Below are 71,857 nucleotides of genomic sequence, written 5' to 3'. Positions count from 1 at the left end.
CATCTGAGCTTCTCGAGATGTTATTTGTCCCAACCAGGATAATCACATTAGGGATTCTCCCTGGGTTCATCAACTCCACCATCCGAAATAACTGGGCTATCGTCGCGCCTCTGAAAGCCATCACCGTGGTGATCCAGGAGGTCCTCAAGTTGGAGAGCACTCTGACCAAGCTGTCTCACAGTATCAGACGTGATGTCCCCAGTGGTGGTTGCTGCAGGTTTACTGCCGGGTTGCAGGTCGCTCGATTGAAACAAGCTCTCGGTACCGCCTCCGGAACTCCTGTTAAGTTATACTTCAACTGATTATTCTTTTGTACATCTATTACCCGGGATACTTTCTTCGCCGGCAACTTTCGTATCTTCCTGTCTGGGACTTTTGAGCTCCCCATTGGTAGCGTTGTATCGCTAAGTCCATGTTTTGGTCATTACGTTTTGGGAGAGCTGTGCTCTGCCAGTATCGTCAATCGTTGCATAGGGTGCAGTCAACCCGGAACCTGGCGCATTCCTGTTGGCGACTAGTCTTCCAGCTGTCTCTATCAGCTTCCTCGTCGTCTGCTCCACGACTGGGTCACCTAAGGTATCACTCGGGTCTGGGATTGTCACTCGACCAGTTGCAGTTCGGAGTCGCGTTTCTGTCGCTTGACTCATTTCTCGAGGCGTCAAGAGCTCCATTGGGGACTGCCCATTAGGAATACTCCTTACAAATATCACTTTTTCCACGGCTGTTGTCAATGCCAACCGCTCCGATCGCTCCTTGTAGTCCCGCCTCAAGCGTTCAATTCCTTCACCCTGCTTTTTGTTGCAGTCTTCAAACAATCTCTTCCAAATGTCTCTGTCTTCCTCCGTAGTGAGCATGGTCCTAGTCATTTCATCCAGCTCCTTCCTAGTCCTTTCCAGCTCTTCTTTCATCCCATCTAGATCTTGCATGGTTTGGTTCGTTTGAACCCCCTGTTCTACTCTCGCCCTCTTTGGTGGCACAGCTATTCTCAGTGGTGAACTAGACGAGGCAGCCTCGCTGTTCATCTCTTGATGCATTCTCCTCAGCCCAGGCTTGGGAGTGGAGGGCAAAGGCATCTCACCTGGTTGGTAAGTCCTAGAACTTCCCAATCCAGGCTCGTTCGCCAAGTCACTCCCTGAGAGAGCCCCGTTTCTCCACCTCATCACTCTCATGTTCGGGCGGTCTAGTACTCCCCTCTCTCCGTATGCTGCCATCAAAAGGACTTCCGTGGGGCGGTCCCCACGGTTGTCATTCCCCAAGATGTTTATCAGGGCGGTCAGCAACATGACTACCTCTGGGTCCTCCAGGGCGAAGTCTCAATCCATTAGCCGTCGATAGATCGTATCTACCATCGGTCCTACATATGCCTCTGCCAGGTCCATCAATTCATCCAAGTTGAAGTTATCCATTCTCTTTTCGGGTTCGATTCGATTTGATTTAATGATTTGACTTAAGTGAGTAATTAAACGATCAATCAGGATCTAGAAAAGAAGTCACAAATATCACACTTGTCCGTTTCACCTTAACTTCTCGTTAAAATTTATTTAAAACAGTCAGATAAAAAGATTTCGATCCTAAAATTTATTAAAATCAATCGGTCTCTAAAATTGTGGAATTTGACCTTAGATTGGACAGTCCAAACTTTGGATCTATTCCTAAGATTGTCATTCAGTTGTTCGTGGTCACTAACTCCTTCTTACCCAGGATATTAATAACATAACACACAACATAACATAACACGCATATCACACACTACACATACTTTAGTCTGACCCTCTCTTGCATGTCATCTTAACTCAGCCTATACTTAAGTAATATTTCTTATGTGATTATACTTGTATATTAGTATCAGAGAAGATTACGTGTATGAGCGCGTACAAATCCCGAGGATGCAGCCGTCCTCTGTTCGGATCGTACACTGGAAGCGAGAGCTCCTTCACTTCCCTTTCCAAAAGGAAGTCTCTCAACCTCGTCAAGGAAAAGACTTGGTCTTCCGGGTCCACGTGCATAGGTATTTTCCCGGTATCTGTGACGCCGCCGGAGGCAAGGCTGCTACGCCCCCTATTCCTGGTCTTTGCTTCCAAAGGAATTCTATGTTTTTATATTCTCTCTTAAAATCCGCTGCTAACGCTGTCCTAAAACTCATGTCTGCTGTGATTGCTATCGCACTCGTTCTATTTGTGAGTATGCAATCGCTGTATGTTAGTATTATGCTACTTGAATATTCATTTGGTAAGTTGAAATATGACTCAACTACCCTCGCTATGTCCGGTTCCTTAGGGCCCTCGCCTGTTTCCGCTTCTAAATCTCCTGTCTCTCTTGCTATTCTTAATTTCCTAATTAATAAATTTTTAGTGAGGGTAAGTCCTACCCCCACTCCCCGGACAAAAATATCCATCGACGACCCCGTCGATCGCATACCGGATGTCGAGGTTGGAAGCCGGAATGAGTAGTCGTCCCCACCCCCCCCCCCCCTGGGCAGCCCAGGAAGGATCTTCTCGTTCGGTTTTCCTGTATTTCATTTTTTCACGATCTACATCTTGAATCGTGACACTGATATCCTTTGGGTCCGATGTCATTTCGTTCAACCACTCCAAGACACGCAGATTCGTCAACTCTTGTTCGTAGAATTGCTGTTGCTCGTCGTCGAATTCTACCTCGGGTTTCGACCGGTCCTCGATCCATTCCTTGTCGTGATCATCGACTATGTCAATATCCTGTGACACAGTTATATGTTCTAGACCTACTACCTCTTCCACTATCTTCTTTAGATCTATCCTGTCCACTACAAAGTCGTCGCCGTAAGGGTTATCTTTCTTAATGGATCTTGTCCTGTCATTCTGTCGAGTGTGTATCGTGAACGGAAGTTCCGGTTCCAAGTTCTTGGGAACCTCCCTTTGTTCAGGGTCTTGCCAGTCCTCTTCTGCGTAGGGTAAAATTTCATCGTCTTCTTCAATCACCTCATTTGGGTCCAGGTCCAGTGGTGTACTTGTTCCTTCCTCCATGACTTCATTTCCATCGTTCTTTTCCCTGGTGCCCTTCTCGTTGGTCTCACAAGCAAGGTCCATCATTAGATAATCCCCCTCTTCCATGTCTGCAGGTATACACCAGTCTTCTGTCGATGGATTGTGTGGCTTAATGTTTTCGTAATGAGCGGCTCGGCCAGTACTCAGTCTATAGAAGCGTCCCTCCTGATGCACCTCCGTAATCATGAAGGGTCCCCTCCACTTATTTTAGGAGTACCGAATAAGCTTTTGCACCAGCTGCTTTCTTGTCAAATCTTTTCCTCTGCCTTGCCTGTACCTGCTGAGTATTTCGTCTACATAAGTCGTTTAACTCCTGCTGACGTTTATTACATCCCTTCTCATACTCTGGGTAGAAAAAAGTCAAGGGCAAAGATTTCTCGTGACCGGTTAGCATCATATGTGGACTAAGTCCGGTGGTGGAATGTTGCGTGCTATTGTAAGCTCCCATCACCTGTGGAAGATATCTGTCCCAATCGTTAATGTACCTGGAACAATATACCCTCAGCATCGACACTAACGTTCTATTTTGCCTTTCCACTAAGCCATTCGTCTGGGGATGGTATGTCGTGGAGTGGGCCTGAGCCACCTGCGAACGTCGCATTAGCTCATTTGTAAGTTCTCCCACGAAAGCTGTTCCGTTATCCGATTGAAACGTCATCGGACAGCCTGTCTCGCTATCCACGTATTGATCAGGTGGTCGCACGTCTCTTCCGCCGAGGCAGCTATGCAGGGCACGGCCTCTGCATACTTCGTGAAGTGATCTATCATGACCAAGACTTGATTATAACCACTGTCTGTCATGCATATCTTTTGGTGATCAATCTGCACCACCTCGTTGAATTCAGACGACTCGATCGATTAAAAAGGAAACAGCAATTTCCTTGGATCCTTGACCTGCTGGCATGACAGGCATGCTGTTACCCTTTCTCGCATGCCTTTTTCATTCCAGGCCACTCAAAGTGCTTCAAGATCCTCTGATATACTTTGTCGATCCCCTGATGGCCCATCTGATCATGCGACCTGAACAAGAGTTCTGTCTGATAGAGTTGCGGCAACACTATCGCGTTATACTTGTATAGGACTTTATCTTCATCTCTTCTCTTGCAAGCCACAATCCCGTTCTTGTTCAAGTATAACCTTCCCTCTTTCTGCATAAAATACTGTCGCAGAATGCGGTAACTGCTTCCTCGAGGTCTCCTTTGTCCGGAGAACCATTTTCGATCTACCTTTTCAGGTTGCTTGTCATGCGGTCATTTCTCTGCGCTCTTAGTAGATCCGAGAGTCTGTATCTCGCCTTCAAGTACGTCTTCATCACCATCATCTGACTATTCAGCTCATTGGGCTGATGCGTATCTTCTTCCATCTTAACGCACCAAATCTTTGCCAATGGTTGTGTTTCCTGTTCGAATGGCTGAAGATCAGTCCTGACTACCTCTTTTTGTGGCAACACACTCATCGAACGTTTCGATACCGCTATTGTTTCCAGATTATCCGCTGCGTTATCAAAGACTCTTTCACCTGGTATGAAGTAGCGATCACTGTCAAGGTCCTGGTTTACCTCTCTATCCAGATCCCTTGCTCGAGTTTCCACTAGTAGTGTGTGGATCGCTAGTTCTGACAGTTCCAATCCTGAGCTCGAGTTCCTGTCTGAGTGGGTGTCAATTCCTGAGTTTCGGGAATTAACATCTGTTGAAGAGTCTGCGACGGAGTCAGCACCATCTCCTGGGTCAGTTCTGTGCTTTCTTCGCATCCATCTGAACTCCCCGGACAAAAATTTATTCTCCAGCTCCTGCTTCTCATCAGGATTTTTTCATCTACATCAGACTCCCCGGACAAACTTCCTTGTCCCGGGTGTTGATATTGTACTCGCCGGCTCTTCTCACCGTTTGTCTCCCCGGACAAACAATCTTGCACCAGGTTTCGTTCAACCTTTTCACCTTCTTTATCCTGGTCCACAAAGGTAACGGTTTTCTTCTTTTGTGTATCGTTCCCCTGTTCTTTCCGTCTGTAAGAAGTACTGCCTAAAACCTCGTGTGGTATTGAGGATACTAGTTGCTGAACTATTGTCCTACAATCCCTCTCATTTTCTTTGTGTTGTCGTCTGGACGGTATGATCTTACCTTCTCACTGACAGCAACAGATCCAAAAGCACCGGGTCCTTCTTGGATAGGATCTTTATCTCGGCAGCTTTCTCTACTGGTAACTCAGGATGTCCTGGAATTGGATATCCAGACTTGTCCAACCATCTCGTTAAGGGAAGCGCTTCATAAGTTTCTTTGTCCAGAAACGAGAACCCTTCCTTTGTTTCTGCCTGATTGGCTTGCTTCTGTTCCAATCTTTTATAGAACTCGTTTTCTTGCTGAGGTTGTCTGCAAGAGCAGAGGTCGAAAAGACTGCAAGAGCAAAGGGAGTGGATGCTGGCCTATGAACAACTGAAGCCCTGGGAAGAGATCGTTATCAGTTTCCGATGACGAAGAAGAGCCGGCAAGGCAGATTACGATGTCAAATGTGTCAGGACCCAGTACCTCGAAGACAAGGAGCAGAAATTGAAGATGGAGTTCAGGTATTGATTCTTGAGTCGTGAGTGGGGGGAAAGAAAAAGGGGCTTGAGTGTGAAAATTATTGTTACTAGTATATTATACCTACTATTTAAATCAAAATGCTGCATGACAATTTTCTGAATGGGAAAAAAACAAAAGAAAATTTAATCATTAGCTTAAAAAGCGGAAATTTAGGGTGCAGGTGCACGCAGATTCTGATTGCTGTTTAGCGATAATGTGACAATTTTGGATGGTTGTGAATTTTAGGGTCTAGATAAAGTTAACTCTGCCGCAAACTTCTGTAAATGACCACTGGCACTGTATCTTGAGACGCACTCAACATTCTGAGAGCTCACTGACAGACGGCGACACGCGATGAGGACATCGATCTTGAGTCCGGGGAGCATGTGCCAGTCGGTTATATTTGGAAGTTTGACAATGAGAAACCTTTTACTCTTGATTCTGGGATGAAATACAATTTTTGAAAAATTCGAATTGAGCATGTCATTCTCAAGTTTCTCGCGACAACTGAAAATACAAGAAAATAAGATCAGAAGAACCGAACTACAATCGCGGGAAAGTAGTCAAAAAATAGCAGGGGAAATTGCTATTCGCAAATTCTAATACATATTTCGAAGGAGAGTAGAGCTGTCTTATTCTTTGCAGAAGACGGAAAGTGATTGCGATTGGAGTAGAGATAAATTACAGTGGACCAGAACGAACCTTCGGTGAAAAGGTGGACAGCTGAAGCTGCCCAATGGTCCAGATCCAAAACTTGTTTCTTGAGTCAAAACTTGTTTATTTCAAACCTCTTTAGTTAAACTTAATTACTCAATCAATTCTAGTTTCTAATTTATTTTTTTTGAGTGTGTTTTGAAGTGTTATGTTGAGTTAGGGAGAGTTTTTAGGTTGACCCATCTGAAATGGATCAAAGGTCCACTGTCTAATAAAAAAACTATACATAAGGTTCCGACCCTGTTGTTAATGGGCTTTGCGTATTTTAGGTGTTTTGAGACCTGAGTGTTGGTGGCGTTCTTATTTTCTAGAGTGGGGTTTTTTTGGTAGTGGCCTTTAAGCTGTAACGCGTGTTTTAGTTTCATGTCACAAGTGAACCGAATTGACTCCGACCATTTTTGAGGTAGAAAAACACAAGAGATAGTGTCCCTGACTCTTGAGCCAATGGTTATAGGGCCTATTTTTCTTCAACCTCATGTGTGACTTTAGTAGGCGACTGTTACATTAAGACCATTGGACGCTTGGTCGATTATCGTCCAATTGAATTCCAACTCACTGCTATAACTACCACACTGCCTTAATTGCTGTCCAACTGTGGTATCCTCTTTTGGTTGTTCCGAAAAGAGGATACCCAGTTGTATAACGCCAGTTTCAATGTGTCAATGTTTCAATTGGTATAATGCCAGTTTCAATCTAGACTGGAAATTGGTTTGGCACTACTGGAAAACAAAAATCAAACGACTGCCAGCTTATCAAGAAATCAAGTTTAAAAATTGACAAACCGAAGAAAGCACAAGAACACAAAAACTCTACCTAGTGGTAAGATATAATGGATAATTTTAAATTTAAAGTTTTTTCTAAAAAACATCAATAACAATTTAGCCTAATTGTTGTAATAAACTTCTAATACATATTTCGATGAAGAATAGAGCTGTCTTATTCTTTGCAGAAGACGGAAAGTGATCGCAAGGGGAGTAGAGATAAATTAGAGTGGACTACAGTGAACCTTCGGTAGAAAGGTGGACAACTGAAGCTGCCCAATGGACCAAAAGACTCGCGTGTTCCCTTGGCGAACAGTCTGTCGGACAAAATAATTGACATCGTGTACAATGTAGAAGATGTTACAAAATAGCTAATTTTTTTTAACTTTGTTCTTGTTTTGGAGCAACCGAAAAGAAGTGGACGCAAACAGACCACAAGCATGAGCTCTTTCATAAATAAAAAAATTCGAGCGAATGACGTGTCACTTCCAAAACCCCATCCCCAAGTTTCAAGCCCGCCTCTGGGTGACCTTGAGCAGAGAATAAAGTTAATAGGTAGTAAGCTCGATGAAGGAAATGTAAAGGGAGGAATACAGCTTGCTGTTTCGGATGACAAAATTGCTCCTTTTTCAACTGATAACTATCAAAAATTGTTGTCTAAGCACCCTCAGCGAGCCATATTTGCAAATCCAGAAAAGTTGGACAGTTTTTTTGTAACCAATTTTGACCTATACAAAGCGATAATGTCCTTTCCGAACGGATCAGCAGCAGGTCCTGATAAAATTGTTCCTCAAATTTTTAAAGATCTTGTTAGAAAGTCGAATGTCAGTGCAGGACTTAATTTTCTGAAATCGCTTACTAAGCTGATAAACCTCATTGGAGATGGCAAAATACCCAAACCCCTAAGAACTTTCTTTTTTGGCGCAAAGTTTATCGCCCTCATAAAGATAGACGGATGGTTGAGACCAAATGCCATAGGCAACACGCTGAGACGTATCGCGTCTAAATGCACTGGAAGCAAGGCCCTCTCCGAGCGACAAAGTTTTTTGGGAAACGTACAGTTAGGATGCGGAAACCAAACGAGGAGCAGAAATAGCTGCGCACTCGTTTCGAAACCTAATTGAACGCGACGATAATCCAAAATGCACTGTTTTTTTAAAACTAGATTTTGAGAATGTCTTTAACTCTCTAAATACAGAAACAATGCTGAATCATGTTTATTCAAATCGCCCCGAATTGTATAATTACACCCGTTGCGCGTATGGTAAACCTAGTTACCTTTTTTACGGAAGCTCTGTCATAATGTCAGAAGACGGAACTCAACAAGGTGATCCTGAAGCCCCATCCCATTTTGCGGAAACAGTTTCATACACTAGTCAAACAGTTGATTTGAAAATTAATATCTGGTATTTAGATGATGGAAATTTAGCCGACGACTATACGGTAGTACTCCGGGTTCTTAAAAACATTCTGAAATCGGAAAAAATTTTTGGGACCGACTACTAGTACACAGTATAACTCAATTTTAACACAATTTCGAAAAACATGCCCCAAGGTAAAAATAAAAAAACAAAGAAGAACTCCTCATTTTAGGATCTCCAATCGGCGAACTTTGCCGAAAAGAATTGCTGGACGAAAAAGTTAAGGAGCTTGAAAAAATCTCGGTTGTCACTGACAAATTAGACGACCATTATGATTTTTATCTCCTGAAAATTTGCTTTAGCATGCCAAAACTACTATATTTTTTGCGTACGAGACCTTGTTTTTGCAAAATGATTTTTTGGAACGCTACGAAAAATAACTAAGAAATTCGTTATGCAAGGTCACTAACGTGAAAATTGACGAGAACCGGTTTTTACAAGCAGTTCTCCCGGCAGCCAAAGGTGGCTTGGGCGTTTCTTCCGCTCGTCTACTCGCTTTACCCGCTCCTTAGCCTCAGCAGTAGGAGCAAAAGATGCCTTGAGAGAATTCATTGGTTTGGAGCATGTGGATGGAACTTATGATGATGCGCTTAAACGGTGGTTTGAACTTGGAAAAATTGAAATGGCTCCAGAAAATGAAATCCAAAAAAAATTGGACGGGGCCAATTTTTGATGGCGAAACTGCAGACTTGATTTTACGACTCGAACCAAGGGACGTAAAAAGATTCAACACGTTCTAAGATAGATTTGGCTCCCAATGGTTGAACGTCATCCCGTGCAAAAATTTAAGGTTAAAACTGTCGAACTAACAACTCAGAATTGCGATAGGACTTCGATTAGGCTCAAAAATATGCGAACGGCATAAATGCGTGTGCGGAAAAGACGTTACCGAGGATGGTTGGCATGGTCTTTCTTGCCTCAAAAGTGCAGGGAGATTCTCTAGGCATTCAAACCTGAATGCCCTTATAAAGCAGAGTTTATCTTCTACTCACATTCCGTCTGTTTTAGAACCACGACAACTCTACAGGAACGATCAGAAGCGACCAGACGGTTTGACGCTCGTTCGATGGGCTGTTGGTGAGCAGATCTTGTGGGATGTGACGGTAGTAGACTCCTTAGCTCCTTGTAGGATTAATGCCGGGTCTGTTTGTAACCCTGGTACGGCTTTCGCTGAAGCGGAAGAGCGAAAAATTGACGAGTATAAAGATCTTGTAAACGATGGATATCTTTTTCAACCACTAGCTTTTGAAATTCAGGGTGCGGCCGGCCCCAGCACAAAAATTTTTTGAGCAAGCTTTGTAAGAACCTAGGCGTATGCACTGAGAAACCCAGAGCAGGCAGCTTTTTTAAAACAGAGAATTGTAACATTCGCCCGGAAGTACATATCGACGGAGAATAGAGCTAAGCTATAAAACGACTGGCCAGCGTCTAAAGAGAGCTCTACATGCTTTTCACCGTCTCTACTAAAGCCAGTTCTTTTGGTGGTCTTTCTAACATCGGGTCGACAAAAACGTTACTGTTCTCCGGCTTCGACCAGAACGCTCATATTAACTTACTTACATGCAAAATTAGTGAGCTCATGGCTGGGTCTCAGTATCCCCTGGTGCATAGCCTGCTGAACTGCCCCTACCTCTAGTGGATCCATATGTTCTTCTCCTATTTTGTTGGTCATTGAAGTTCACCCTAGGCTCCCTGCTGGGACCTTCCGAGTTCGGTTCCCCTTCTCTTGGTCCACTCTTGCTGCCTAGTAGCCCGTCCAACCTATCCATGATACCCTGAGTTCGCCTCTCCATCATCGCGTCTATCTTTGTGTCAAGAGTCCCAAGAGACTGCTCTTGCTGAATTCTCAATTTCTCCATGTCGTCTCTTAATCGTAATTTTCTCTGTTCCGCTTCTCTTGTCATTCGCGACAGGTTCATCGCTATGTGTTCTTCCGTTCTTTCCTTCAAGCGTTTTTCGCTTCTACTAATTTCTTGTCTATTGCGGTTTATTTCTTCCCGCAGAATTTCTCTTTCAACGTGGACTGCTCTCTCTAGTTCACTCATTCTTATGGACATCTGTTCATTTTGTTCTCCTATACTGCCACTATGTTGTTCAAGGCTTCTTCAATTGATGCTCCGTTATCCACTAGTGGCGGTGTCACCCTGTCGATCCCATGTAGCTTGGTGCTGGTCGAGATTCGGGCTTTGATTCTCTGCCTCGACGTTTTTTCATTATCCACCTCTGGCTCCGCCGATGCGTTGCTTAAGCCCTGTGTTTCTACTCTCCCCAGTTCGCACTTACGAATTCGTCATACTCACAAAGTCTCTTGACTGGCCTGATGTGTTTGTGGTTTTGCTTATTGTCCTCACTACACCAAATTTGTCCATGGTACCAGTACCTCTGTCGGTGTATGCTTCATTCTCCTGAGTCGAATTATTGAGGCTGACTTGAGATCCAAAGTCAGCTTGCTTTTCATCGTCCTCTTCTTCTTCCTGGGATTCACCTTCATCTCCTGTACCCACTCCCATGGTGAATGGAAAGATGTTTCCGAAAGTGTTCTTCACTCTTTCTGAAAACGATGAGGACGTTGCCTGTTTCTCCGTCACGCCTGCCATCATGGTGTTGTCTGTGGGAGATCTTCTAATTGCCACAATTTCAGTAGAGATGTCGGACAGTTCCGATATCTCCTCTCGGTCCAGTGTCCCGGTAGAAGTGACAAAATCTTGGCCTTGTTCTACCGGATTAGATTCACACGCCAGCCTTTTGTTTCCTCTCCCCTTCGGTCCATGTATTTCCCGGTTCCCTTTCATGGCCTTGTCCGGATGTACCTGCACTTCTAGCATAGCTTTTCGCTCTTCTGAGTGCTTTTGACTCCTGGTTTCAACCATTCTGCCTGAAACCGTCTCCCCTTTGTCGGCCCGGGTTCGTGTGATCCTTTCCACAAAAGAGTCGGTCATTGCTCTTCTCTGTTTCTCAGGTATGAATTTCCTGGAGCTATCACCTAGTTTAGGAATCCTTGACTTGTCTAGACTCATACTCAATTTACCAGTTCTTACTATTCGATTGCTAGTGTCCTTTTGATTTGACTACTGATAATAATAACACAACACAATAAATTCCAAAATTTCTATTAAATAGTGACCACGAATCCTTGTATGTTAGCGCAGTACAGCGTATATACAATTTATTCACAATAATCGATTATTAGTTGTAAGATATGAAGCTAGCACAGTATGATGATATCAGTCTATTTGAAAGATAGTGTGTTCACTACCCAATCAAGCACAAATTTTATTGATTTGAAACCAGGAATAACAAAAAGGAATATTTCTATGAAAAACGTATGTGTTTTGTACCTTTAGTTGGTCGCAGTACAATAGTCGAACTTGTTTTTAAAGAAAGAGCTTTCCCCCATTGGTGCTGCACCGAACAGACAAAACTTGAAGGCAGTAATTTTCTCAAATGGGCGTCTAATGCACCCACCGAGTCCTGTCTCACCTATCTGCCTTCGGACTGCCCGAGCTAGACCTACTAAAATCCTCAGGGCAATCACTTTTCTCAAATTGTTTTGAATTTAGTCCACACTAATGAGTTACCCACTCTTGTTCAATTTAGGCTTAGTGTCGCGAATATCCGAGTTTAGACCTGTTTTGTTTGGTCTGATTTTCTTTATAAAAAGCAAGTTACCAATGCAGTCACTGGTTCCCAGCCTATCTCTTAATAACCTAATGCCTTTAACTACTTTCTTTTCTGTTGTCTTCTTAAGTTTTGACAAAATAATACCCCTCCGGATTGACAAAAATCGGACCCCTCCGGATTGGCAAAATTTCGACCCCTCCGGATTGGGACCCCTCCTGTTTTGGAAAAATTTAGACTCCTCCGGATTTGGACCCCTCCGGTTTTGTAAAGATAGCTTCTCAGAGGCTTTCTAAATTCCCAACCCATACCCTTCCGGATACGTTATCCGATGCTATTAAGCTGTTTGAATCAACTAGGAAGGGTGTGTCGTCCTTCCCTAGACCCTTCCGGATTGAAGTTAAGCCTCTTATTCGACGATTCGCCCTAACGGTGAAGTGTCTTATCGCTAGCCTAATTTCGGCTCGACTAAGGTTTTTTTGTGCCTTTAGCCTTTCCTTTTTTTTGTCTAGAACAGCGTAAAATTGCCTTATTCAACCGTTTCTACCCTTTGGTAGGGGTGTAAGGGCTTTCCAAAAAAAGGTTTCTATAAAACGTGAAGGGTCTACCTTCACGAGTTGGTTAATTTGCTAAAAACAATGCCAAGAAATTTTCACGCTTATTTTTTTTTGAAAAATTGATGTTTTTATTAGTAAGCTCAGCTAATTTTCGATTTAATGGTACCAAGATTAACTGGATCTGTCCAGTAGTTCCAAAGTTATTAACCAAAACGTCTTTTCTCTAAAGTCAAAAATTTTTCTCTTATAGGTTCCGCCTAACTTTTTTCGCAATTCTGTTCTATTCGACCTAGAAATTATTGATCCGAGCTTAGAAGGCCTATATTCTTCTATTTCAATGCAAAAAATTTGATCTAAAACACTGTAGTTGAACAGTTTTGCAAAAACTATGCTATTTGGACCCTTCTGGATTGATGAATCCACTGAATCAAACACGTTAAGATGGATTTCTCTGTAACCCGGAAGGTTATCGGCAAACGGATTTTTAAACCTGTCGATTCACTAGTAGACGTTATCCGAACAACACTTTTTACTGTCCTAACTCAAAAATTTCAAAAACTTTTCTTATTTTATAGTGTTCTGTTTTATCAAAAATCACGAAAATTTGGTTTTTGGTACCAAAATAGTTCCAACCACTTCTGAACTAAATTCAACCGGTTATTCCTATTATACTAGCACAGTTACAATGTAACTCACTAATTTAGCCCTTTTTTTCTGTTTCAAAAAATATCGATATCTCAAAAATCGCCATTTGTGGGGGGGGGTCAAAACATCGCTATTTCGACACTAAAAACCGGTCCGCTGACTGTGCTTTTCACTGAAAAACGATATAGGTGTATTAATATAGGCTGTATAAGTAATAATACTAGTAATACTATACCCCTCCGGTTTTGTTCAATATCCGAATTAAGGCGCTTAACTCGGAAATTCGCAGCTCGGTGAAGGGTCACTACAGTGCAGCACTGTCGAGCCACCCACAGATTACTATCCTATTTTGTGTACAAAAAGGGATACAAAACTTGTTAACGATACCCAACAGTCGACTGTTGTTGTCGTTGAGCCCCTTCTTCTCACTCCTTGTACTGCTTGCCGGATCAGTCTTCTTCACTAATCCCGAGACCCTTCCGGATTGAGCGCAAACTAGCAGACCCTTCCGGATTGAGCGCAAATTAGCATTAACGTGCTTAAATACTCAAATAACCTTTCAGTACAAGCCTCACAAATGGGCCACAAAACTGATCGTGACAATCCTGATTGACATAAATGCCTTTAACAATAATATATCTATCAACAACAAACGGGAGGGTTGGATCACATCTTGTCTGGGGGGTTGATTTCTACTGATTTTTTTAAAATTTTTTTACAGTTTTCGTTTTTTTTCGGTTATTTTTTTTTGTTTTTTTTTGTTTTTTTTGGGTACTATACTACTTTTTCTTTCGTTTCTTATTTATCTTTAAGTGTTTTTGGTCAAAAACCTCTCAGGGAACGAGGGGAGGGCCTATCCCCCCATCCTTCCTAGAACGTGAATTTTTGGTATTAACTAGGTTAAAACGCTATTCACGGTAATCCGGAGGGCTTCCGCGTTCCGAACTACCCTTTCCCCGGCGTTTAGGGTTTATTAAGGGCGTTATTAAGAGCATCCGCTCGGCGCGGAAGGCTCGTTAACGGTTCTGCCGGTCATGATGTTAAAAAAGAATAACACCCAGGAGCGCCATAAAAACATCTATGTAACATTCGCCCGGAAGTACATATCGACCGAAAATAGAGCTAAGCTATAAAACGACTGGCCAGCGTCTAAACAGAGCTCTACATGCGTTTCACCGTCTCTAACAAAGCCAGTTTTTTTGGTGGTCTTTCTAACATCGGGTCGACAAAAACGTTATTGTTCTCCGGCTTCGACCAGAACGCTCAAATTAACTTACTTACATGCAAAATTAGTGAGCTCATGGCTGGGTATCAGTATCCCCAGACCACGAAGTCACTCCTAAAAACAGGGCTACTACTTATTATATTATTATTGTTTTTGTTCAGTAGATAAAAATCATCATCTCCATCGAAGATGGATTAACCCTTTTGTGCCATTCTGCCAGATTGGCACAGCGCAACATTCCGGCGACACAAAAAAAACGAATAAAGGCCTTAGTAACGAAAAATTACTGCGAAGGAGGGTCTAGATATTTCGAGAATTTGAATTTTTAAAATTTCGAAAGACCAATATTTCTGAGAAATACAAAAAGACGGCCATTTTGACTGGAAAGGACGAAAAAACAGAACAACGACAAATATAGTGAGAAACGGTCGTACGGGAACACGAGAAAAACGGAGCCTCTTATCGTGGCAATAACACACGATAAGAACCTTAGCAGTGGAAATTAGTGGAGAAAGAAGCTTCAGTGGGGAAGGAATATTCCACGGAACCCTCCCGTGCCACAAATTGGGAGAAATAAGAGCGTTGAAACCTATATAGGTGGTGAAAAAAGGCCACTTGGACAAACACGTTTTTGGAAATTTCTCAAAGACTAGCCAACCAATCGGGATAATTTTGGTACCATAAGTCGACGTTTTGGACCAATTTTCCGGACCGCAACCGTTTTTGGGTTGATAATCTCGGAAAAGAAAATTTTTGTAGAATATGTTGGTTCGGAGGGTCCAAACTATAGTTAACCCTCCGAGCGGCAGAAAATTTTATCAAAACTCCTTTTTATCCTGATGGGTAGGTTGACCGTATCAACCAACCTGGTTTTAAGTAAATTGCACCGAGGCTTTACTGCGGTAAATTAACCCTTATTCCTGATTTTTGCGGCACCCTCCGGAGTGACTTAAGCCCTTTAGCAACCCTCCTTAGTGGAGATTTTCCACGAGACCCTCCGAAGAAGTTAAAAACAACACCCCGTAGGGAATTTAGCTTGTTTTGACGCTTTCTTAAGCTAGTTGAAGGCCATTTTCAAAAATTTGAAAATTTTGGAAGAACCCTCCGAAGTAACCCTCCGGAGCACATTAAGCCTCTTATTGACCCTCCTTAGTGAGTTAAGGGGGACCCTCCGAAGTCTCTTGGGTGACTAAGGTACCCTCCGAAGTGACCCTCCGAAGTAGGCTAAGTGTCTTAACAACCCTCCGAAGTAACCCTCCGGAGTGACTTAAGCCTCTTAACAACACTCCTTGTTAGAAACTTGAGAAAACCTTCTGTGGCAATTTGGGAAACGGAAAATATCCAATTAATTAAGATCATATTAGGATATTAGGCGTGCTTATTAGGATCATAGGAGCCCATTTTGACCCGGAAATTCGTGATCAACTTTGGATTCTAGATCGGGATTTTTTTTTCTTGATTGTGATTTTGGTTGTGTGGTTGCCTTGAGCTACTTATTAGGAAAGTTCGGGCAATCCGGGAACAAATAAAAGAAGACCTCGGTGAGTGTATTAGGCAAACACACACTCACTTGAGAAGAAAAGTTGTTCCCTGCTCTCGTGCACTTGGAGCGTTCCGGGTGTGGGGGAGCTTTTTCATAGACTTTAGAAATTTTTGGTCAGAGGTTGCCTTGAGCTACTTAGTAGGACAGCTCGGGCAATCGCAGGACACCTAAAAAAAAGACGTCGGTGGGTGTATTAGGCATATACACACCCATTTGAGAAGACTGTGTCCTGGGCTTCGTTCTTTCGGATCGTTCCGATTGAGGGAAGTCTTTTTCTTTAAGACTAAGTTTTATTGATCTGTTTTGGAATCATCACTGCTTTTTACCAACGATTGTTTGATTTTAACAAGCAGAGACTTGATAAGAGTGTGGCGGTAAATTGATACTGACGAAAGGTCGCTGTCACCTATAGGATATTCTTATCTGATTATCAATTGTGTTTTGTGTATTGATTATATCTTGTGAAAATTTTGTGATACCGTTATACTATACAACAGGTTTGAGTTAGTATTATATCAATACTGTGCAGGCCCTGTTTGTGCAACTTTAGCTGAGTCACTAAGATTGTCATTGAGAAATCTAAGAGGCTTTTTTGATACTTACGAGATCGAAGAGGCAGCGTTAAGCAATTTAACTTGAACTTGTTTGCGGTACGTGTGCATCGCCATTAAATTATAAGAATATTGTTATTTGTCACAAAGTATGCAGCGCAGCGACTCGTTAGGATCGACCACTAAGATTCCCTGGCTGAGCAAGGGAAGCACGCGAAAATTTAAAACTAGGCGTAGCCGATCCTCGTTTAGCAGCGCTTCCGACGTGTTTGCTGAAAAGGAATCGACTAAAGGTCAACCTGATCTTTCAGTGAGCGAAATGAAACTAAGGAGCGAGAAAAACCTCGATGGGGATCAAGGGTGGAGCGCCGAGGCCGGACCCGCGAGCGAAACGCTTGTGAACCCCTTTGACGAATGAGAACAGACGCTTATTCGACCCGACTTTGAGCCGAGCGAGGACCTCGAGCGGGAGGAAGTCAAGAGATCCGAGGTCGAGCCGCGAGAGGAAGTTTTATTCAGGGGAATGTTCAAATCGGAGACCAAGAGTCATAGGTGGAGAAGAGAATTTTCACATCCAGCTAACACCCACTCATCTCTGGCCAAGCAGAGTAACAACGCGATGATGTCGAGCATAAGCCCGAGTGAAGAACAACCGGGTTCAAAGGCCAAGAAGAGCTGGAAGTCTTGGCACGATGAGTGCATGGCGTCACTACGAACTGAAGATTTATCTTCCGGTTATGACCACCCGGAGATAACCCATCCGGACGTGAACTTCACACCGTGCCCAAGAAACGACAGGAGCAGGAAGGCGTCGACCGCCTCGCCGACCAGGCCCATGTCAGATGGGATAACGATGGGAGCGTCATCAACGTTCGACAGATTGATGACGTCGATGAGCAACCAAAAAGGCGGTGCGTCATCAAGTACTAGGCTGCAGCCGCAGTTGACCTCATCTTCTCTGGGGCTAACCCCGCCATTGGGGGCAACTGGCGATATAAGTGACATGTTCGCTGGTGTAATGAATGATCTGGATGAACTGAGACGGGACATGACCAAGAGGATAGATCAAGTTGACGAGAGAGCTCACCAGGATCGGGAGAATCTGAGAGACGAACTAACGCACGTGAAGTCGCAAGCGAGGGTTGATCAGGCTCAATTGATTCGCAACACCAATCAATGCCTGGCGGAGAGCCTGGCACAGGCAAGCAAGGAGTCTGAGGAAAGAGAGGCTATGATGACAAGAGAGATCGAGCGATTGTTGAACGATCATGATAATACCTACGCCCATACAATGACTAGCCTGGAAAAAAGGTTAGATGCCATATCTGACTTAATGATGCGGAAGCTTGACGCGATCTTGAATGGGAGCAGTTAGAAGGAGCGTTCCAACCCAAGGTAGCGCTCACACCATGCGAACGATGGAGATGGGACGGGCAGCTATGCCAGGGCCCAGCAAAACTCGAGAACGAACTACGAACCTAGGAATAGGGAGCGGCCAAGGGCAGCCCCGTCAAATCCTGGCTGGACAAATCCAGTCCCGCCGGAGGCAGATGCTACTCCAGAGACAAGGTTGCCAACTGTGCCACAAGTCAAATCATTGCCAGATCTGACTACAGTCTCACAGGACACGACGATGTATGCCTCGATGTTTGAGCCTCTGAACAGATCTCTCGAAACATTCATCACCAAACTCTCGAAGTCAACCGAGAGAGGAGAGAGGTCAAGAAGGACACTGAAAAAGCCGAAATCATACAAAGACGAGTCAGACGGCTGCATTGATACTTGGATAGAAGTGATGAAGTTACACTTTGAGGAAGAGAGTCTCTCCAAGAAACAAGAATGCAGCGCGCTAACAAGCAACCTGGAGGGTACTGCACTAAATTGTGTAATGGTGAAAAGAGCCAATGAGAGAGACAGCGCTCGCAAGATATTCGACATCCTGCTGAATCGTTTCGGCTCTCGAGTACAAGGGCACCAGGCTATGGTGAAGTTCGAAAAGAGGCGTCAAAGAGATGACGAACCCATAGACAAATTTTTGGACGACCCTGAATTGCTTAGGAGGAGAAGCAAACCCGATGAGAGAATATCTGAGCGAAACTTGGCGATTGCTTCGAAGTTCATGGACGGAGTAAAGAGTGAGGAGTTGAAAACGATGTTGGCCACACACTTCACCCTGTCACCTGACCAGGTACCCACGCCCGATGATTTGCGTATGAAGTCACGCGAGTATTTACTCATAAGACCGAGGGCGCAAAACCGTTACAGCAATTATGGTAACTACAGCGGGACAAACACTGGTGTGAAATCCAGTTGGTACAAACCTCGCGATGACATGTATAAGAGGAGGTCTTGTGCGAACTGTGGTTCGATGGACCATCACGTTTCCGCGTGTTCTGCATATAAACAGAACATGAAGGCAAAAGGCTACTTTCTCGACGACGTCGACGCGACCGACGAGGATCACGAAGAGTACGTTAGAGGGCTCATCTTGAAATATGGTCCGAGGTGCTTCTTCTGTAATTTGGAAGGACACTTCAAGTCGGATTGCACTCAGTTTTGGGATGCAGTGGCGGACGCGAAACATCCCCGCCACGAAGAGGCGCTTTCGGGTGTCAAGGCCAGTCGAGCACGTCTGATGAACGAGGCCGAGTCTCGGAGAAAGGAGACGACACCGAGCACCTTTACGACTAAGAAGGTAAAGACACTGCCTGACGAGGTGGTAGCCTCGAACCTGGAGGCAGAGTCGGCTAGCCTACTCAAGGTGGATTACGGTCTGGCGGCAAGGACAGCGTTGCAGAATGTCAAACAGGAGCTAGCCACGAAAGAAGTGGAGCAATGGGTGAGGTCGGAGCTGGAGAGCACAGATCTTCGAGAAAGTTTTAATATTCTGAGTAAAACGACGAAAAAAGAAGACAAAGAGGAACCCAGGAAGCAGGGACTAAAACTGAACGTTATATCTGGCAGAATCTCAGTCGCAGGCCACCAGGTGGTCAAGAACTTGAGTGAACCATACGAGATTACACAAGTCCACCTGGACATTTATGCAGACTACCTGAAGGAGAAAGATCCCAAACTGGACTCCAGGGCAGTGCGAGCGCTGCTCACAACAGGAGGTCCGAGGCTGATGAAAGTGGATGGACATTACATCGAAGTCCATGGCCCATACCCGATTCTAATGAATGTGGATGGCATCAATATCTACACAAAAGCTCACGTAACTGATGCGAACGATCAGATTGGCCGGATATACATTGGTCAAGAGGAGCTGAAGGTTAGGCGAATCGGACACAACGCCATGCTCGAACAAGATGCGGTGCACATAGGTTGCGTGGCCGATCTGGCCGCACACGTGCTGGACGTGCAAAGCAGACAACTTTCAGTAAAGGGACTGCTAGACACGGAAGCAGTGGTTTGTCTCATGCCAGTCAAAACTTGGACCGACATGGGTTTCGAGAGGTCGGATCTCATACCGACAAACATCAGGTTGGCAGCTGCCAATCAGGGAGCGATCTATGTGACTGGACGAACCCCGATAATTTCACTGCAGCTCGGAGGAAGACATCTTTGGATGAGCTTCCTAGTAGTGGAGAATTTGGACGAATCCGATCAGTTCGTCTTAGGAAGGGACTTCGTACGCAACTTTGATGTCACGACCGATCTCAATGACGGGTTGATTAGGATCAAGGATCCTGAGTGAAAGTATGAAAAGAAACCTCTTAATAAGATCTTAATTAACCAGGCCAAGGTGCCAATTTTTTTGGATCGAAAGGTTAGATTGAAACCAAACCAAGCCGTAATAGCGACGTTTAGGATGAGGAACTTGAATGAACTCAGCAATGACAGACAGGTTTGTCTGGTACCAGATCCAAACAGTAAAAGCTCGGCTATTTTAGGAAGAAGCTTCTCACTCACTCAGAGCGGACTATGTGTGAGTGTGTTGTTGAACACAGAAGCAACAACAGTGACAATACAGAGGGGAAAGAAACTTAGCTATGCTTTGCCTCTGAACACAGACTTTCAGAGTGTGGAGAACTTGAAGAAGTTTGATGTAACTAAAAGTCCCTTGCATGCGAACCAAGAATGTATATTGAAGAGAGTAAATGAATTGAAATCTTCTAGGAAATAATTTTCAATGAAGTCGGAAACAGATGATGGGTTGTCTAGTTGATCCAACTTTCCCGAGAGGCCGACAAAAACAGAGTTAGCAGCGAATAAACCGGTCCTACCTGAGATAGAACATTTGAAGGGTAAAATATCAGACAAGGAACTAGATTCGCTCAGGGCGGTGCTAAGTCGGAACGCAGACGTTTTTTCGAAACATAAGGCCGACATAGGTTGCTGTAACTTTGTAGAACACGAGATTGAGATAGAACAGGGCTCGGTACCTCATAGGGAAGGGGCGAGAATAATGACCCCTCACAAGTCAGAAGCGTGGAGGAAGGAAATCGAGATGTTAAGGGAGTATGACATGATCGAGCCGTCGAAGTCCCCGTGGGCTTGTGGCGTAGTCATGGCGAAAAAGAAAGGGGGGCAACTTAGGTTTTGTTGTGATTTCCGTTATCTGAACGCAGTGACTATAAAGGACGCATACCCGATTCCCCGCATCAATGAGAGCCTATCCAAACTGGGAGACGCGAAGTTCTTCACGACGTTGGATTTGGGCTCTGCGTTCTGGCAAGTGCCACTCCGAAAGCAAGATCGTGAAAAAACAGGCTTCGCGTGCGAGCTGGGATTGTTCCAGTGGAAGAGGATGCCGTTCGGGTTGTGCAACGCGACGGCCACATTCCGGCGACTGATGGCCCAGGCACTCACGAGCGTGACTAAGAAATACGGGAATCTCATCATATGATATGTCGATGACGTTGTGATTGCAACACCAACCTTTGAGGACCACATAGAGAGGTTGGATGAGGTGTTTACTTGCATGAAGCAGCCTGAAATGTAAACCCTCTAAGTGTGAAATCCTCAGATACTCCATAAAGTATCTGGGCCGCCTGGTGGATAAGCATGGAGTGAGACCAGATCCTGAAGCAGTCGAAGCGGTGTTGACCTGGAAGGCACCTAAAACAGATACACAACTAATGAGTTTTTTGGGATTTGCTAATTACTATCGAGAATTCATCAAGGGGTATGCTGACAAAATTTACCCCATCCAGCGGTTGATGAGAAACAAGGGCAAAAAGTTCACTTGGACTGATGAGGCACAAGTTTCATTTGAGAACATCAAACGTGAACTTTGCGAGGAACCGGTCCTCGGCATGCCAACAGAGAAGGGGATGTTCGTGCTGGACACGGATGCATCGGTGATTGCGATATCAGGCATACTTCACCACGAGCAAGAGTGGAACGGGAGAACGGTTCTCCGTCCAATAGCCTACGGAAGAAAGGTCTTGAGCGATACTGAGATGAATTATGGCGCACCAAAAGCGGAAATGTTCGCGGTGATCACTTTTGTGGGAAAGTACAGGGCTTACTTGGGGAGTGCTCCTTTCAAGTTGCGTGTGAATAATCGGGCCCTTGCCTGGCTGAAAACCTATTCCATGGACCAAAGTTATATTGGTCGTTGGATCGTGCGCCTGGATGGATACCACATGATCATAGAGCACCGTACCCGTGACAAGCATCAGAATGCTGATAGCCTCAGTAAGAAGACAGAATTCTATGAGCGCCTCGAAGAGAAGCAGGCTAACCAAGCGGAGATCAAAGACGGGTTCTCATTCCTAGACAAGGAAACCTACGACAATCTACCACTCACTAAGTGGCTGGATAAGTCAGGGCACCCTATAACAGGACACCCTAAACTTCCAGTGGAAACGGCCGCTGAGATAAAGGTTTTAGCCAGGGGTGAACCCGTTCCGCTGGATCTGCTAGTCCGATCCAATCTGGTGCAGCAGGAGCTTACCAGGCTGGGTATAAACAGCATAGCTCTTGAACAGTGAATGTGGCGCCGGACGTCATGGGGAAACTTCGTGACTTGCTGGATAGAGAAGTCGACAGACATGATTGTGAGTGGATGGAGACCATGCAGCGATTGACCGTAACTGAGAAGACGGAGAAGAGGCCGGTGATCATTCGCGGTCGCGATGTGGAACGGGATTGCCGGTCAGTAGTGAACCAGCTGGTGACCTCAATGCCAAAGGATGTCTTGTTGAGGACTTCGTTCCCAGAACGCGGGAAACCGATCCCGGTCCAAATCACTGAGGAAGTCAAGGTGAAGTCGAAATCCAGCTTCACGAGAAAAGTACGTTTCAAAGATGCAAAAGCAGAATACGAGCCGGGCTCAGATTGTTCTTCCGGGGACGAAACATTGTCCGGAGAGTCGGCCATCTTCAGGCCCGTACAGGACGATTTGTCCGGGGATAGGTTAATGAGACTACCTAGGGACAGAATTTTGTCCGGGGAGTCGAGAAACATCACAGACAGAGTGGAACGTGATTGTGTGGAGTCACTCGACTCAAGTGATCACTCGAGGCCGCAGTCCTGGGACAACACATCCGAGACTACTTCTAATTCTGATGTATCTGAGATTGCGATTCATTCCTTGTTGGTGGACTGGAAACAACGCGGGCTGGACAGGGAAATGCATCAGGATCCGGACAGAGACAGGTACACCTCCTATGAGCGCACCGTGGTGGATAATGCCGCCGATGAGCTCGAGCTGATAGCAGTTTCGAAACGCCCAACCAGATTACTGCCACATGGTACGGTCGTCCGTACCAATCTGGAGCCATCTGTGCAGGAAGCAACGCCTTTGAAGAAGATATGGTGCGTTAAGTTGATGGACGATGCCCATGCCCCGGAGATAATGAGCGGGCAAATGAACGTGGTAAAGACGTATTTGAAAGCCAGGTACAGGCTGTCGGAACTCCTAGGGGCTCAACGAAATGATAGAATGACGAGCAGTCTGAAGAGATGAATCGAGAATGGAGCACCTGACAAGGGAGACTTGGAAGAAGACAGCTACAAGATCTTGAAGCAGTTCTACCTGAAAAGAAAAGATTTGTTGTACCTGAATAAAGACGGAATCATAGCCTGTAAACGTAGAGAGGAGGACAAGGTCCTATACAAGTACAACTCGATAGTATTACCACAGTTATACCAGACCGAATTGCTCTTTCGTTCACATGACCAAATGGGCCACCAGGGAGTGGACAAAGTGTATAACAGGATACAGAAACGATTCGAATGGCCTGGCTTGAAGAAGGCATGTGAAAAATGGATCTCTGCGTGCTTGTCATGCCAACAGGCGAAGGACCCCAGGAAACTGAGATTCCCTCTGCAATCAATAGAATCATCAGGATTCAATGAAGTGGTGCAGATCGATCACCAGAAGATATGCATGACAACCACGGGCTACAATCAGGTGCTGGTAATGATTGATCATTTTACGAAGTATGCAGAGGCAGCACCCTGCATGACAGCATCAGCGGAAGAAACATGCGATCATTTGATAAATGTGTGGGTAGCGAGGCACGGCTGCCCCCATCACATTCCAATCGGACAATGGCAAAGCATTTGTGGGTGATCTCACGAAGGAGTTAATGATAAAGTCGCAGGTAGCACAGGCCCACTCGACCACTTATCACCCGCAAACGAATGGCCTAGTCGAGAGGCAGAATCGCACGCTGGTATCCATGTTGAGAGTTTATGGCTCACGCTACATGGATGACTGGGATAGACACTTACCGCAAGTGATAGGTGCTTACAACAGCACAGAGCAGTCCACCACGGGAATAAGTCCGCATATGATGCTAACGGGTCACGAAAAAGCGCTTCCGTTGACGTTTTTCTACCCTGAATATGAGGGGAAGAGAACAGCACCGCAAACGTACGTGCGGGATGTTATTAGAAGACAGCAGGACCTCAATGACCTATGCAGGAGGAACACGCAACAGTCGCAAATTGGACAAAAAGGAGGTTTGATAAAAGGACAGCCGATGCAAAAGCCTACTCAGTTGGCGACTACGTCTGGGTGTTCCAGGAAGTGGTTCCACCAAAAGGAACCAAGAAATTATTTAAAAAATGGCGTGGTCCATTTCAGATAACAGAGGTGCACCAAGGAGGTCGTTTTTATCGATTGAGCACTGGGAGAGCAGCTCACTACGAAAACATCAAACCACACAATGCCTCGTCAGAGGACTGGTGCATCCCAGCGGACATGCAAGAGGGAGACTATTTGATAGTGGATCCTGCTTGTGAGGTGAATGAAAGGGGTACTCGCGACAAAAACGACGGGAATGAGGGGGTGGACGATTGCGACATACCACTGGATCTGGAGTTGACCGAGCTAGTAGAGGTGGACGATGAAACTCTACCTTATGCCGAGGAAGACTGGGACTGACAAAGGAATACAGCTTGACTTTCCTCTCACCATGGAAACACGCCAGAGCAAGAGAGGAGAAAACAAGAAGAAATACAATCCGTACGGCGAGGATTTCGTCGTAGACAGGATAGTTGTAAGTGATATGTGAGTGATAGTTGTAGGATAGTTGTAAGTGATAGTTGGAAGTGGACACGCTGGTAGGACTGGACGAAGTGGCGGTAAAGAAGAAATCGACTTGGTGAATAACATGGATCAGGATTGGATCGACGATCGATCAGAACCGGAAGTGGAGTTCGAACCAGAAGCGGAACAGACTCATGAGCAAGAACTAACGAACTTGCGGGTGCTCGAGTGGCTTCATGATCTGCCGACAGATCCAAAAGAGACGATCCTGACGATTCAGGACGTCGATAAAGACGGCATCAAACACGTCAGTCATGACAATACCGAGTCCAACTGGGTCGCCCCAGATGTTCCTCTACGTGTTCCACAATCCAACCCCGATCTCCTAGACTTTGGGCGATCGACGGGGACGTCGATGGATATTTTTGTCCAGGGAGTGGGGGTGGGACTCACCCACACCGAAAATCTGATAATAAAAAAATTGAAATCGGCAAGAAAAACCGGAGAACTAGAGACAGAGGGCGAGAATGCAAAAAAAACACCTTTTGGACGAATTTTTGAATCATACTTTGACCTACCGAACCATTATTTAAACAATATTGTCATAACGGACAGCGATTTCATACTCACGGAACGTACATGCGCTATAGCGATAACCGCGGACGTAAGCTTCAAAACAGCACTAGCGATTGATTTCAAAAGAGAGTATAAGAACTTCGAATTTTTATGGAAACAGAGGCCTGTTGTGGGAGGGATGATAGTGCTGCCCCCTGTTGCATGACAGATACCAGGGAAATATTTGTGATTCCTGGTTACCAAGGCCACTGATAGGCAACACGTAGATCCAGAGAGCTTGGTATTGGCCTTGACTCGACTTAGGGATTTTTTGGTTGAGAGAGGAGTGACCTCTCTCTCGTTACCAGTATACGATCCTAATAGGGGAAAGCTACATCCGAGAGAGTTGTACGCACTTGTACATGTGATATTTTCAGAAACTGACATAGAGGTTTACTTACATAAAAAATACTATCTGAGCATATGCTAGGAATTGCATTTGGCGATAAGTGGTTTTTATTAAGTTCACTTGATAAGAATTAGTGTCAGGTTTTAGATTAGGATTAGGTTTTAGGCATAATATTAGGGATTATGTTTTTATGTGATAGTATAGATGTGTGATGTTTATGTGTTATGTTATTGTTATGATATGTTTTATGTTTTCTGTCATAAAAGACCTAGAATACTCCACGTAATCAAGGTGACAGCGCTCATTGGTGCTACCCTGACAAAGATACAGGTGGACAATCCACCTTGGTGCAAAATTTTTAAATCAGAATTTAGAAGGGAATTTCAGTGAAGAGTTTTAAAGAGTTGAATGATGTTTTATCCAAAAATGATGGTTTTAAGTCACGACTTGTTTTTTAGATCTTGATTGATCAGAAATTGTTTTTTGAATTCATTGAATCAAACGAACCGGAAGAAACTACACGACAACAAGAATCAACACGATCAGAAATGGGTGATACGAATCAACTAATGGAATTCCTCTCAGCGAGTCTAGGAGCGACTCTAGACGAGATCTATCAGCGGCTGATCGATTGTGACTTTACACGAGAAGACGCGGGGCTGGCGATGTTTGTGGTCGCGCTCCTCAATGCATTAGGACGTGAGGGTCGAGGGAATCGCCCTACAGAAGTCGTGTTGATGTTGGCCTTCGGTGAGTCCGGGACCGCCGAGAGAGATCGAAACCGACTGATGAGATGGCGGCGTGGAGAAATGTCTGGCCACGACCTGGCTCGTGAGCCAGGACTAGGTGAACAGAGGGACCACCGGCTAGGTGAGATGCCCTTGCCGGTCCAACCAGCGCAGCCGATTATCGGAGCGAAAAGACAACGTGATGGGCCAGGCCCGTCACATTCGGTCGACTCTCCAACAGCTGCTCCTCCTCCTAAGAGAGTGAGGGTGAGCGAAATAGAAATCCAGACTTCGGAGACGATTGGGACGTTGGAGAAGAAAGAGAAGGATCAGAGCGAGCTGTGTGCCAAACTCCAGGAGTATAGGGCGATAGCTCGAGAAAGAGACGAATGGAAAAAGAAGTACGGATATCTGCAGGTGGCCTACAAGGAGGATGAAATAAAGCACCTGAAGGAGCTGTATATGGCAAAGGTGAGCCAAGTGTCACAGGAAGTTCTGGCGACAATGAAGTCCTCGGAGGGATCCAGCGACACACGCCCCAAGACAAGAGTACAGGAGCTGTGTACATCGAGAGGGCACGAGGCTCCTCAGCAGAAACAACAGTCTGCTTCCAGTCAGAGGAACACGATACCAGACCCTTCTGACACCTATCTCGCTCCTCAGTTCCAAGAATCATTCAATCAAGTGGCCAGAGCAACAATGGATGAGATTAACAGAACCACTGGGCGGACATTGGGTAGGATCGTTCCTTCCCAACGTCGTGATCATTCATCCAATAGTTCGGAGCGAGCACACCGCATGGTAGCGTCCTCGGGGACTGCGCATGGCGGAAGCTTTCAGAAGTCTCGCGTGGTGGACATTAGGAAGAATCTGATGGCACGTCACCAGTTCACGCAAGTGGCCGCGGAGCATCGTCGAGCCTGCTTGAATGACATGAGCTGGAACCCCGCTACGAGCGACCAGGTGATTCCCCCAGGAAATCGCCACTTGATCATAGGAGACAGTTTGGTGAGGGATCTGAATGAGATCTTCGTCTATGGTCAGACTACCGCTCTGTCCTTTGGAGGAGCCTCAGTGGCTCAGGTCATCAAGATTATGGAGTTCCAGAGCGAAGATTACCTGGATACGCTGGTAATAATGCTGGGAACCAATGACGTCTCGAGAACCCCAGTGACTCCGGAGAGCAAGTGGGAGCCTCTACTGGTCTGCCTCCTGAACGAACTAAAGGAGAAGTACAGGCTCAGGCTCGTGGTGCTGTGCACGATACCACAGAACCCGATGGTGGGCACCGTAGTGGCAGATTTTAGGAATGGCAACGTGACACGGTGGAACAAAGTGATCCGCAGTCTGGTGAGAAACAACCCTGGCGAGCTGCGGCTTCTGGATCTCGAGAACATGTTGCGCATGATTGATCACCTCGCGCTCACCAGAGATGGGATACATTTCAACACCCAACAAGGGAGACACTGGATCAATGGCGTATTTCAGACGCAGTTGAGGGAAGTGGAGCAGGAGTCGAGGGCGACCAGTTCTCTGGCTTGGACCAGTTCGACCGGAGGAAATAGAACAAGGGCAAGTGTGCCCGAATCCCATGTCAACCGCCTAGGGCCTTTGGCAACGGAGACGGCTACAGCTGCACCCATCGCTCCGAGCTCAAACGTGAGAGAGAGGCTAGGGACTGCTCCTCCTCCCAGAACACAACCGCTTGAAAGCCGACTCGGGAGATCAGTTGATCAGAACAGGAATAACTCACAGACCGTGTCGACCCGCCCGCTACGGCGAACCCTGCTTCAGTAGCAGGACCGTCTACGAGCGCCGTGCCAGCGGAGGGAGTTGAACCAGGCAGCGTGCTGCTTTGGAACTGATCAGACCCTAGCCATTGGGGACAGTACAAGACGGACATGTCAACGAAGTTGAACATGAATACCTTGACGTGTCGGGAGGACGCAATGAGAATGATGGTCGGAGAAAGTCCCACAGTGTCGCGACTATATCGGATACCGGGCGTGGATTGGCTGCTAGCAGAGCAGGAGCAGTTCAGCTCCACGACTACGCTCCGACACGCAGACCTGAATGGATTGCCTCAGGACAACACCTTTGGACCTTTGAATACCCGGTCTCTTACGGACGTCTGCCAGAGAGCCAGGGAGCTGACGCCACCTGCTCGCAAGGGCAAGTTTCAGACAGATAACAAGCCTAATAACAAGCATCACAAGATGTACAGGCAGTTTGCTAAACCACCCGGTCAGACGCCTGGCGAATATTCAAGAGACTACCCCCGAACGAACACGGTGGATGGAGATGACAGGAGATACGGGGAACTGAAGGCCCTAGTCGGTGACGGACTGTTTGCCGCTTATGATCCCTTGGATATGAAAGCTGCCAAGTACCTGATTGTGGCCAGTTCGGATTATCTCTACACGCCCCGTTCTCTCTTTTGGCCAAACATGATTTTCTTGACGGCGCCTAAATTGGACTGGGGACAGTCAATAGGCATGATGATAAGTGTGCGAAGGGTGGTCAGCATGGAGCCGCAGGTGATAGTGGTTGCAGGCTCGAATGATCATCTGCAAAGCAGGGGTTTGTTGTCCCGTCTGACGGATGGGTCGATCCCGAGCAACGAGGTCATAGGGGAGGCGATAATGACATTGCTCTCGGCGATGACTGAGGTAGAAGCAGCAGCAAAACAACGTTTCACCCAAAATGTAGTGAAGGTGGTCTTTGTGTTGTCACCAGGGTACGCTGCATTGCCAGAACCCCTTCAGTTTGTATACACAATGGTCACAACGATAGCAGAAGGACGGTTCAACGTGATAATTCCTGCCCCGAACAGAGTGATAGACCCCAACAATTATTACCCATCCCGACCTGAGCTTCCTGCCGTTTGGGCTGACATTTTCAATGCCATACAGGGACTCAAAGATTGTAGCACAACTCGGTTGGTGTTAGATGAGGTTCTGGGGTTGGAGCTGTCCAATTTCGCCAGATTGCTGAAGTTAAGACCTGGGGTAGATGACTATCATCTGTTAGTACAACAGGTGGCTGACGATCTCTGGTTCAGACAGATGGATCATGCAGAGAATGAACAGGGAAGGACAGTCAGGAAAAACATGACACCAGCGGAAGAAGATCTCATGGCAATGGCTTTGCGCACGAAGCCGCACAACAAGATATGGTTGTACTTGTCGCCGAGACTGTGCACCTTGGGAGAGGAAGCGTTCGAGCATGCGCCGGCAGTGATCAAAGAGATACACGTGTATCTCAAGAACTTGTTTGATGCCCGGGAGTTAGCTGGGGGTATGATGTTGAAATTGATGCAGGATGTAAACACGATGTCGCTGGACAAGTTCCAAGCTGACGTACTAGCCACGAGGGCACAATATGAACAATCAGATGCCATCTTGGGTGGAATGGGAGTGGGATGGACGCCATCCTTCCTGTCGACGTGCTATCCGAGGGCATCTCGGAACCTGATCGCGAGCTTCGTCAAGGATATCAGGAAGCTGTCGATTGGCCTGATATTAGTCCTCTACGTGACATTTGGTCATGAGAATTTCGTGAAGGGGCCGGCGAACCTCTTCACCCAAGCATTGGCAGATTTGAGATTGGATGGACTCCTGACTCTGATTGCCATGACCTACGGTCGGCTGGGTGATTTGCTTGTGCTGTTGCGTTACCCCGAAAAACTCCAGGGAACAAGTCGTGAGTTCAACGCGCAGTTGGAAACTGCCTCGCTCAGGAAAATGAAAGACTGGAGGACTCTCCTGCTCCAATATCTCTTGCAGCAGAACAGAAGTGTCACGGGAGAAGATAAGGTGGCGACGGATGCGGGTGAATGTAAGCAGTATTGTGGCATGCCCTTGCTGACAGATTTGGCTGTCATGATGCGGATCGATCCGTTGGCTCTGATTCACGGACTGCGGGAATTCGTCACGGTGGTCTATGGACCGGTGATGTCTTTCGTGTTCCCGGACGTGCAAGTCAAGGCATACAGGAATTCTGTGTTGTATATCAACCTGGTCTCAGTCGTGGATTGTTCCGTGCTGAATTGGGTAGAGCAGAAGGAGCTGAGAGGGCTGGCCAGCTACGACAGGCTGTTCGGAAGAATAGCGGAGCCAGGTTGGGTGTTGATGGATTTCAACAACAACTTCAAGTGCCGAATGGGCCGCGAAGACCTTTCCCACATCCAGTTTAACCCGAAGCTCTGATATCTGAGACCAGTAGTGAAAGAGTCAGGAGCGGCAATGAGAGTCCCACTCTTGCCAGAAGCCTACGCACACGTGAAAGAGAACCAGCAAGCGTGGCTTTCTGGGTCCAGGCCGCTGCCGGACCCATGCCCTCGATATCCACCGATAAGGAGGATGTTGTTGGGAGTCACATCTCCCGTCATTGCCCCTCGCATCGGAGCGGCTCGTGATGCAGAGAAAAGAATGCTGAAGTGGAGTGAAGGGATGGAGCCGCGGTTCATCAGTTGGAACGTTGCAGCCGCGCACACGTTTGACTTCACATTTTCTGATGCTTGGCGCAGGAAAAGATCAAAGCACTACCTTCCAGGAGACCAGAGGTCTCGGCTGAAATGTGGAACGAGGTGTATGCTCCCCCAGATGACTTATCAAGACTGAAGTGGTCAGGAGAAGTGAAAGTAGTGATGCTGGAAGTGGCAAAGGAGCGCAGAGGAGGCTCATACATGACGATAGAGGACCTGGCACCACATGGAGAGGAGTCCGTAGAATTCCTGGTGAACGATGAATTGTTTTATCACGCAGGAGACATGACCGTACCGGCGCGGCCGGACTCGGGCATAGACACACGACAAGGCCCTTCAGGACCTAAGCCGAAACCTGATGCGGATGACGATGAGTTGATGGATCAGGACGATGAAGACATCGGGGGAAAGACAGAAAAGCCGGGTGAGACGGATCTAGGAGCGTTAGAAAGAGACTTGCTGGATTACCGGTTTAGTGAAGACGACGACGGGGAAGTCGATGGGAGTCTGTTTCTGATGACGACATCATCTTTCATGTCCCCTACAAAAGAGGCGTCGGCCGACTTATCCCCGATGGACCCAATAAGTCAGGCGAGAGAGTGCCGAAATAGGGATCCACAAAGTATGCTCCATGAGTCACCAAGGAGGAGAAAGATTGAAGAGTCAATGAGGGTATCCTTCCTGAGTACGCTGCCGGAAGAGGAATGGGAGAGATACCAAAGTGAACTAGAAAATAAGACAGGGGCAACCTGGAGCCGAGTGAACTTCATGGAAAGGTCATGGGACGTGATACGACGATATGGGACGCAGTCCATAATGAAGGTGGGATTGAACCAACCCATTATGCTTGAGGTCCTGGAGAAAATAATGAACTCCATGGAGTCTGATGTTCTGACCGAGTCAATTACAGAGGACAGTGCCGATGATCAGCAGGTCACGAAGAAATTACCCGTTAGACGAGCCAGAAAGGGGCTGAAGCGGCTGAAAGGGAAGACAGGAAGTCGAGCCGTGAACCAGAGGGTGGTGAAGTCAAAAGCCAGCGCAGTGGTGGCCTCTTTGACGAGCGCAGGTCGTTCAGGCGAGAGCCGGTAAGGAGATGGTGCGACGTTGGCCGGGGGAGAAAAAGAGAACCTGATACCCCCTATGCTCTTGGCAGGTCTGACCACGACAGCCACAAAGTCAAAGAAGACTGCACGAACCCTAGCAGACACTAAGCTAGAAATGGAGATCATCTCAGTGTGGATCTGGAGGACTTGAAGATTACAGGCCCTCGCGAACCAACATGGCCCGGATGAAACTGGAGGGACAACTCGACGTGGTCGAGTACTGTCGAGTCACTGTGCCGGAATCGGTCCACATGGGAGATCCAGCAGGGGGTTATGTGGAGATGTTGAAGGCGAGAAACTACGCGAGAGGACACCTGATGGCTTGGAGCGAGAAACGAGCCATGCAGGAATATCTGAAAGGGCTTACGGAGAATTCTAACTTAAATCGGAAGAAATACGGCACGGTAATGTCCTCGGAAGCGAACGAAATCGGGCTGAAAAACTACTGGAAACCTCTTGGAGGAAGGCCCTCCAAAGATACTTCGACGAGACGATGTATGCACCTGCGACGGTGGCAGCGTACCTGGCTCATCCGTGCACGAGAACTGACCTGCAAGTACGGTTGGCTTGGTGCTTGATGGGCATCAAGAAGGCGGAATATGAAGCCAGTAATGATTTGAAATCAAAGGAACAGGAGCTGGAGTTGATGGAAGCCCTGCGAGCGTTGATTTCAAAAGACGATTCCGCGATAGAATGGGCTAAGCGTAAGGATTCCCTTTGCTTTGTCAGGTTCGTGGTGGATCGTATCCCCACTCCTGTTTTGGGAGAATGCATAAAGATCATTCGGCAAAAGGGAGTTGATTGCGAAAGAAACTTCCTTAGGGCACTACTGGAACTATATCAGGATATGCCGTTGATTGTACCAAATAGGGAGTCGAATGACATGGAGAGCTATCGCAAGTTCGAAGAAGTGAGAAGGTATTCCAACAAAGAATTGAAAGTGAGCCGGGAGTTGATTGAAACGGTCAGGGGACAAAAAGACTTTGCAACACTAGGGAAACTGAAGTCGTTCCAATATGTGTCTGGCATACCGATGATGGCGTATAATCCCTTCGTGAATGAAGAAGCCAGGGAAGCGTACTTCGACTATGAGCAAGTCATAGTGCTCAATTTCTGGGTCGAACGGATTAAAGAAACTTTTTACTTAGCCCTAAACAGACCAGAAAATCAACTGGCAAGGTCGAGACGGTGAAAAACGAGTGGAATTAAGGTAACTGATGCCTGCCAGTCGTTAATAGGTACTTTTTCTACGCTCCGTCGCTGTGTAGTATTTGGGCGAATGTTACATTTCCCTTAACTCCTAGCTTCTCCTCGTCAGAAACAGAATTCAGATGTTAAATAAATTCAATTCAGGACATAGGGAAGCTAAAAAATTGTATAAAATGATATAAGTCCAAGTCCCGAGACCCCTCCGGTTTCCTGAATCCGGGGGAATAACACCCTTATTTCCTCTCCGGAAGGCTGGTTTCTACTCTTCACCGTTGTTGTGAATGGCCTTGCAACGATTGTAGCGACACAATCGTTGCAACTCGGAGCGGTCTCTGCTAACTCTGCTATTCGTTCAATTCTCGTCATTGTTTTTTATCGCGATTATCGTTGTTGTCTCCGTCGCAACAATAGTATCTCTGATCTTATTTCAGATTTCTTCCAAAATGGTCGTTTTTGACGTTTCTCAGAAAAATGACGTCATCGTTCGAAATTATTAAAAAATTTAAAATACCAGAATATTCTAGCCTTTACGCTTTGTCCAATCGTCCGAATAACACCGTTAATCCTTCAAAACTGCCAATTCGGAAGGTTAGCTGCTAATAATCCGAAACTGCATTTTCGTCCATACTGGTCGAATGTCACAAATCTCCCTGGCAATACAGGTTGCGAACGTCGCTTGCGTACTCGGAAGAATAAATTACAAAATTACTTCCGACGAAATTTTTCATTTGTAACACTTGTATATTATATTTTCTCGTGTCGAGTTGCGTGTTCTTATTGAAGAAACGTAACCGGTATCGATTTTAATTGAGAAGGACTTAAACACTTGTCATCTTCTTTTATCATTATCACTTCCATATCTAGAAAGTTCCAAGGATTTTGACTGGAATACGTGATGAAGGGACTCCTGACTGTAACCTCGGTTACTATGTTACTTTTGACCTTCTGATTACCATAAAAAACGATAAAGAAAAAAAACAATTTGGATTAACAAGCGTCAAAACTTATCCTCTGATGACGTACTAACCTACAGAAAAATTAAACTAAGGGTCAAGCATTACTACTTGTCTCTATTTAAGGAAGAATACACTGACAACGTATAATAAGCTGTCATGGAAAGGTTTCAAGTTTATTTGAGCTGCACTCTGATATCTTTCTTAATTTGAGATTTCTATGATTAATTAATTATGTGAATTGTGAAATTATGTAAAACCAATCTGATATTGATTTACACTTGCCTCATGGAATTTATTTCCATTTGCTAAAAAATTCTTTGTTTTGAGGGGGGAGAGCGCTGAAATTTTTTTAGTCAAAAATTGCCTTTTTTGGCCTGTTTTTTGAAAAATTTGCCTACAGTGCAGAACGTTTTCTTCAAAATAGGGTCCTATTAGTATTTTCGGAGAGCTCGGAAATCAAAATTGATTGTCCTAGAAAAAGGTCCGCATATTTTTTTTCAACGATCCCTCCCCCTTCCAAAGAAAGTTGTCCGCGCACGGCACTGATTGGTTCATATCAAATCAAAGGTCGTGCGTTAATTCGCGCATATGGTGAAGAGGTAACGCACCTGCATATAAATACACAGGTCAATGGTTGGAATCCGGCCAGGACCTGTTTTATTGTGTAAGGAAAATTGTCCGCGTGTTTAAAAATCTTTGTCGGACTTCTGTTTGTTTGCTTTTTTAATCGGCTTAGTTGCCTTAGCACCAAATTTACCTCAAATTGGGGCATTTTTTGTTCAAATAAGAAAAATTTCAGCATATTTTCGTTTTGAGCCTCTAATTGAGTTCAAGTAATTTCGCCTATTGTTTTTGCTATTTTTTTTACTTTTTTTTTTCATGCGGTTCATTAAAGTTGTTTTCTTTTTAAATTCAAGGAGTGTTCAACTGTGACTTGGTAACACCAATCCTTGAGATGACACATCCCAGAAGTTCGATTTCCGTCCGGAACAGTATTCGCGGAAACTTGAAATTTTTGAATATTTTAGACTTTCCTGTCTGCTAATTTTTGTCAGCTTAGGTCCCGAAGAAAGATTCGGTTTCTTTTAAGCACTTTGAAAGCTTTTTGTAAAGTTTCTAATAAAGCGGGTTATTTTGTTTCAGGATTTTTTGTCCTCTGCCATTTTTATAACTTCATTTTTTTCATTTGCTGGTAATCATAGTCATTCATTTTTGTGTCGCAAATGGTGCGAAGCTCCGCTTCTTCTCTGTGTTTGTGAAATTAAATGTTTTTTTTTGTCTGGATGAACTTTGATGAAGGACTAGTGTAGGAACTTCAGTTGCCATGATAATTTCTGACCTTCTGATTTACAAAGGAAAAAAGAATAGGGTGTTTATTGAATTAATTGTATAGCTTTGATTCTTTATTGGAGAGTATTCCTTTCAGAATTGCTTGAGGCAGAAATGCGGTTACTTTAGCTATCAATGGATGAGGGTAACATTGCTATGGCAATTGTCAACAGTCCCGTAAATTTATTCGGAGTTTCCTTGTGTGCTTTACTGCTTGCTGCATCTCTGTATGTTCTGAGAAGCTGGCTAAGATCAAGTAAGCTGGAACAAAATGAGGAGAAACGGAAGTTGTTGCCAAGAATGAAGAACCGTGACTTCTATGTCGGAGATCTAACCCCATTCAATGGAATTGATAATGAGCGAATTTTGATTGGAGTGAACTTCAAAGTTTTTGACGTTACAAATAGAGGCAGGGACTTTTATGGACCAGGTTGGTCCAAGTTTGTGATATTGCAATACTTGCTTCAATTAAAATACTTGCTTCTAATGTCTTCCTTGGCTTGTTTTCTTAAATTTCCTGTTTGATGAAAGACAGGTGCAATGAAAATAAAATGTATGGAGTTGTTTTGAAAACGTTTTTCACTTTTTGCAAAACTTTAAGTTTTTCTCAAAAACTACCCTGCCGATATTAAAAAAATCAGAAAAGCAAGTTTTGCTAACAGAGAAGTATTTGGTATCACTTTGGACCGAGTAGATATGTCCCTTATTGATTACTCTTGCCCAGACTTAGCCTTTACCCAGTTAAATAACTTGTTACTTGAACTTCTAGATGTTACCTGTCCTATAAAAACTGCGCGTCTTTCAGCTAGAGACCCCAATTACATGACTCCTCTGCTGAAATCGCTTCTCAAGAAAAAGTACCACATGAAGAAAAAAGACAGAATTTCAACCGAAGTAGAAAATGCTATCAAAATGGAGATAAAGAAGAATCTCACAAAAAGTAAACGTGGAACCAAATCTTGGTGGCAAGAAGTGAACTATTTAACAGGCCGAAAAAACTTAACTTCTACAGCAAACCACGAACCAGACGAGCTGAATCAATACTTTGCGGACATTTGTACTTCTACGGAGTATATTGAGCCGCATGTATGTAACGTATCAGGTTATGACTCCCCAGAGGTCTCACTACAGCAAATATACTCCCAGCTCAAACGATTAAAACAAACTGCTGCCGGACCCGACCAGATTCCGTATTGGGTCTGGAAGGAGAACGCTCATTCGCTTGCAGAACCAGTGTTAAAGATATTGAACTTGTCAATATTGCAAACCAAAGTCCCCTCACTCCTGAAAACTGCAAAAATAGTTCCGATCGCCAAATGCAAAGCCCCTATGGGCCCTGAGGACTATCGACCCATCTCAATCACCCCAGTAATCTCTCGGTTCTTCGAAAGAATTATTATGAAAAACTTAATCTCAGCACAGTACAACAGCTGGTTACCTAAAAACCAACACGGTTTCAGAAATTCAGCGTCTACCACAACGGCTATGATTTGTCTTCAGCAAGAAATTGCTTCTTTTCAGAAAAGTAAAGCTGATTATATACAGATACTATCAATAGACCTTAGTAAAGCATTTGATAGAGCCCAGCATTCAATCATAATTGATAAGCTACAATCAGTTAGACCGGAAATAAATCCATTCATAATCAATTGGATCGCAAATTTTCTTCAGGACAGAAAAATTTTCACGGAAAGTAATTCTCAGCGTTCGAACTTGCTATGCATTAACCAAGGTGTTCCTCAGGGAACAGTTCTTGGCCCGCCGCTTTTCAATACAGTAAGCTATGATTTGGATTTGGAGAGTACAAACAGTGCTAGAATTATAAAGTTTGCGGACGATGCAAACTCTGTGATAGCGGGGTTCGGCTCGGTCGAAAACACAATGAAAGTTTTGGAGGAAATTAAAACTTGGTGCTCCACAAATAACTTCATACTCAACGAGGGAAAAACAAAACTGATGACTGTCAAACCGAATGACATTAGTTTAGTACCACAAGCTTTTGATGGTATTGAGCAAGTGGAAGAGCTTAAAATTCTCGGAGTATTATTTGATAGCAGGCTTACGTTTTCATCGCACATCAAAAGTTTATGCAAAAAAGTAACCAGCAGTATATACCTTTTGTATAGACTAAAGACATTTGGTATGAACATCTCTGCCCTTGATATTTTATACAAAATTTTGGTGCAGAGTAAAATTACTTACGCATTACCGGTATGGGCATGTGCCAATTCGACCGAATTGGCCGATGTGGACAAAGTTCAGCGCAGGGCTCTTAAACTTGGTGTTACTTCTACATTTACTCCAATTTTCGAGCTCATAGAGAACCATGACAACAAACTATTACAGTCAAGTTCAAAACAAGACCATATTCTTCATTCAAAATTGCCAAAACGAGAAACTTATGCAGAAAACAGACTTAGAGAAAAAGCAGTTGCAGCACACGAAAAATTAGAAAAACATTTCAAGCTTTTTCCAGCCAGAGCCTTAAGAAACAAAAACTTTCTATAAACTTTTGTTTGCTTTTGTTCTATCACGTGTAAGATAGATGTGTTTCTATCTTAATTTATTCTTTTCCTTTCCTTTCCTTACCGTTTTTTGGAAACTATTTGATTTCTCGAAAATTACCCTGCCAATTCTCAGGTCAAGTGTTCAATCGAGAAAAGCAGCTTTGGTAATTTTCTCTGCTAAAGTGGCCACAGCTATCCGAAGTTCACGTTTTTGAATTTTTGAGCATTTTTTTAGAAACGTGTTTTTTGTACTTGTCTAAAAACTGCACTATCAAACCTGAAATGAAGATTTCATTCGAAAAACCCGTTGCGAGAAATTTTCCTGTAGAAGGGGCGACTCGTTAAATCTTTGTAAGAAAAATATTATGTCTTCGGGAAAGTTTTAGTACAGAAACGTTTAAGTTTTTTGGGAAAAGTTTATTTTATAATTACTCATTTCATCCCACATCAGTATAACACATTTAAGTAATCAACAGGTGCTTCCAGCTTTTGCTGGCCCCTTGTTTTATTTTATCGAGACATACGATTTTGGTTCACCTAATATTTTGTCCAACATTTTTCATTTTGTGTTTGTGGTATCGCAAGAGGAGCGTAGCTCCGCTTCGCCTCTGTGTTTCAGGAATCTCATATGCCCTATATATGTATATATTTTTCTGTTTTCAGACTGGTAATTCTCAACTTCAATTTGTAATTATCTGGAAATTTTTTATCGGCTGCTAACTGGCTCATTTATCAATTCAGTCACCTCTCCCTAGATGAAAATAAAAAACAACAAGAGTATATGGTTGCGAGTAACACAGAACATTCCTGCCTCATTAGTTTTCTTGAAATTTTTTTCTTTTTTTAAAAATTTGAACTGTTTTTGTTGTAGGAAGAAGAACTAAAGGAAAAATTCAAGAAATTTTAAATTCAAGATTTTTTTGCGTAAATGTTTATTTTTTTGTTTTGTTATTATTTTGAAAAATAACTTTAGTCAACTAAAGGCAATCTTATGTTCTCAGCTTTCTTCTTTCAAGTCTCGTTGCACCTCAAACAAAAAAAACAATCTAATGTTTAAAAAAAAGAAAATATAAATATGTTTTGAATAACTGTGGTGGGAACGTCAAATGAATATAAACGTTCCATGCCTGTATTCTTTTCGCATTTTTTTTGTTACATTCCTTTTTGATTAAAACAGGTTTTATAAAAATGCATGGGATCGGATTGTTTTCTATTTTTCAATTTTTTTTGAAACGCCTTGGAAAAGTTATCGTTTTTTTCAAAATTTAGTTTTTCTCAAAAACTACTCTACCGAAATTCTTACGGAGGTTCAATGGATAAAGCAGATTGAAGGAAGCTCCCCTGAATACGCGGCTACGCCCAACTTTTTTACTCAAAAAGTTATGGCCCTCAGATAAGTCAATTTTTTGACAGTCTTGAGAAACTTTTTGACTCTTCTCGAATTCTGAGATTTAAGTTTCAACCGAAAGGACGTCTTGTGTGGAGCTACACTGCAGAAGCAGTTACGCTTAATTTTTTAAAAAACAAATTTATGACCCTCGGAAAAGTCAAATTTTTGATTTTTTGATTGTTTTTTGGAACTTTTTGACTTTTCTCGAAAACTACGGTCCTAAATCTGAGGTTTTGGTTTTAACGAGTAGAACGGGTTGTGGGAAGCTCTGCTGCATGAGTGGTACGCCTACACTTTTTTTACACAAGACGTAACGACCCTGGGAAAAGTAAAATTGTTGACAGTTTTTGAAACTTTTTTGACTTTTCTCGAAAGCTACCCACCCAAATCTGAGATTGTGCGTTCAATGGAAAACACGGTTTAAGCGGCCTAGCCTATTTTAACGAGAAAATTGATTTCCTCGGAAAAGTCATGCTTGACCGTTTTTTCAAACTCTTTTGACTTTTCTCGGAAACTACCCTCCCATATCTGAGATTTTGGTTTCAATGACTAGATAGGGTCGGAAGATGCTCTCCGGCATGAGCGGCCACGCTCAATTTTTTTAAAGCAAAAAGTTACGCCTTTGGTAAAGTCAAATTACAGTTTTTTTTTATTTCAATTTTTCTCTCGAATATTTTGAAATTACCTATTTCATCCCGCATCAGTACAAAATATTCAAAAATTATCAAACACGTTTTTCCAGCATCAGTACAAAATATTCAAAAATTATCAAACACGTTTTTCCAGCTTTAGCTGGCCTCTAGAATCAGTTTTTCATATAATAAAATTAGGCGCTTCCTTTTGATTTTTAAAATGTTTTTCTAATCACGACTGAATTCCATCGGCTTATTGACCAATTGACCAATTTCGATTGACCAACTGCCTTCGATTGACCTTCTGCCTTCGATTGACCTTTTGCCTTCGATTGACTGATTGACCACTTTTTTTCCAAATTGGTTTAATTTTAACAGAAGTATGTCGATCATGTAAGATTATTGATCTTTGAAGAAATATAAGGCAATGCAATTTGTTCTTTGAGATTCGGGTGTTTAAAGAGCGAAAATAATCATCAGTAACACTTCTGTCAGTTGTCTTTTCAAACCAAGCTTTTTCTAGTTTTATTACACGCGAAGGACAAAATCTTTTTTATTACAGATGGACCATATCATTGTTTTGCTGGAAAAGATGCTTCAAGAGGCCTTGCTACTATGTCACTAGAGTCATCCACCAAGGAAGATTTCGACGATCTGAAGGATCTCAGCTCGTCTGAATTAGATCAGTTGAATGAATGGGAAATGCAGTTTAAAGGTTAGTTTTTTTGGTCACAAACTTATTGTCCATGGCTGTCTTAGTTTTTTTATAGGCCGAGAAAGCGAAAATAAAAAGTAATTAATGTTATGTAAAAGCCCTTCTTTCCATATTTTTTCTGGCAATTAAATGGCTAATTATTTTCCCTTGCGAAAAACAAGGGTATTGCAACCGGGTGCTGGAATTTTCCCCCGAAAATGGTGAAATTAGGATTTTCCTAAGTTGCAGTTCGTGAAAAACTGACATGACCACCTACTGTGTTCTTTTGCTCAAAATTTTTTTTTCGTTGTTTTTGTTTGTGTGAACAGTTTTTTGAATTTTTCGGCTGCATATTGGTTCAAAATAAGGAATATAAATTTTAAACATAAGTATCGATGTTTTTCTGTCTTATTAGGTTCTGTCCATATATTTTTCCGCCTTAATTTGTCTTCGTGACTTCTGTGAAAGTAATGAAATTTTTTGACTTCTTGACTTCTGTGAAAGTATTTTATAACCCTCCACAACAGTTTAACCCCTTTTTAATGCGATTAACTTGTTTTAGAGTCCTTTTACAACCGTAGTAGTGTTCCAATTAAGTGTACTAATCAAGGCCAGGGAGAAGCCATTCTTAATTCATTTGATGTATCTAGTCAGTCAAAAATAATTGCATTTCGATAAGCTTTAGAAACAATCCTCCATTCACGCGTTAAAAACAGAGATAATCTATTTAGAGTTTTTCCACCAATCTGTGCGTTTAGCAAATAGTTTTTTCGATCGTCTTCAGCAATTTAATGCAATGCAGGCAAGTTCAGAACTTTAATTGCAGTCATACAACTTGCTGCTTGAGTAATAGTTTTCGAATATTCTTTGCTGATATGTAAAAAATTCGAAGTAACATTTCTTTATTTTTTTTCACCTTGAAAAAATACATTTACTGCATTGCTAATGGTTGGAAGCTACGCGTCGCCTCTCAGTGAAAATTTTTTGATTTTTTAATGTATTTTTTGCCTAAGGAACTCCTGAAGGAAGATGAAGATTGATACTCTGTGTGATTATTACAGGTGCGAGCGTAGTGTATTAGGATGAATCTACGTTTTTCCAACCTAATTTGCAAATAGAAGAGCTCATTCGGTAGAACTTTCGCTATAATCACGATTCGTAGCATTGGAAACTTGATAGCATCAGTTCTCTGCTTTTTTGCCTAATGCTTGATTAACGTTAATTGGCGGTGGCTAAGAGGGAAGGACGCGAGACTCCAAATACCGAGGTCGCCGGATCGAATCCGACACAAAAAAAAAGATTTTCCTAATTCGAGGCTTGTTGCTTCTTTTTCTTAGTTTAACTTACAGAGTTGCTGTTTTGTGGCTAGTGTTTGCGAAGCGCAGCATCACATCTGTATTAAATTTGCAATTAGCTTTTTTGTTGTGCAATTAGCTTTTTTGTTGTTCAGAGTGTAGAAAAAAAAGGTTTGATTGAAATAATCTATGGTATCGTACATATCCAATGGACATGTCTTAAATCTTTTGTTTGACTCTAGGTAAATACGAATATGTTGGGCGTCTTCTGGGCCCCAATGAGAAGCCAAAGGATTACAGTGAAACAGAAGAGTCCAGTGGCATTCCAGAGTAATAATAATAAAATTGTGAGGCTTTTTTGAGTGTAAATCTTGAAACAAGAATTTATCTCAGGTCTTTTTTGCTTCTGGCCCAAAATTGCGTATCACCGCATCTTTTGCAAACACAGTTAATTTTATTTATGCAAGCAGATTCGGACTGTTTCAATTCTGAGTCCATTTGCATTATGAGACTTGCAAATATGGGTGGAATAAGTCAAAAGACCCTTTATATCTTCTATTGTACTCAGGATTATTTTAATGATGTATTTATTTATGAACTTGTGCTTGTGTTTGCCAGTTATAGTTTTACTTGATCTAATAATTCCATTCGCGATTTGTATATGAGTGTTTTACAAATGAAATTGAAGAAATTAAATAGAGTTATGCAGCTCGTCAGTTGAACTAATTACTCTGCCAGCTGACGTAGGGGCGGAGGTATGTGATATATTAAAAAATAATTAAATAATCGACAAGATTCTGGAATATGTGAATACAGTGAAAAAGTCCTTTTAAATTGGAGCGCTTGCAACTATTTATCGATGGCCGTAGTTTTTTTTCAAAGCAACTGCATGGTTGAAAAACTGCCCAAGGAGGAACTGATTTTGTTTTTAAGTGTCAATGAATGAAGTGAGTGAAGGTACTTATTTAGGTGGACGTGGTTTTTCGGTTTTTTGACGGTCATTAAATTTGATTTTTTTGCGGTTTGACTTTTGATTTATTAACTTCAATTCAAAATATGTTGCTAAAAGGAAGACAAAAATGCAAATGGTGCGAAAAAGTGAGATTGACTTTTAGTTTCCGAAAAGTATTATAATCTTAAGATTTCAGCGGAATAATAAATTGCGTAATAGTCAATAGTCCAAAATTTACGTAAGATTTAATTACGATCAAAAATGTCACCCTTAAGCCTTTTGAATTTCACGATCTTTTAATGTCATAAAAGATCGTGAAATTCAAAGGGCTTCAAAGTAACATTTTGTTTCTTAAAACATGCTTTTTTGAGTTAATTGTCACCTTTCTAACCGTCTGTCGGTACGTTTGTGACTTAAAAAGAGTCAACTGAGTTAAGTCAATTGATCCACAAGGCAAAGGACCAACAAACGAGCTGTTCAGCTCTTCACGGAGAACCGCTGTTGTGCCCCTGCTTAAGAACTACATGCAATTTTTTTTGGTTATTTTTCTGGGCTGGGTAATGTTGCCTCACCCTCAAGTAAGAGCACGGATCATGGTGGGCCTCGAACATCCGACCTTTCGGTTGAGAGGCAGAGACGTAACCACTTGACACCCGCTCACATTCGGTCTGCAGTATTTTGGGCGAGTATATTGTACGAGCTCACCCAACTTGTTTGGCGGAGTAGAAGTTGAGAGTTTTTGCTCAGTTACAATTTTGTGTTGCTGAGCATTTTGAAGGTGAATTCTTGTCGTGATGTTTATTTTTCTGTTTCGTTAATAAAAGCCTCAAGTTTTTTAACGTTTTGTTAGTCAGTACCTTGATACTCTGAAGAAGATCTTTCTCCTTCAGTTATTTTTGTAAAATCATGGAGATTTGAGAATAGCCATTTGGTTTAATTAGCGCTCGCTAGTTTTCCAGTTTTTTTTGCTTGTTGCGAATGAATGGAGCCAAAAAAACTTTCTAAGTTATACCGAGATGTCCTAATTAGTCTCAAGATTGGAGTAGTGTCAAAATTTACAGTGGGTTTTAAACTTTGCGTCCTTGATATTGCGTGTAGAATATTTTTCGTATATCTTTTTTTTCTAAACTTAATATATGTGGACACGTGGAAGATCAGTCGAAACATGCAGAGATACTTTCACATGCCAACTGTTAGACGCAAATTGATGACGTGAGTTCCGACAATTGCGATAAAAAAATTTGAAATGTGTAGGGAATTTTTCTTTTCGGAGAAGTCATCAAAAAGACAAGTTTTTTCCAACAGTCGCGGATCAGAGATTAAATTGTTTGAATTTTGTGCTATTAGGAGATGACGATATTGTGCTTTTCAGAATCATGGAAAATTATCAGTTCATTAATATATAATGTTGTTTACTAATAGTAGAAAATTCATAGTTCAATTTCTATGTTCCGTTTGTTGCAGTGTAGCAAGCGTACAAAGCGACACTTTTCACCCAAAGATCAGACGCGGATTGACATCATGAGTTCAGACAATTTTTTTTCTCAGAAATATAAGGAAAAAAAAACTTTTCTGATAAGTCTTCAGAAAGGTGAGTAACTTCCAGCAATTTTGAATCAGGGTCAGAGTTAAAACAGGGTTTCAAATCAGAATCATGAGTATTCAGGTTGAGATCAAATATATGAAGTGAATTAAGAATAGCGTCTCTGTCCTCAATTAGAATACTTAATTGGAATTTCACTATGGTTGTATAAAGACATTTGAACCCATTTACCGGGTTATATTGCTTTGGGATATTTTGTTACGGGGTTATAAAATAGAGGGTGTAAACATAGGGTGTTAAGTAACGGGGGTTAAAAAGTTGGATACCTATTTATTAAGAGTAATGAACGTAGTGAGTACTCTTAAAGGCCTTGCTGGTATTTTCTTTCAGAAAAGTGTTAACATTTGTTCACGCTCAATTTTGAATTTTCGCGGTTTGACTTGTGATTTTTTTCTAAGTTCAATGCATTTCTATTGTTAAAAGGAAGGCAAACTCCACTTTGAACAGCAAAATTGTAAAAGTCACGAAAAACGTGATCAATATCTAATTTCGAAAATGGAAATGAATTATCAGATTTCCCAGCGAAATAATAGTTTTACCTATTGATCCAGTTTTCTCAAATTTGGTTAAATTTAACAAAAAAGTGTCCATTATAAATTGTACTACAAATTCAAAGAGCTTTAAGGCCATCTATTTTTTTCTGCGAAATTCAAAAGTTGAAGATTTTTGAAAAAAAAACTGCTCGTTTTTTTTCAGTTTGCTTGCGTTGATTACTCTTTTCCAACTGTCAGTTGGCTATGTTTTATCTATGCCCATTTGCCTGCACTAATGTGCAATCTATTCTGAGTTGAATAATTGAAGGCTTTCATGATTGGTCTGATTTTTAAACTATTTTTTTTAAATATCATCTGAAGGGTATTGAAGCCCGGAGCTGGAATTTAAAAGATACAACACCTGATCAAATAGAGTTTGAAAGTTTGGCAATTTGGAATAATAATGAGGGCGATTTACAAGTTTTTAATAAACGTGTTGTCTAGGCGGCGGATTAACCCGTCTCAGAAATCATTACCACTTGAGTATTCTTGAATCAGGGTCAGAGTTAAAACAGGGTTTTGAATCAGGCTCAAGAGTATTTAGGATGAGATTAAATATATCAAGTGAATGGCGTTTCGAATCTGTTCAGTCTTTTCATGCGATCCTGGACAGAAAAGAAATCAAGTTGTACTTAACATAGCATGTGAGGAAATTTAAATGAAATACTTCAAGTAGTTATCCTCTTGAAGTTTAAATCAATTTTTTAATACTGGTTGAGACGTTAAAATGTCGAAAATTTTAGGGCGTTGCTCAAGTTTCATAAATAAGGTTTAAGTTTCTCTTTAGTTTTCCTTCAGTATGCAAAGTGCTATAGCAAGCGTAGTGCCATACTATAAATCTTCTTTTTTCTTACTAAACGTGTAGCTTCGTGCAGCTTTGCCTCTGCAAAAAATTACATTTTCAATTTTTGCTGGCTTGAGATAAGTAGATATAATAATTTTTTTCTGATCAATAAGTTCGGGTCGTGACCTTGGGCTAAGTGTGTAGATTTTGGAGTTCTTTTTCATGGAACCGGACTTGTTTCGGTGTGCTTTTTGCTCAGCAATTGGATGCTCTTGTTTTTCATTGTTGTTTCTGAGTGTGGGTTAGTCAACTTATCTAAACATTTCAGGAGCTTATGAAAAAGACCTCATTTCTGAAGGAGCTTGAAAACGATCTGCGCAAAGCGAGGTCTAAAAATGATACGCTTAAAGAAGTTAGCATTTTATTCGAAATTGGGGAAAATCAGTTCAACGACGGACGATTAGACGACAGTCTTAACCGATTTGAACAAGTTATAAACTTATGTACTGGTAAAAGAAGCTCAACATTAGAAGATTATCATTTGGATGGCTTAAGACGATCAATCGATTGCCTAATAGAGCTTGAGTCTCTAGACGAGGCATTATCACGAGCAGATACTTATGTCAAGTTGGCCCGGGAACTTAAAAATGAACCCCACGTTCAACAAGCATTGCTTAATAAAGCAAGAGTTTCGATGTATTTAGCAGAAAAGCCAGAAATTACGGAAGATGAACGGAAAACGATGCAAAGCGTAGCGGAGAGAATGTTTCTAGGAAGTGAAAACAGTTTAGGTGAGATGAAAAAGTTGAAGTTATCAGCGAGTGATTTAGAAATTCCAAGAAAAAAGGCATCATTGTACCAAAATATGGCCCAATTTTTCAACAATATTGGCGAACGTGAAAAAGCTATTGAATACATGAAACGAGGTATTGACGTAGCTTCAAAAAGTAAAGATCTAAACGATATTTTAATACTGCTTTACACTGAAGGCCAAGCCATTTATGAAAAAGACAGATCTTTCATTACTTGTATTCAGTATGCTCAAAGGTGTTTAAACCTGATTGATAAAATGAAAGAAAAAGACGAAGAAAAATTCAATTTATTGTTTACAATTGCGAGATATCATTGTTGTGATAACGATTTAGAAAAGGCATATAAATATTTGAAAAGGGCTCTTAAGCCCAAAAAAGCGGAAAGGTTTGATAATTTCTTTCAAGTTCAAGCGCTGGCCAAGAAAATTAAACTAAGTAGAAATATTGAAGCTCAGCTTGAAAATGCAGAATTAACAGATTTGACGGAAATTAACGAAAAGTTGGGCGATATTTACGCTGAATTGAAAGCGTTCACACTATCGAACGATAAGTACAAAGAATCGCTGGACATTTTGAAAAACGAATCTTTCTTTTCTGATAAAATCTATGATTTATCTCTTTCGATTTGCCTTAATTTATGCGACTGTAATTTGTATAACGATGCATGTGACCAATATTTAAACATAGCTGCTTGTCTTGAAACTCGTTTTGCTGACGTAGACGATAAAGACGAAAAGTTATGTCGGATTTATAGACACTTAAGTAGATGTTACAGAAACCTTAGTGATGATGCCAATTCAAGTTTTTATTGCGAAAAAGCAAAACGCACTGCTGAAACTTCAGGAAACGCTGATTGTATTTGTAAATGCGCCGATTTGAGATCACAAATAAAAACAAATTCAGTAAATGCGGAAGTTTCTGTTGATTCAGACGCTCCGGCTGACGAAGAATTTGCAGAAGAAAGCGCCGAAGTCTGGAATACAGAGTTAAGTTCGGATTCTGAACCAGAAGACTCGGCTCAACTGGCGAGAAATCTGATGAATCGTTACAAGAGAAATGGAAAAGGTGAAACAAAGCTCCAAGAAGCTGTTATAAAACGCAACTACGCTTTGGTCAAAGATCTGATTGCTAAGAAATACAGTGTTAATGTCGAAGATCATTTCGGGTGGACGCCCTTACACGAAGCTGTGAACTTCGGACATGTTGAAATTTGCGAACTGCTCTTAGATGCAGGAGCTTACATTGAAAAACCGATGAAAAGAAATGGCTTCACGGCGTTAATGGATGCAATTCAAAATGAAAATTTTCAATGTGCGAAGTTACTTCTTGAGCGAGGAGCTTACCCGTATAGTGTAGGTAAAATAGGAATTTGTGCGGCTGATTTTTTCGAATGGGTTGTAAGCAAAAGATATAGTGAAAACAACACAACGAAAGAATTACGAGAACTTTTTGAGGAAATCCGAACTTTGATTAAAAACAAAGAAAGACCGAAGTTTGTGAAGAAAGTTGTCAATTTCAATGAAAAGGTTCTGGATAGTTTTCTGGTATCGGGTGGGAACGAACAGTGTCCAGAGGTTATTTTGGAAAAAGATGAAGAAAATTCGGACCAGGAACAGCCAGAATCAGAGCCTATCGAGGTCTACAAACCGGCGCCAGTAGAAGAAGTAAAGTTGGACGAGCCTGGTTTCGCAATGAAAATGTACGAAGATGCTTTGAAACAACAAAGCAATAGAAAAGCATTGTACAGACCTAAAACAGCAAATGATTATGTGAAGTCAGATAAGATAAAACAAAAACGAGCGGAACGGAATAAAGAAAATTTTACGAAGAATCCGCCGAGAGAGCAAAGCCTTGAAGTTAATGAGGATGATGACCGATCTTGGGCTGAAGAAGTACGTGAAAAATTTTCAAAAACTTCAAAGAATTGTGAAAATGATTCAGATTCAGGTATTCAAAGCATATCAACGAGTAAAAGTTCGAATTATTCGAACGCGGCGCATAAAGAAGTCATGGATTTTGCTGAAAAAGACTTAGAGAAGTCCGAATCGCCAAAGGTGAAAGTCGGTTCCAAACGTCCGAAAAAGACGTCACGAGTATCACGTGTAGTCATTGACAGTTCTTCGGATTCAGAGAAAGAAACTACTCCGCCACCCAAAAGGCACTCAATCGACAAGTCTTTCAGTTTGCAAAATAGCGGAAAAAATAAATCTCATCAGATTTCTCTAAGTGACGATATTAGAAATGACCGAACGCCTGTGGTACCTGTTCAACCGACAATAGATGAACGAGGCTACTTGAACGATAGTTTCGTAGTCTCAGACAGTGGTGATTCTGACAACGAAATAGGAGGAAAATGCTCAACGTCGAAATGCGGAAAACAAAGTGATTCTGATACAGATAGCAATGACGAAGACGATGATGGCGAAGATGGTCCTCCCTCGCCTGTGATTGGCGCTAAAGGCAACACTGCTCAACCAATCAAAAATCAGGAAACTGATAAACCAATTGGATTGCAGGAGCTCAAAGAGTCTTTATGCCCTGGACAAGAATCCCTCGATAACTCGACGCAACTTGGATTGGCTCTAAGTCAACAACCTCTCTGCTCTACGATGATTGATATTTTTGTTCCTGAGGTCAAAAATCGGCCTTGTAATGAAATAGGAAACTCAACGCCTGTAGATTTATCGCCAGTGGTGGTCGATTTAGCTAGGATAACAATTTATTTTATTACAAGTAAGGCTTCAGTGGGATTCACGACTAAGGTTTCAGTGTCTAACGAAGACGAGAAAGTGTCTGATTTGATAGAAAAAGCGACAGAGAAGTTTAAACTGAAGTTTGGAACTAAACCATGTCTGCAAGTCAAATATCAAGGGGTGAGTTATTTTGGATTCATCAAATCAAAATTTCGTTTATGCGCTTGTGATTTCGTTGAAATGATTTTTCGTTAAAATAGTTTAACATTTAAATCAAAGAATTTGAGATTTGATTTGATGGTTTGACATATGATTTTTTTTTCAGAAAGCGCTCCAAGAGGATAGCAGACTATCTGAAAACATCTTGTCGGCCCTAAACAACAGAAAGAAGGAAGTCTTTGCAATATTAACAGGGTGGAACCAACCCCATCTGAAAGAACAATTCAATAAAATCTGTCGAAAATCAAATATCAAACCATGTGACTACGCTTTAGAAGTTATCGGCCAATATTCGCCTGAATCTGGAAACCTCTTAGGTGCAATTAAGTATTCAAATACTGAAATGACGAGTAAAATTCTTCAATCGGCTATGTATCAGTCTGTTAAGCATCTTGCACTTACTGAAATCACAATGACTAGTGACCATTTTGACCAAATTGGGAGAATTATAGCAACGTGTCCATGTTTAACGCAAATAACCTTGACTAAAAACAGAATGGACATTGAATACTTTGACAGAGTTGTCGCAGAATGTCATCGAATGTCGCAATCGAACGTTTTTCTGTCGTCAAGCTTACAATTTATGAACTTGAAGGACAACTTTCTAACTGGTTTTATTTTATGCAGTTTGAATAAGTTGTTTCAGTTTTGCTCGAAACTAAAAGTAGTTGATTTGAGAAACTGCCGACTAGATGATGATTTAATGCGTAAAATTGACCCGAATGATAAATCGTTTTTCGATTCAATTGAGAAATTGGATCTCAGGCAAAATTTGTCTCTAACGAACAATTGTAAAGCTAGAATTTTTACTTTGTTCAAAAAGAGCTGTGACATTATGTTGTGATTGTTTTGGGTTTTCTTGTTTTGTGCTATTTATTAAATTAGTATAGATTTTGCAGGTTTGTTTTGCATAAATTTAAAGTTTTCAGCGAAATAGTTGTCTGCTGATAGTGATAAGTTGTATCATAAAACAAATAGTCAATTTGTTTTGTGAGTCTTTACGGAAACACCGGTTTAAGCTTCATGAGAATCTTCAGTCTATAGTTTTGAAGGTTGAAACACTCATATAAGAGCGTTTTGAAAGAATTGTATTGAATCACCGCTCTCGTAGATGGAGTCTAGGTGTTGAAATATTTGCGTGTTGAAGTATTGATTTCTTATTGGGTGTTGAAATATTTGCGCTTGAACTATTTTAGGTTAACAACTTTTTAACAAAATTCCTTGAATCATGCGATATCTTAATTGAGAATAAACTCAAGAATCTCGGCTTCTGGTATCTTTTGGCCTAGAGTTAATGACTACGACTGGGACGGCAAAGGTCCTAGATTCGAATCCGGCAGGAACCTGATTTATTTTTAAATTGCAAATAATCCGTTCCAAAAAATGGTCCGCCTACTGTTTAACTGGTTGTTTTTCGGCTTAGTTGCCACATCAAGGAATTTTCTTACGCTGTAAGCTATTTTTTATTGTAGTTGCAAGTGTTTTTGTTTTACTTTTGTAATTTGTAAGTTAACTAACACTGTTTTAGCGTTCCTGTGTTTTCGTTTTTGCTTGAATGCTTTTTTCGGACAGAATTGTTTCGGCTTATGTTGTATCGGCTCAGCGACCTTTTTTGTCCTCCCCCTTCTGGAAACACGCAAAAGGGTAAAGTTTCAGAATTTAATAGCTAAGCGTTTTTCATGACCACATTTATTTTACCAGAAAGAGAGAAAGAATTTAGTTCTCCATGTATTTAATCATAACATTCATCATTTGGAAAATAAATTTATAAACATTTTTCATAAATGAACAAATCAACATGAATATGGAGAGGATAGAAGAAGGTCACAAGATGTGTCCACTTAGAGTCTACCCATAAAATTCTGAGATAAATAACAAACAATTAAACATGAAAAAACTAATAATAATAATTCATTCTACTTTTTTCTATCAATTTATTATCCAAGTTCCGTTGAACCACAAGTTACCAAATGATCCCGGCCACCATCTAAAATTTGTCTGCTATGTGGCATGCTAACAAAAAAAAACTAGTCAGAAAAAATGATTGATAAAGAATTACACATGAAAAAGAAAATAACTACTTAGAGTTGAAGGTCCATTTTTATGTAAGACTCGTTTCACGACCCATGTGGTGTAGTTTATGAACGGAATTTCGGATAATTTTTTTAAACAAAAATCCATAAAGTTTTTTTTTCAAAATTTTCAAAAGTCTTTCAAAAAATGGCCATAACTCGGAAACTAATAATATTTAGAGGGTCATGTTTTCAGCATAGATTCGCAATCCTAGGAAGTTTATCTGATAGCATTTAACAAAGTGTGCCTATATTCTAAATAAAAAATCTAATCGAAAATGTTTTTCACTAACTCATGATTTCCAATTATAAAATTATCTCTAAATTCATGGACGAAAACAGTCTTCATTTATTGTCAAGCCAATTTTTTCAATTACCAGGTTATTCTCAGCCAAAATGTTCAGTAATTTTGATCCTCTGTTGGTTGGCTTTTTGTTTTTTCCTTAATATTTAAAAATGGTGGAACGACATTTCGATGTTTTGAGTTCCTGGTATTGTATGCAAAACTTTTCGAAGAAAACAGAATTTAGAAAAAAAGCTGAGTGCCTTTAATTTAATGATCTTAAATAAAATTTCGCTAATTCATAGGTTTACAGCTCGATGACTGTCAGTATTTTGTTTTCAAAAATGAACTTAGAAATGGTATCATACTTCTTTTTAAAGTTAATCATGCGAATAGTTTTTTGTTGCATCATCAGAATTGGGTTCAGAGAGCAAAAACTAGTGCATCCATCTACAAGTGAACCTTTTTGAATTAGTGGCTTGATTTTCGATTGATAGTTTTTCAGTATGATTGGTGTAGGTACATAATATCTCATTTTTGAAACAACTCCACTGTAACTACCCAGTTTTAAATTAATTTTTTTATATGAGGAAAAAAAATCAATTTTTAATCGAGAACAAGACCTAATTATTACAGCAGGATTTGTGCGTAAATCTATTATTGAGTAAAATGAAACTAAAATTAGAAGCACCTCTATATTTATAAAATCTAACTAAATTTCATTTAAATTCGAGGAAATGCTCGTTAAATATTTTTGGTACTCCTCTAAGATCGAAGTTTGACACGATATGTTAGTATCGTCTGCAAACAAAAACAGATCAGAATTGACAATTGCGTCTCGCATGTCGTTAATATAAATAAGGAAAAGAAGGGGACCCAATACGGAACCTTGAGGTATTCCCGTCTCAACCGGAAGCAATCAGATGTACAGTTACCAACTTGTACCAACTGATATCTGTTAGATAAACAACTTCCAAACCATTTGTAGCAATTACCACGCACTCCATAGCATTCTAATTCCCAAGAAAAATTTTATAGCATAGTGTATCAAAAGCTTTTTTAGATCAATAAAAAGCTACATTATATAAATTTATCAACGTCTAGTCTAAGTCTTTCAGTCAGTTCCCCTAATACATCCACCGTGGCATACTTCTTATTAAAAACCAAAAACCAACAGTTTGCCCATTGGTTCTGCTTAGTTGTCGCTTGATAAATGTTTCTGAATACTTATAATTTCACGCCGGCTATTCTATTGTTGGACTTGTTTTTCCTTATTTGAATATCATTCGAGACAAAATTATGAAATTTTTCGTGACTCTTCGACTTCTGGCTTTTTTCCTTTTTTTATCTGCTTATAATAATTGCTAGTGAAATAAGGAGCTTAGCACTCATACGTATTTCAGAACCGATAAATGGAAGGTCTCTTAGCTTTTGTGGGCGACGGCTTCGCGCTAATCGCAGCGGACGCAACAGCCCGAAGGTCCATATTAACCTACCAACAGGAACTAGACCGATTTGTGCAGTTGACCACAACTAGCGGAGTCGTAGGCGCCGGAGACGAAGGAGACAGAGTTCAATTCCTAGAATACATCGCTAAAAATGTGCAATTGTATAAAATGAGGAATGGATATGAACTGTCGACACATGCTGTGGCCAATTATACGCGCAGGAATGTGGCTGACTTTCTAAGAAGTAGGACTCCTTATCAGGTGAACATGGTGATTGCTGGTTGTGACAAGGACGTGGGACCTTCTGTGTACTTTTTGGATTATCTAGGTAGGTAACGTTCAATTTTCTATCAGTTCCTGGTTTAGTTTTGTTATTTCGTTTCAAGTTTAATTTTTGTGCTTGAGATTTATCTTCAGTTTTTCTCAGTTGCCTTGACATGATCAGGTAATTTTAGCAAACTGTTTTGAGACGTAAAGAGCATTATAAGATTTTTTCGACAAAGAGAGCTTTTCAGGAAAAAAATTTGATGTAGAGAGCATTCATGAAATTTTTGGAGATGCTGTTGTGAATTATTGTGAATTAGTTTTCAACGTAGCGATGGATTTTGTTGCTTGAGTTGTTAGATATTGCCCAATTTTTCTTAATGTTTGATTTTAAATACGATTTATCGAGGATTGCATGTTCAGCAAAAGTAGATGTATTGGCTTAGTAAACATCATAAAACTTCAAAAATAGACCCGATAAGTTTATTCAGCAAAAATAGATGTATGGACTTAGTGAACCCCATATGATTTTAGGCTGCCTGAACAAACAGGCGTTCGCAGTGCAAGGCTACGCCTCCGCCTTCCTCGGAGGTCTCCTGCAACAACACCACAAGCCAAACATGTCCAGAGAGGACGCCAGAGTCCTACTGATGCAGTGCCTGAAGGAACTCAAGACACGCTTCATCATCGCCCAGCCATACTTCATCTACAGATTCATTGATGAGAATGGAGTCGGAGAACCGCAACATATTCAAGTGGAGTGATTTTTAATATAACCTTTTCTGAGAATTAAAGCAGACTGAAACAGATTTCAAACATCTCGACATTTTTGTCAAAAAGCGACAAAAGAGATTTAAAGAGTGCTTTTTATTTTGGAAGTTGTTTGATAAAGAAGCCTGCTTTAGCCCATTGAAATGTGCAAGTGACTATATGTTAATGTGTCCCAATTTGACTGAAAAGTTGCTTGAAATGTTTAAGCTCAAACCAAATTAATACCACCTTTAGAAGATTGAACTGTAAAAAGACAAGTGCTGTAAATGAGCAGATGTTTTGGGTTTAATTTGGTTTTCCTAAATTTGGAGTTTCAAAAATTGCTTTTAATTTGAACCTTTGAATGAGTATATTGAACTAAATTTACTTTTTTGTCCTCGTTTATTTTCAATTGAGATATGAAAGCTAACAAAAGGAGCAGGTGCCGAATCCAGTTCGTTTTCAGGCCTAAAAATAAGAAGATCCTCCTGTAATTGTACCATTTCAAAGGAAGGCAGCCTGATCAAGACATTGGAAGTTAGATCCATGCTGGGAAATATTAGACAGCTAAATGCTGTGCCGACAGTTTATTTGCACAGATTTTTCTACTCAGCCTCATCCCAGACCTGTAAGGCTGATTGTGCGTGTTTTGAGTTTAAAAAATGGAAATTTTTGCACACCTTCTTGGAAAAGAATTTTGGCGCTTTTTGAAAAAAGTGCGTCACTAAAAGAAATAATGGCACTTTGAGTGTTTTGTACGAAATTACAAAAAAAAAACTTATTAATAATCAAATGCGAGATATTCCTTTTGCTTTGTAACAGCTATTGTGGTGTTTGAATGTTGTATGAATTAAATTAATTTCACGTATGTAGGCTCTGTTGTTTTTGGAAGAAATAGTATAATATGTTTAGGAATGAAATGATCACTCTGGCAAAAATAAAGTTATAATGCAACAAGAAGGCGGTAATATTATTTTTAAGTAGAAAAGAACGAAGTGATTTTCGCTTCAATAGGTATTGATGTTTTTTTTTGTTTTTTTTTACATGAAAAATCTGCCAATTTCATTTCGCGGTTTGACGTTTGATTTAGTTTTAAGTTAGCTTCATTTCCATTGTTAAAAGGAAGGAAAACTCCACTGTCGAAGAGCGAAAGTCTAAAGGTCACAAAAACGTGATCGACTTCTAGTTTCGAAAGTATATTTTGATGTTCAGATTTCTCAGAGGAATAAAAAAAATTACCAATTGATCCAGTTTTTTTTTCAAATTGGATTAATTTTATCAAAAAGTGTCGATCATAAATTATTCTTGAAACACAAGGGGTCTCTTGGGGCATATATTATTTTCTTAAGTTGACTCTTTTCCAATTATATTTTCAACAGCCTGCCAGCTTTTTTTTGCAAAGCAATTTTGATTTCGAGAAGTAGCTGTTCACTTTTCGGTCTCTTAACAGATGTCTTAATTTTTGATGTTATTCATCTTTTCATTGAGCCGCTTGTATAGTTTTTTAGCTGTTTATAAACGAGAAGCTTGTGTGGTTTCTTCTTGTTTTTTCAAAAAAATCTTTTATTTTTTTAAATTTATTTGAGTGGCGGAGTTTTTCGTTAGAGATTTGTAGCTAAAATGTGGTTCTGTTTTAGGTGTTCCCACCGAAAAAAAATTGATTTAACCAGTGTTATCAAAACAGCTTAGTTTGGTCGGAAATTGTCGTTTTGAATTTTTGTCGTTTTTTTCCACAGATTTATAGTTCGTTAGTTGATTCCTACGGTATGTTGGCTGAGAGCATAATTCGTTTCCCATCATAGCTTAAATTTCGTTTTTGAGTACAACGATTCAGCTCAGGGTTGAGGGAAGCTCACTTGTTTATGCGACTACCCCCCTTAATTTTTCTGACACCAAAAGTTATGGCCCTCGGAAATTAAGTTTTTTTGACCGATTTTTCAATTTTTTTTTCTCCAAACTACCCTCCCAAATCTGACATTTTTGGTTCAATCGAAATTACAGGTTGCGTAAATTCCTTCTGCATAAGCAGCTTCGCCCTATTTTTTTACACAAAAAGCTATGATTTTCTGGAATGTCAAATTTTTTTTAAATGTTGACCATTTTTAGGGTTTTTCTCTGTTTTGTTGACCATTTGTTGGACTTATCTCACCAACTATCCTGCCAAATCTGATATCATACGTTTTATTGAAACAACAAATTGTTGAAAACCTATTTAAATAATCAGCTATACCCAGTTCATGTTTGATAAAACAGGTATTATGAAAAAAATTTTGAGATCGGGTTTTAAAATTTTTTTGAAGCTTTAGAAAGTTTTTTCATTTTTTCAAAAAATTAAGTTTTTCTCAAAAACTACTCTAACGATTTTCAAAAAAGTTGGACTAATGGGAAGTACGCACACTATCCTGTGTGTCAAGGTGATTGCCTCGGCTCGTTTTATCTTACCCCACTTTCTACAGCCTTCGAAAAAGTGTATGGGGGAAATTTTCACCTATATTTTTGGATTTGGACATTTTCTCAAAAACTGTCCTCCCAAATCTGGGATTTTGGATTCAATGGATACAATAGGTTGTGGAAAGCTCCCCTGCTCAAGCGGTTACGCCATTTTTTTTGAACAGAAAGGTATGACCTCAATGAGTAGAACGTGATGTGGGAAGCTCCCTTGCAGAAGCGGCTTTGCCAATCGTTTTTACACAAAAAAATTATGGCTCTGATAAAATTGAAATTTTCGATTTTTGACCGTTCTGATTTCAATCAAAAAGACAAGTGATCAGCTTTCCTGCATCAGCGGCTACATCGACAATTTTTCGATTTTTTGACCTTAGTTTGAAACTTTTTGACCCTTTTCAAAAACTACCCTCCCAAGTCTGTGATTTTTTTGTTCAATGAGTAGAACGGGTTGTTCGAGGCTTAATTTTTTACACAATAAGTTATTATTCTCGGAAAAGTCAACTGTTCGATTTTTTGACCGTTTTATAAAACTTTGTCTTTTCTCAAAAATTAATCTACGAAATCTGAGATTTTGGGTTCAATGGGTAGATCGGGTTATGTGAAGCTCCCCTGCATACAAAGTTACGCCCAAATTGTTTACACAAAAATCGTAACCCTCGTTAGAGTCAAATTTTTTTACCGTTTTTGAAAAAATTATGGCTCTCATAAAAGTGAAATTTTCTACTTTTGACCGTTCTGATTTCAATCAAAAAGACAAGTGATCAGCTTTCCTGCATCAGCGGTTACGCCCAATTTTTACACAAAAAGTAATGGCTCTCGGAAATAAGAAATATCCAATTTTTTTTCCTGTTTTTGGAATTTTTTGACTCTCTCGATAACTACCCTCCCAAATCTGAGATTTTGGTTTCAATGAGTAGAACGGGTTGTGTGAATCCCACTAAAAAAGTATGACACTCGGAAAAGTCAATGTTTTGATTTCTTATCCGTTTTTTTTTGAAATTTTTTGACTCCTCTCGAAAAGAACTCAATTTGAGTTTACTCGAGGCAACAGGCTGGGGGAAGCCTCCGTGCATAAGATGCTACTCCCTAAAATTTGTTTTAAAAAAATTGTCTTTGGGAAAATTACAAAATCATAAAAATTTCACTCATAATTCAATAGAGGAATAACTAGCTTTTGGGGGAAGCCCCATTTTTAAAGTTTTGAAATACCTATTTCATACCGCATCAGAACAACAAACTCAAAAATTATCAAACAGGTATCTCCAGCTTTAGCTGGGACTCTTGTTTGTTTAAGGAAAAATCTTACGGCCTTCAAACAAGTCAAAGTTTTGAAACTTCGAGTTTTTTGAAAATTTTTAACTTACGCGAAAACTACTGTGACAGTTCTTAGGTTGTGCTCAATTGAGAAATCTGGTTTTAGGAATCTTCTCTGCTTACGCGGCCACAACCTGCTTTTTGCAGAAACAAGTTATGGATATTGGAAAGTCTTTTGACCGTTTTTGAACTTTGATTTTTCCTAAAATTTACGCAATCAAATCTGAGATGAAAAGTTCAATTGAAAAAACCCTGTTGCGATAATTGTTCCTATAGAAGCGTTGACTCCTTAATTTTTTTTAAGAGGAATGTTATCTGCTTGGGAAAATTGATTGTCTCAAAATTACTAGAGAAGCCACAAAGGTTTTGTGCAAAGTCCAATTTTTTAAATCACATTTTTTCTAGTGCATGAGTATAGCAAATTCTTTCAATATCAAGCACGTACCTCCACTTAAGCTGGGCCCTCATTTAATTTCATCGAGACATACGAAATTTTTGGTTTACAGGTTTTTTCAACACTTAATTTTGGTTTCGACTTGTTTTTTATGTTTGTGCTGTATCGCAAGTGGTGCGAAGCTCCGCTTCGCCTGTGTGTGTAAAATTTTTTTGATTTTTTACGCGACCAATTTCAATTTCTTTATTTTCCTTGCAAGGTATAGTTATACTACATCACTTTTCCCTGTATTCATTGGTGCAAAGTTTGGAACTAGAGTAAGAGCATGGGCATGATCTTAGTGCTACTTCTACTGCTCTCGGTTTATTTCAAGGCAAGTTATATATGATAAACTCCACCACTGGGTTATTACAATTGACTCTTCGGCGTGTTCGTACGAATCACTACGGCAACAACTGCTTCACGTGTCCAATACCACTGGTGCTGAATGAAAGCGCAGAGGAGCAAGTGGTTGCTAATCACTCATGCCGCGTTTGATGTTAGCTTTCTGGTTTGTTATTTGGTTAATAGATATAGAAAATGAAGAAAAGCAAAAATTACCTAAAAAAATAAGCAAATGATATGAGTAAGTTTTGTTCAAATTAGGTATTTTTACTCTAGAGAGCAGCGTAGTGTATTATTACCAACCTTCTTTTTTCTTAACCTAACTCGCAAATAAAAGTTTTCGCTAAGTGTTCTATTTGTTGGTGGCACTGTTGGTATAATCGCGATGTGTAGCATGGGAAACTTCATAGCATCTTCTACTTATTTCTAATTTTTATTGCACTTTATAGAGCAGCTTTTTGTAGTGTTCTCGCTAGTGCTTGCGAAGCGAGGCTTCGCCTCTCTGTTAATAGTGAACATAAACCCCGAAAAACAGAAAAATATACAACTGCACTGTTCAACTCGTTGCATAACTAGAAAATAAATTCATGGGGAATTAGATAAGTTACCGTTGAATAAATCATTATCGCCTGTGGTAATAAAACGTTTTCGTCTTTAACAAGGCAAACTTGCGATCGGAACGCAGTTGTGATTCGCAATAAGATAATGTGTAACGCAAAACCAATTTACACGATTCCTTGAAAAATCATGCATAATACTTTTTTTCAAAAAAGGGTTGCATCCAACAGGTTGCATTAAATTACTGGCCAATTTGTGTGACAAACACGCTATCAAAACGCTTGCTTTCGATCCTTTTTCTAGGTCTTCAAAAAAAACTATTTTTTCCATGATTGTTTTCGGAAAAATTTAAATGCATGGTTTTCAATTATGCAGCAATTCTCCTGAAGTGTTTTTAATGACCGTGTGTAAAACTTCAAAACACTGCATCTGATTGGGAAATATGCTACATGGCGTACCACAAGGTACGTATATGGGACTGTTAGTTTTCAGCTCAATTTGCAATACCCTAGTTCTGAATATCGATGCTGGAACTACTAGAGAAGTACGGGAATAATTCAATAAGAAAAATTTTGGTCGCATTGTTGATTCAAACAGATTTCTTGGTTTATTGGAAAAGAGTACTTCAATGAAAATTCCGAATTGAAAAGATTTTCGCAAACAACTTGCCAGGTATTTTGGAGTCCTGTAGACTGATTATTTTTCAGCCAACAAATGCTGTTGCAATCAAATCAATATTTTGCGCGCAACATATGGTACCATTGCAAACAAGAATTATGCTCTTCAAGTCATTAGTTTTTTAAATCTTTTTGTTGTCTTTTCTCTTTTTCAAAATCTACCCGTCTCAAATTATCAGACGAAACACAAATTAACTGGTGAATTAAAAGCTTCGTATAAAATATGATCTTTTACGAGATTACTTCTCAAGTCTAAAGTATTACCAGCCTTAACTATTCCTTACTCGACATATCCTAACTAGAGTGTTTGATGAGGTTAAAATTTTCAAAATAAACAAATTTTTAAAATTTTATGTTATTTATCTTTAACATCGTATCGTGCCTGTGAAAAAACAGACAAACAAAACACGTGAAACAAAAATGATCCTTAAAATATTGGAGAAAGAAAACTGTAGCAAACACTGTTTATATGATGAAATGGTACAATTTAAACGTGAAGCTGAGAATTGTTAAATCGAAACAGAAATTTACATTTGAACTTGAGTTTTTTTGATACACATGCTCGAACCAACTCCAATTGATAGATTTGTTGGTCCTTTTCGAGTTTTTTTCCGATTATAGTATTGATTTATTTGTTTTTCAAGCTAAGTTGTATATTTTCATACCGGTGTAATGGTTGATTTTTTAAATTGAGATAATTTTATTTAGTTAGTAGCAACATATTATTTTGAATTTACACGTTTGTGAACAAAAAAAGTCTGGTAAAAAATCGTTCTGCTGAAAAGCTGTCTGCTAAAACACCTAGCAGCGTGTTATTAACTTGACTGTTGTCTTCGACAATGGGTTGAAAAATATCGCAATGTGAGTTAGAATGTAAAATCATTAAAAAAATGAAATTTTAGAGAACGAAAAAGGAAATTCTGGTTCCTAAAACGTTACAATATCATGAAAGCAAATAATTAGCATGAAGAATTGTTCCATTCATATTCTTGCTTACTTAGTGAAGTGGAGCATGTATTATAGATGATGGCATTTCTTCCTATACATATTGCACATTTGTTGCATGTTTCTGCGGTAAACAGCAAGAGCTTTATTCTCTTAATTAAGTGCCTTCATTGCTTCTTATAATTTTTGCCATTCATTTATATTTATTTAAGTAATTTATTTTTTTTATACCAGCGAGGTTGTGTAGTGGAGTAAAGTATCCGTAAGTAGGTGGTGGGATCAATTCTGGATGATGACAGATTTTTTTGTTTGTCAGAGAAGCACATTGAAATCAACAGTTTGATTTTTAATTCAATTGAAATTTTTTGATTTTGTTTGCAAGCTGCAAAATCGGTTATGCATTGGAAATTGTAGTTCAAAGAATTAGATTAAACTCAAATACGTGTTTTTAGTTAACCAATTTTTAAAATATAGTGGTTTTAAACAGCACAATTATCAAGATGCAAAGCCTTGGGTCAGAGTGACTTTGACAAACAACCAATTGTGCTTCGTGAATTTGTTTTTTTTTGGCTCCATTTATGGGAATTAACATGTTGCAAAAAGATTTACATGAAGTGAATTAATCTGTATCTATACTATATTTAAATGCGGGCTTCACTATCTCGCTATGTGTAAGCCTTTTCACCGTATAATTTTTGCATGTTTATTGAAAGAATTTTTTCACGTTTAAGCTATATCGTATATTGCAATGGATAAGAATTTTTTTTTCGATTTTCCAGTTTGACTTCAGTGTTTATTTCACCGAGTTTAAAATTAAAAACTCAATAATGGGATGCTGTCAGGGTTCCCCCAGGAATTGCGAATTTGGCCTTCAATTATGAATACTCAAATCCTTTTAGCTTACGAGATACGACGATTGTTTTTTGATTTTTCAAATTTTCAGAAAACTCAAATGAAAAAATAATTCACAAAATTTGATCTTTCAAACCATGTAGTTGGGTGCTCTCAGGTTACTCGCAGTGGTTGCAAAAGGGTTTTGCAATCGGGTGCAAGACTTTTTTCCGTAAACAACTGTGTTCAGAGGACTCACTTCTGGACTCCTTCATAAATCCACTTTGCAAATCCTTTTTTCTTCTTCCTCTTTGCAAATCCTACTCCTCTCTGTTGCAAATATTAAGCATTGTTGAGTTTGTTATTTAAACATCCGTCCTTTTGAAAATTTGCTGTTTATGTTGTTTGTGATTTTTCCAACTCGATTTGTTAAAATGTTATTTTTTGTGATTTTTTTTTGGCTTAATAGGCTCGGGGGTTATTTTATATCGGCTTATTGGCCTAATTTCGAGTGGTTTCAAGACAAAAATAGTTTTCATGTTCACATCTGGATGGCACAATTTGCTGAAAATCTTAATAGAAATTATAGTTCAAGTTTTTCAACAAATTTTTTTTGGCTTTTTTTTCGGTTTGATAAGTTTGGTCTTATATTATGTCGGTTTAGGGCGGCATATTGCGGCTTTCGATGGGTGAAAAAAATTTTGTGTGTTCGTGTCTGTGTTTTGAGGATGAGGGGGACTCAATAACTTCTTGATAGTCGTAAAATTTTTTGATTTTTTGGTTTTTTCTTTTCCTTTTTTTCGGCTTGATAGGTTTTGGCCTTTATTACATCGGCTTAGTCGCCACATATTTTGTCGTTGCACGATTTGTGTACGTGTCGTAAATTTGTTTTTTTTTTGGCTTTGTTTTGTATTTTCCTGTTTTTTTGGCTTAATAGATTTAGGCCAATATTATATCGGCATAGTGGCTGCATATTGTTTCAATTGACGCGTGAATAAAATTGTATGTGTGTGTGTGTGCTTGTTTGTTTCAGGGCGTGGGGGATTTGACTAAAGGGTTATTGCTAAGGTATTTCCGGCTTTGTTATCGCGTGATAACTTTTCTTTCCATTCTATTTTCACATTCTATTGTTTTGGCTCGTTTTTGTTTCAAACCTAGCCTTATCGATAGATCTAGTTCAAAATTTTCGATTTTTTTTTCGACTCCGAGGCTTTTGTGTTTTGTATTGCAAGTGGTGCGAAGCTCAGCTTCGCCTCTGAGTAAATTTTTAAATCCCTGTAATTAGGTCCTGTCAGAGTACACTCAAAGGCTGCCGATCTTTTTCCATTTTGAGCGGTTCTTCATGAGTTGCCTTAAGCTTGAAGCACCGAAGATGCGTTACCCATTAGTTTTTTAGAGCGTCGGAAACGTGAAAAACGATCGTTCTAATTATCGGTTGAAAACAAAAGTTGCAACTTTTTGTCTCATCATGACAGTTTATCATTTATTTTTAGTTGTGAACAAGTTGATGATTAAAAATGTTGAAGAATCAGACGCGGTTGATTGTAAATGCAGTCGAAGTGGTTCAAACTCATAACCGATATTTTTCGAGCCTTCAAATTTTGAATCAACGTCATCCTTACGGAGAACGATGCTTGCTGCTTCCTACATACAATTGTGCTGTTTCGACACTGGATGTGCGACTGATGTCTCAGAGCGTGAAAACTAATTTGGTCATTCGGTTTGTGCCTCAGCAGGAAGCGTGGGTTGTAGAAAGAATGGGGAGGTACAGCAAAATTATGAAACCCGTAAGTTGGAAAAAAATTTTGGAATTAAGTTTTTTTACTGAGTAGTTTTAGGATTAAGAAGTGTTAGCACGGCAATGAAAATTTTGACATTAAGTTAAAAAGCAATATGATTAGCAAAATTATGTTGAAGGCGAAATGAATGTGATCAAATTGTACGAAGCGAGCAGACTTTGAATTCAGAGGTAGAAGAGAGTAAAAATATTTTTGTCGAATCAGTCGTTACTCGAATGGTTGTCTTGAAATTTTTTTTAAAATTTAATCAATTGTGTTGTGGATTTAGGGTCTTAATTTCCTCATTCCTTTCTTTGACAAAATTCGATATCTGCAGAGTCTAAAAGAACAAGTCATAGATGTCGCAGATCAGCAAGCTATTACCAAAGGTGAGTAAAATCTAAGCGAATATTTTGTAACACGAAACCGCGCAAAAAAAGACTTTTTTGTATAATTTAGTAATTATGACAATTAATTATGAGCTCGACAGTTAATCTCTGAAGAATCCGTAAACTATGACCCATGATTCCCTGGCTTTTCATTTAACCATATTTTTTTGGTGAACAATAAGGTAGCGAGCAATTTTTTTTCCTGTTAATCGCAATTCATAATAGGAGCGATGGCGAAAGGACTTAGGTTTCCACCTCTTAGTCGGTTTGAGATTCACTATTTTATTAAACCCCGGCCAAGCTCCCACCTTTCAACCTTGGACCTTTTACCTTTTATTCTGTGGGGGAGATAGATGTCATCCTTTTTGCCGCAGCCGGTCCCACTTTGAGGAGGCAAATGACACTGGGACCCCTCCAACCATGACCGAAGCGGGATTCGAACCTACGACCTTTGTGTTAATGAGATTCACTATAAATTGTGCTCGTTGCTTAAGGATGACAATTAAGTTTCCAGTCCACAAAAATAACACCAAAATGCTCGTTTTTTTAATCAGGATTACAACAACGGTACCAGTAAACAACAAAATAGCTCTATTTTTGGTTCTTCACTCGTGGAGAAATTGTCTTAACCACAATGTTTAGTTTTCCCTATTTTGTAGATAACGTCACCTTAAAGCTAGATGGAGTGCTCTACGTCAAAGTCGAAGACCCATACAAAGCCTCATACGGAGTTGAAGATCCGGAATACGCCATTACCCAGCTAGCCCAGACAAGTACGAGGAGTGAGCTGGGGAAACTGCAGCTGGACCAGGTGTTCGAGGAAAGACAGAAGTTGAATCTGGCTATTGTGGATGCAATCAATGAGGCCTCTGTGGAACCATGGGGCATCAGGTGCATGCGATACGAGATCAGGTCAGTAGAAATGGTAACACGAAGGTCGTGTGTTCGAGTCCGACTTCGGCCATGGTTGGAGGGTCCCTGTTTCATCTGACTCCTCGAGATGAGACCTGCTAGTGCGAAATGGTGGGAGCAAGGCCCAACATATAAAAAAGGAAGTAAGGCGCAGGCAAATAAAAATAAGCCACGGAAATCAGGTGAATTATAAAAAATTATAATCATCATTAGGATATCGAATCAAACGCTATCTAATATTTCAAATTGGAGCGTGGACTTTTCGAATTCATCATTTTTTTTTAAATTTAATTAGTCACCATTTTTTAAACATAATTACCCTGACAGGGGTTCTGTACCTTGACTTTTTCCCCGTGAACGAGGGAACATGCGAATTAGAATTCGTAAATGATCATCTTTGTTGCAATATAGATGGTGCAGGTGTTCTTCCAAAACGATGTTTTTGTTGCCGAACATTTTTGTATGATTTATGGCTTATTGGGTTCGGTTTATTTACTTATTAGGAGTTTTGGTCTTCTGACAAAATTTTTATTCTTGTTAATTTTTGACAATTCAACATTATCTACATTAACCTCGCAGACACGCAACATTAACCACTTGTTGAAAAAAATAATAATAAAACTCAAATAGGTTTAATTTTTTTTTCCTTTTTAGTGCCTTTTCACTCCTCCATTTCTTGTATTTTTCCGTTTCAGCTGAGGTTCGTTGGTTTTGTTTCCTGTTGATTTTTACCGTTGCGATAAGCAAGATTATTGCAATCGGGTGCTAGACTTTTTCCGTAAACAACTTTGTCCACACGATCACTTCTAGAGGATCTCTTCTAGAGGATGTTCACTTCTTAAGTGCAAGTGTTCACTTCTTAAGTTTTCACTCCTTAAATGCTAGATCTTCACTTCCTAATCTGCAAGTGCAAGTGTTGCTCATTCTAATTTTAGGGGGGACTTGAAAGAATTTTTAAAAATTTTGAAATCATTTTTTTTTCGGCCCAACTGGTGTCTGCTCAAAGATTGTCGACTTAGTTGCCACATCACGAATTTTGCTTGGGGTAGAACCAACTTGCTTTGAAGTTGCAAGTGCAAGTGTTGTTCATTGCAATTTCACGGGGACTTGAAACGTTTATTTTTTTTAAATCATTTTTTTCCGGCTCTTCTGGTGCCTGCTCGAAGATTGTCGACTTACTTGCCACATCTTCGATTTTTTGCTGCAAGCAACTTTCATTGTAGTTGCAAGCGCAAGTGTTGTTCATTCTTGTTTCAGGTGGGACGTAAAACTTGAAAGATTTTTTTTTTCATAAAATCATATTTTTTGGCTCAACCTGTGTCTGCTAAAAGATTGTCGGCTTTGTTTTTTCTTCATAGGCTTTGTCCCGTTGCTAATCCAATATTCAAATGTCTGGCATGTTTGCCTGGAATTAATTTTCAACGATACATGGGAAAATTTTAATTTTGTCAGACTTATTTTTTCGACTTCTTATGTTTTTTCGACTTCATATGTTTTTTGTTTGTTAAACACCAACTCAGACCAACTCGGTTTGTTAAATTTTTGTTCAAAGTTTTTTTCGGCTTAATAGCTTTCAGCTTATTTCATATCGAATTATTTGTCTCTCATCTTGTCGTTCGATGACCGTTTTTTTGTGCGCGTGTGTGTGGAACTTTTTAAAAACATTTTATACAGATTTTTTTTGCTCAGGTTTCTGCTCAGGTTTTTTTTGGCTTTGTTAATGCTTGGTAATAATAAATTCGATTGCAATCAATCTTCCGGCACATCTGGCATAGATTTAACAGAACTGCTTGAGATGGCAAAGGTTTGTAGTGCGAATCCGAAAACGACCTGTTTTTTTTTGCTTACTAGATATTTTGTGCTTTTTCGGGCTTTGGTCGGTCTGTTTGTTTTTGTCGCATTAGTGCCCGTATCCCGAATTTTTTTAATGATTCTGTCTTCCCATGTTTGAGATGAAGCCCTGGAGTTCTAGCGGAGACTTGTTTTTTTTGCAAACAGGAAATTTAGACGAAAAGTGACATTTCAATCCCACTTTTCAACCCCAAAAACAATCATTTTTGGATTTTTTAAAAGGTGTAGTTTTCTCAATTTTGTATAAACCATTTTTTCTTTGATGGTTAACAATGTAATTTATACCTTATAAAACTCATATTTTCAAATTAAAACCATTTTTTGAATGTCTTGAGCAAGTTTTCGGAGATAATACTTTTTTGAGCTTCATAAGAGGTTCACTTTGATATAGTTTTCTCAGCAAATAAACCGATAGGTTTGATTAATTTTTGCAAAAAAAAAATTGGCATCATTTTAATTTGCTAAAATTCTCAACAAAATTTGTTCAGAAAACTTTTTGTCTCATGTCAACCCAATTTCAGAAAAACGCCTTAGAAATTTTTTGTTTGTCCAGATTATTGTAATCAGCACTGTATTATTTCGACTTTTAATGTCAATCAGTTTTTGTAAGGGTTGTTCCTGGTTTTTCCTGTTGTCATTTTTTTGTAATCGGAAAAGGCGCGAAGCTCTTAGTATTGTAAGTATGTGTTTCCTCAGAATCTTAAGAAATGCTACTGCGACCTCCTCGGTACAATTACAAATTCGTTTCAAGTTCAATACAAAACACACACAAAAAATGTTATGAAAACTCAGATCAAATGAGTACTAATCGAACACAGGTTGTTTTTCTTCCCATTTTAAATCAAGAATAGTAAAACAATCAGAACTCATAGTGAGGGCAAAACGGATTGATTACCTAAAAAAATAAAGTACATGACTCGGCTCGTACTTCTACAAAATATTAGATCACTGTATAAAAATTTTAGTAATTTGGAAGTTCTTAATTTAGAACTGGAAATCAAACCAGCTGCAATAGTTTTAACAGAGACATTGTGCAGTGAAAATACAAACGAAATTGCGCTTGTCCTTAATGTTCTATCAAAAAAATTTTCCATGCAGGAGAACAAAAAGAGTTGGGGGCTTGGGAATATATATAAAAAACAACACGAATATCAAATCATAAAGCGGACTACAAACCATCGTCTAAAAATCACCAAACTGTGAATTAAATGAAGCGTTAGACATTCTAAAAAACAAGTGCTGAGCGTAAAAAATTGAACTAATTGCAAACACATACTTGGGGAGATGTAAACATAATTATGATTGAAGAAAACCAAAGTACAAAAACAACTTCTAAGCACACTATTAGTTCAAGGCTTGCAGCCAAGGTTAACGAACAATCCAACAAAAGAATCAGCTAAATCACAGAGCTGGATTGATGCTTTTCACATTTTTCTAGCTCGGCTGAAACAATAGTTACGGCAAAATCATATCATCACGGTGTATACTTGAAAGTTGAAGAGGCTTTCAGTGAAAAGGAACAAAATGACATCTTTACGTTGAAGAAATTAAACACCCTTCAAATGACTTCAATCGAAAGAAAAACAACTGGACTTCAGTTATTTGATTTACAAAGACTTACAATTAACTGAAAACGAATTGTTCTTAAAGACCCTTGATGACCCAACTTCGAAATTAAACGAAAGTTTACTTTCAGCTATGAATAAATTAATACCGGAAAAAGAAAATAATTTCCACCCTAATCACTCGAATTGGGTGAGCTGTTTGGTGAAAATTATAGCAGCAAGAAAAGAACGCTAAAATAAGCTTCTGAGTTAATACCGGAAAAAGAAAATACCGGAAAATACTTGGGAAACTTTCAAAAACTATAGAAATAAAGCAAAAGTGTTAATCAAGACAAATAAAACCACTTATCACGAAAACAAAATAGACCAATAGAAGGACAGTTCAAAAAGTTTGTTCCAGTTAGCCAAAGAAGTTGATGTTCACATTAAGCAGAGAGTTCGATCCTGACGAAATGAATGACTACTTGTTAATATAGGGAAAAAATTAGCGGAAAACTTCGAACTACCAATGAATTTAGAAACAGTGAACCGTAAAAGCATTGACTGAGTCAATGGTCTTTCAAAAAACAAGCGATCATGAAAATTGTTGTGTTACATAGTTTAAAAAATAAATTATCAGCGGACTGTGAAGGCTACAATAATTATCTACTTAGAATAATAAATCCTGCCGTATCTAGTTATCTTGCCAAGCTCTTCAATCAGTGCTTTGGGGAGCAGTATTTTCTTCGAGCTTTGAAAACTACCTAATTAATACCGCTTTTAAAGAGTGAAAACAAAGATAAATGTGGAAACTACACCAGTCTCTCCAACCGATAATCAGTAAAAAAATTTATCTGTAACAGAATGACAAATTTTATATTTAAGCAAAAAATTTAGACGCCAAATCAACTTGGATATCAATCAAGAAAATAAGCATTTGATGCAATTGTTGATGTCATTGAGACCATTCCGAACAGTTAATCAGCTAAAGATGATGTCGCTTGTACCGTTTTTAATTTGTCCAAAGCATTTGACGCCGTTGATCACTCAATTCTTCGTGAAAAGTGTTATCGATATGGTTTTTGATCCAATTCATGAAATACTGAAGTCTTACCTTGAAAACAGATAACAGTTTCTTGATATTGAAAGACAGTTATCTCAGAAACGTTTGATAACGCGAGGGTGCCCCAGGTTCGGTTCTTGATCCCTTATTGTTTTTGCTCTATGTGAACGATCTTCCTGATGTACGAATTACAAAATAATCTTTTTTGCGGATGACACAGCATTAATTGGCTCTGCTACAAATGAAGGTTAATCAATGATGGACGAATTACAGCGCGTTTTGTAATGGGTGGAGAGCAATAAGCTTGCAGTAAGTGAAGGTACAAGCAAAGTTCTCCAATTCAAGCCAATATAAAACTGCAAAATATTCAGATTCAACAACTACACATTTGAATTAACAAACGAAATGACATATCTAGGGGTTACATTAGACTAAAGGCTTAAATAAAAACAACATATATATCACTTGGTAAATCAGTTGTCCTCGCTAACGGTTAAACTGTATCACTACAAATTGTAACAATACAAAATGAATTACTACAATTTGAGTCAGAAATCTCTTTCAAGTTCAATTGAATCTCTTTCAAAGTTAATTCTTCTTGAAAAGTGGTATCGATATGGTTTTTGATACCCAATTCACGAAAGTCTGATTTCTTACCTTGAAAACAGATACCAATACGTTGATATTGAAAGACAGTTATCTCAGAAACGTTTGATAACGTAAGGGTGCGCCAAGGTTCGGTTCTTTATCCCTTATTGTTTCTGCTGCATGTGAACGATCTTCCTGATGTATGTACGAATTACAGAATAGCCTTTTTCGCGGATGACACAGCATTGTTTGGCACTGCTAAAGATGAAGGTTAATCAATGATGGACGAATTACAGCGCGTTTTGTAATGGGTGGAGAGCAAAAAGCTTGCAGTAAGTGAAGGTGAAAGCAAAGTTCTCTAATTCAAGCCAAAATAAAACTGCAAAATACTCAGATTCAACAAGTAAACATTTGAATTCACAAACGAAATGAAATATCTAGGGGTTACATTAGACTAAAGGCTTAAATAAAAACAACATATAAATCACTTGGTAAATCAGTTGTCCTCGCTCACGGTTAAACTGTATCACTACAAATTGTAACAATACAAAATGAATTACTACAATTTGAGTCGGAAATCTCTTTCAAGTTCAATTGATTCTCTTTCAAACTCAATTCTTCTTGAAAAGTGTTATCGATATGGTTTTTGATACCCAATTCACGAAAGTATGATTTCTTACCTTGAAAACAGATACCAATACGTTGATATTGAATCACAGTTATCTCAGAAACGTTTGATAACGTGAGGGTGCCCCAAGGTTCGGTTCTTTATCCCTTATTGTTTCTGCTGTATGTGAACGATCTTCCTGAAGTATGTACGATTTACAGAATAACCTTTTTCGTTTTTCGCGGATGACACAGCATTGTTTGGCACTGTCAAAGCTGACGGTAAATCAATGTCGGACGAGTTACAGCGCGTTTTGTTATGGGTGGAGAGCAATAAGCTTGCAGTAAGTGAAAGTAAAAGTAAAGTTCTCCAATTCAAGAAAAAAAAACTGCAAAATATTGAGATTCAACAACTAATCGTTTGAATTAACAAACGAAATGAAATATCTAGGGGTTACATTAGACAACATTCTTAAATAAAAACAACATATAAATCACTCGATAAATCTGTTGTCCTCGCTCACGGGTAAAATGTGTCTCTACAAATTGTAACAATACAAAATGAATCACTACAAATTGAATCAGAAATCTGTTTCAAAGTCATATAAGGCTTTCATTCAACCAGTGCTGCAATATGGAGTGCTGTTATATGGTCTGGCAAATAAAATTATTTTGAAAAATTTAGACATAGCGCAGAACAGACTTTTACTAATTCTTAACTTAGAAAACAAATAGTGAAAAGCAAAAACAAAATATTTACTTTTGGAGAATTTCACGTATATGAATTAATGAAAACCTGAG

At 40.3% G+C, this 71,857-nt stretch overlaps 4 protein-coding genes across 4 annotated transcripts in view; all 4 read left to right on the top strand.

Annotated features, from left to right (window-relative positions):
- The first annotated feature begins 35,944 nt into the window (after window positions 1-35,944).
- Window positions 35,945-43,061, top strand: LOC134851086 (membrane-associated progesterone receptor component 1-like). Its single transcript, XM_063867010.1, has 3 exons — window positions 35,945-36,273; window positions 40,935-41,087; window positions 42,604-43,061. Exons 1-3 carry the CDS (start codon window positions 35,979-35,981, stop codon window positions 42,693-42,695), a joined length of 540 nt encoding a protein of 179 aa, XP_063723080.1. The 5' UTR covers window positions 35,945-35,978; the 3' UTR covers window positions 42,696-43,061.
- A 3,504-nt stretch (window positions 43,062-46,565) lies between these two features.
- LOC134851531 (tonsoku-like protein) lies at window positions 46,566-50,882 on the top strand. The gene is made up of 2 exons (XM_063867661.1): window positions 46,566-49,918; window positions 50,064-50,882. Exons 1-2 carry the CDS (start codon window positions 46,568-46,570, stop codon window positions 50,799-50,801), a joined length of 4,089 nt encoding a protein of 1,362 aa, XP_063723731.1. The 5' UTR covers window positions 46,566-46,567; the 3' UTR covers window positions 50,802-50,882.
- A 2,836-nt stretch (window positions 50,883-53,718) lies between these two features.
- LOC134851249 (proteasome subunit beta type-2-like) lies at window positions 53,719-55,175 on the top strand. Its single transcript, XM_063867247.1, has 2 exons — window positions 53,719-54,088; window positions 54,559-55,175. Exons 1-2 carry the CDS (start codon window positions 53,725-53,727, stop codon window positions 54,786-54,788), a joined length of 594 nt encoding a protein of 197 aa, XP_063723317.1. The 5' UTR covers window positions 53,719-53,724; the 3' UTR covers window positions 54,789-55,175.
- Window positions 55,176-63,821: 8,646 nt separating this feature from the next.
- Window positions 63,822-71,857, top strand: part of LOC134851022 (stomatin-like protein stl-1) — a 46,170-nt gene continuing 38,134 nt past the window's right edge. Inside the window, exons 1-3 of the mRNA XM_063866902.1 lie at window positions 63,822-64,112; window positions 64,393-64,492; window positions 65,152-65,404. Coding sequence (XP_063722972.1) covers window positions 63,843-64,112; window positions 64,393-64,492; window positions 65,152-65,404 — 623 coding nt within the window. The 5' untranslated portion in view covers window positions 63,822-63,842. The remainder of the gene's footprint in view (window positions 64,113-64,392; window positions 64,493-65,151; window positions 65,405-71,857) is intronic.

This window comes from Symsagittifera roscoffensis, chromosome 7 (assembly GCF_963678635.1).
Source record: "Symsagittifera roscoffensis chromosome 7, txSymRosc1.1, whole genome shotgun sequence".
Classification (NCBI taxonomy): domain Eukaryota; kingdom Metazoa; phylum Xenacoelomorpha; order Acoela; family Convolutidae; genus Symsagittifera; species Symsagittifera roscoffensis.
This window is presented reverse-complemented; position numbering and strand designations above follow the sequence as displayed.

Bases quoted from the DNA above. Each gene is read 5' to 3' on its own strand.
- LOC134851086 (XM_063867010.1), top strand. From the start codon at position 35,979: ATGGATGAGGGTAACATTGCTATGGCAATTGTCAACAGTCCCGTAAAT. The intron at 36,274-40,934 runs GTTGGTCCAAGT...TTTTTATTACAG, and splicing joins CAGGGACTTTTATGGACCAG to ATGGACCATATCATTGTTTT. The intron at 41,088-42,603 runs GTTAGTTTTTTT...GTTTGACTCTAG, and splicing joins ATGGGAAATGCAGTTTAAAG to GTAAATACGAATATGTTGGG.
- LOC134851531 (XM_063867661.1), top strand. From the start codon at position 46,568: ATGAAAAAGACCTCATTTCTGAAGGAGCTTGAAAACGATCTGCGCAAA. The intron at 49,919-50,063 runs GTGAGTTATTTT...TTTTTTTTTCAG, and splicing joins TGCAAGTCAAATATCAAGGG to AAAGCGCTCCAAGAGGATAG.
- LOC134851249 (XM_063867247.1), top strand. From the start codon at position 53,725: ATGGAAGGTCTCTTAGCTTTTGTGGGCGACGGCTTCGCGCTAATCGCA. The intron at 54,089-54,558 runs GTAGGTAACGTT...ATATGATTTTAG, and splicing joins GTACTTTTTGGATTATCTAG to GCTGCCTGAACAAACAGGCG.